General features: G+C 47.5%; 1 protein-coding gene across 1 annotated transcript; it reads left to right on the top strand.

The window, feature by feature from the left end:
• Window positions 1-33,755: 33,755 nt before the first annotated feature.
• On the top strand, window positions 33,756-66,934 carry LOC149366288 (uncharacterized). The gene is made up of 4 exons (XM_089570126.1): window positions 33,756-34,159; window positions 37,234-37,542; window positions 64,024-64,570; window positions 64,668-66,934. Exons 1-4 carry the CDS (start codon window positions 33,756-33,758, stop codon window positions 66,861-66,863), a joined length of 3,456 nt encoding a protein of 1,151 aa, XP_089426252.1. The 3' UTR covers window positions 66,864-66,934.
• The last annotated feature ends 5,155 nt before the right edge of the window (window positions 66,935-72,089 follow it).

The raw sequence follows: 72,089 nt of genomic DNA, 5'->3' as shown, positions 1-72,089 counted from the left end.
TACACTAGTAGCACGGCGATTTAAAAATTCTACATATTGGTCGAGTTGAGTGAAGCTCATTTTGAAGGAAAAACATCGCGCGAACATGTACAGTGGACGAGGGACAGAGCTTTTCTAGTGTATGCTCTTCGTTCTCCATCGACTCTCCCCTCTTCACGCGATGTTCACCGACCAAAATGTGATTTAATAAGCTGGTGTTGCGCTGTTATTACTGCGTACATTCTGAAAGGCCTAGCTCCACGCAATTTACGTGTCGAGAACGCTTTTTGTTAGGGTCGAAATAGAATCCCTTCTAATGCGTTTTTGGTTTGGTTGCTTTGTTTTTCCACTTCGCTATTTCCTATTAATCTGTAAATCGTGCTCATTAATTGCTCGCTTCTTTCGAAATTGCTGCAGTCAGGTTGTCGCACGGGCAACAAAACGGCGCGCCTGTGGTTTGACACCACTCACACTAAAAACCACAATCAAGCCTCAGATTTTAGGAGCGCAAAGATAATATTCTCACAGTAATGAACGCGGAGCATAGCGTAAGACCGATGTAAATAAGAGGAGCAACGCGCCTGGTTTCGCACAGCTTAAAGTTTATCTGCTTCAACATTCAGCGAGCTCGTTATGTGCCAGAGACTACGGAGCACGCGTCCTATACTTTACCAGGTGTCTTAGTCGGCTAGCATGCTTTGCTTTGCATAAACATTTTTTTTCTTTGTTCCGTGTACTTTCTTCTCCGATTGTACGCAGTTTCCTTGGTAAGGCAGTAACATAAAACCGAACCATATATAAGTGGTGTGCGAACACAAACTCTGACCATCACAGCGCTATTTTCACGGTGCATATTTCATGCATATAAGTAAACAGCTGACATACCTTGCGGTATACGTTCTGGACGACGTGATCACTTGTTTGAGTAACGCATTTCGGGGGTCAAACGTGCTTCGTTTTCGTTAGCCGTCTGCTCGACAAAGTAAAAGTTACTAATGAGTTACTAACACACATTCCAGGAATAAAGAGTGTACTCATAGGCATTAGTCCGGCATCTGATTTCTTGCATGATAGAAAGAAGAGCTTAAAAACCTCGAGCGTCTTTAGATGTCTTCTTGCCACTAAGTGTGTTCATTTGTACACACAGATTCCTTACCAATCTAGATTGATACATGTTTTGGCAAGGTTGCGAAGTTGTTCCTTGCGGTCGGGAGTATTGTATTCTGTGGTGTCAGGAAGGTGAGCAAGGCGGAAGCAAAAGGAAAAAAGAGAGAAAAGGAGCCGTACAGGAGGGTTGCGGAATAATTTCGGCCTTCAGAGATTTTTAATACGTCCTGAAACTGCTGTGCGATGTCAGTGCACTTTAAAGATGCCAGGCGGTCGAAATTATTCGGGAACCCTCAAATACGGCGCCTCTTTCTTCTTTCACTCCCACCAAGCTCTCTTCCCTCACAGCGCGGTGGAGGTGTGCACCGTAATTGAGACAGTTACTGCGCGTTTGATTTCCTCAAAACTAAATTTGAACCGAACAGTGGCATAGCTAAAACGCCCGTTCCATTAAAAAATCCCAACTGTCACTTTTATTTTTCGCAGTTTCCATCCCGGCTGCGGCGGCCTGCGTTTCAATGGAGGCGGAATAACTAAACGCGCCGCTGTGCCGCACGATCTCAGCGCATATTTTAGATCCTCAGGTGGCAAAAATGATTCCGCCACTTTGCACTACGCCACCTGTTTCTCCTTTTTTTTATATGCCCCTTAACCCATTTGCTCACGTTGCAGTTCAGGCGTACACCGAGAAGTATCTGAAAACATAGTTCGCCTTACCGAGCAACTCATCTTTTAGACTTAGCAGTTCATTAAATTTTCCTGAAAACCAATACAGGCGTTTGGCGACTTTTTAAGACAGCGAAGGAAAATCTCCTGGAGGCGAGAGGCGTGCGCTGCGTGGCACGAGGCAGTCGTCAGATCATTGGCCAACGCGAGCCATATACTGCAAGGAGCTGCATTGTTAGTATAAACAGTGCTTAATGTTCTATCGCAATGTAAACTTCGATTCCTGGCAGCGGTGTGAACAGGGTCTTCAAGCCATATCTAAATCGGATACAAGTATTCAGAAATACCGTACAGCCGATAAAATAGATTGGAAGAGTCACTGACATAGTAGAAATTATCATAAATGCCAGGACGCTTTGAACCTCTGAATCTGGATACAGGCGCGGAATATGAAATGTGGCGAGAAATATACATAAATGAAAGAAAATATCACGAACGCATATGTTATGTTACACATGCGACGTCCTGAAAACACTGTATTGTAATTGCAGAAATTAGTTTCTTAATCTTTATGCAGGAATCAAAACTGCTATTCTTACTTTCTTTGCAGAAGAGATATGATCAACTATGCCGGCGTCCGGGTGCTGTCCGCTTTGGGTGGTCTAGTATCGAAGCCGGTTAGAGAGGCGTTTCTGAAGTTCAGGAGAAAAAAGCCGCAAGAATGGTGGGAAGAGTGCACGGATCTACTCAGAAGCACAATGACAGAAGTAATGGACCACCTCTACGTGGAACGCAGCCGCAACGCCTCTTTAATGGCCGAGGTAACGAGCTGCTCATTGTTAGCTTTAAAACAATATCTCAGCAGTTTCATTTGCGCAACAGTGAAAAAATTGTTAATGGTAGCGAACTTCCTTTTCGCTTCCTAAGTTGTGAATATCGCAATAGGAAGACTCATTTCGAGTTTTACTGATATTTTCTCAATACATCATATTCTTGCCACGTTTCCGAAAGTTGCATAGCGTTGTAAATTCAATGAATTATTTGTATAGTGACACTAGCATTTGTTCGTACTTGTTGATGTGTTCTTGATAATAATATTGAATTTTATTGGCGCATAGGCATCTTTGGTCGAAACGCGCTACGGCAGAATATTATTCTATACACAAGATAGGGTTCAAGACACATTTCACAAGCATGTCATTCCAGAGAAGCCGAGCCCTGGGCCTTAAGAAATGCTTTACCCATTGTTGCGCCGCTGGGTACCCCGCGGGTAGACAAGGTCAAACCCCGCACCTACCACTTACGAGGTGGCTGATAAAACCCCTGGGCTAACGCTGCAATTTTCTTCCGACGTAGAATTTATTATTGGCCTTTATGTACTACAGGAAAAAGTTATATAGAGAGATAATTTACAAACTAGTCAGCCAGTGGCTGTGCTGCCACAGCTTAAGCAGAAAACACAACTTATCAAAACTAACACATATAAAAAGGTGTCAAGCAAAGACAACCGAGCCAGGAGGGAAACCAAGCTGGCGGAAAGTCGTTATCATCGTACATGTGCTTCGGCTGGAGCATTGTACGGCCAAAATGTGTTCTGGGGTGAAGCGGCAGGCTGGGCATTCGGGTACAACAGCTGCCTTTTCCGGAAGCAGTGGAAGAAACATATCGTAAGGCTCGTGGTCATGTTTAGTGGCCTTAAAATATCGCTTGCTGTAGACAACCAAAACCAATTCTTTCTTCAGCCTTTGTAGAACATCCTACACTAAAATTAACAGCTTTGCAGCCAAGCAATCAGTGTTGCGATCCTGAACTCTAGGCCACCACAACGGTTTTTGATGTTTCATTGTCTCTTATGTGGACGTGTTGCTGAAACGAAGCTTTTGAGTTGCTCATTGTGAGGTAATAAAAAAGTACCTCCATTTCTTTCGCGCCAACTCTTCACGAAGATTAAGCACATAGCTAATTGAAAAAAATATTGCGCAGAAGTGTTTCAAATAGCCTTTGTAATATTTTTAAATACCCCTTCACAAGTACATTTACTGATTAAAACGACTTCATTGATGGGTTAGTAACTATGAGATTTATTTATTTTCAAGAACAAAATATTGATTATTTTTTATCCTGCCGTGAAATTGCCTTTTCTGTTCCTTATTCAAGCATTTTTGTTGTTTTACTCTTTGAATGCCTACATTTTTGAATTTCTACGTGAACACTAAGTTCCCGTCTGGTATCAGGTCGAAACAGGAGCTGAGCATCTATAAATCATACCAGACTATAGAGCAGTACCGCGAAAGCTGCCCAGAAACAATGCTGCATTATTTAGCAAGCGCGAGACGGAAAAACAATTGCACTCGCAATTGGCGCGAGTAGTTCGTTGCTTCACATATTATTCCATTGAATCAGATCTAAACCAATAACAGCATTTTATGGAGCTCACTCAACTGGTAAAAAAAAATCCATTACATAAATCTGCTATACAGCTATTTCTTTTTGAGCACACTTGATTAACGCCTTAAACACTTCAGATATTCTGAACAGCAAAATAAGATTTCATGGAGCATTATGTGGGGAAAATAAAAGAAAGATACACATAAAGTAGACTTCCAAAATGAATGAACTGGAATTCAAAGGATATCGCGAAACAGCTTGATACATAAATAATTCGATGTATAAAAATTGCAGTAGGAATCGTTTTGTGCAACATAGAAGCAAGAATAAATTGCAACCACGCTTGAGGCATCCTTGCAGCGAAGTGCTGCTCCCCGTCGTGCTGCCAGCGTACCACTCGGGCGGCGTTCCGACACCTCAGAGGCCTGCCGCAAAGGCTTCGTTAGGTTGGCTTCTCCACCTGACAGCAATCTGGATTTTGGTTTGGTTGGGTTTATGGGGATTTAACGTCGCAAAGCGGCTCAGGCTATGAGGGACGCCGTAGTGAAGGGCTCCGGAAATGTCGACCACCTGGGGTTCTTTAACGTGCACTGGCGTCGCACAGTGCACGAGCCTCCCGAATTTCGGCTCCATCGAAATTCGACCGCTGCGGCCGGGACCGAACCCGCGTCTTTCGGGTCAGCAGCCGAGTACCATAACCACTGAGCCACCATGGCTCATAAACAACAATTTGACTTATCCAGGTTCGAGAGTAATCCAATTTGGCACTGCTACAGTTTTTAAACGTAACGAACTTGTGATGAATCGTGTATATTTTTCAGCTTGAAGATGCTGCGACAAGGATAAAAGATGCCTTTCGTGAAATGTTTGATAAGAGTGAATGGATTGATAATAACACAAAACAAGTCTTGCTTGAGCAGGTAAAGTGGTTTGCTTACCTCTACTCATTTCTTCAGCTAGACGAAGGCATTGTCTTCTTAAATAACATCACCCATTTCAGAATCGCCACACGTTCTAAAAATGTGGCTACAGTACCGTGAAATTTTTTCGGTGCCTTTGCAAAACCCACTGCAGGCGTAACCTAGCGCCTGCTGTTTCCGCAGAGAAGATTTCAATGCAGTAAAATAGCTATAAAAGGCCGGTTTGCGCCCATTTCTGTGTTTAAAGAATGAGGCCACCTTTCTCCATTGTCTTTCCCTGCTACCCATTTCATGTTACCGAACAACAAAAGTAATACTGACGAAAACTTACATATTTCATTCACAAGTATGCAGCCCTATACCCAGTGCTCGAGTACTTTGCACAGTAAGTTTTCAAATTTTTTCGAGTGATTCTGTCAGACTTCGTACGTCGCGCTCATTTATGCTTATTCTCTAGCGTGCCCTGGTGACATATTTAACGACATAGATAGGCTTGAACAGAAAAAAAAAATAGAATACAGGGTTTTATAGCTTGAAGTTGTAAAATACTTATAGGTCTTTAAGTAGCCAGAACAGCACACTTTCCAAAACCAAAAAGGAAACGGCCGCATCAGTTCTTTGGAGCTCGTACTCTTTAGCATGTCTGGTGTTACAGATGGTGTAAAAAAACTGGTGGTCGTTGTTGGCTCAGATTGTTTTACGACATCTGTCAGGGAAAGCAAAAAAGGTACCCGTTTTGCCAAAAGAAACCGAGCAACAGTGTTTTGTTTCTAAACTGCATAACTGAAAGGCTGAAAGTTGTCAAAACGTAAGGAAAAGGCCTCACCTTACTCCACACAGAACCAGAGCTAAAGGGCTGCCATAAGTACTTCGTTACGCGGCTAAGAAACAAACCACCTGTGCCGGGTTACTTTTGCCAAAGGCTGTACATTGCACGTTTTATTGAAAGCTAGAGCCTTTTACTGTGTTGTTTTCATACCTCGCGTCATGTGCGTAGTTTCGTGCCTGTTGTGCTGTTTGAAAACAATTATTTTGCTATTGGTTTTACATTAAGAAAAAATTGCTCAAGGCGGATTGCAAATAGATTCTTGCATGTTTACTGCCAGTAGAAACGCCTGTTAGGTATTCTCTTAAGAAGAACGTGAAGCTTGCTTTGCGGACATGAGTCAAATGACCAAGGATCCTTGTGTGCGGAAATACTATGCGAAAACTGATACAAAATTTGACCGAGTTGACGTCCTTTTCTATATTACGGTTACACCCTAAGGTGCTAAGGACATAACAGGAGTTCAGCATCGTGGTATGGTTGCTTCAGGTGAAGCGTGGAGGCTCCTTGAGGTGGAGGCTGCAGAAGCAAAATCACAAGCAAAGAAGCATTAAATGAAACTAGTACAGTATAGATGGCTAGTGGCTACTAAATAGCAGTTAGAGTGCGTGTTGTTTGTGAGGAAAAATTGAAGTAAGCTGGTTTCTTTGTCTTTGACCTATAGCAATTGAAAATAGCTTTTTTTTCATTTTGCCTATAAAATACGAAACAAGAAAAGATAGAAGGTCGACTATTTTTCCCTGGTTTGTACACTGAAAAACGCAAACTACTAGTATAGAATGGTAAATACCAACTTGGGTCCTAATACAAGTGCATATGTCACGTACAATGCATTTTTCTAGATTAATTGAAAGTGAGACTAGGAAATCGAATAAAATAAACATGAATAATCTTCTTGGAGTAGTTATTGAGAAAACAAATTTTTAACATGCCTTTAATATGAGCTAAAGTATAGGGACCTGCAGCTTTAAGAAGTCTTCTGTGATATTATGTGAAAGTTTGTGCACCACGCCATAATGCTGCTTATCAGCGATTCCTGCGAACTAAAAAAGAGCAATTTTTTTTCCTTATGTTGAAAATAAGCTGCTATAATTTTTGGAAGTGAAGATGTTCCCCGTGCTCAATACGAAGATAATCCTTTGGTTGGAGCAAATGCCTTTTCTGCATACAGTGTTACCAAGTACCATTTGTTCATATCATGTACTGGAGTGCAGAATGTTTGCACATGAACAGCCCTCACTACATTTCGTGAATAAGGCCATTTGAAACACCATAACTGAAACACCGAAGAAAGTTTAGAGTGAAGAGAGTAAACATTTGTATCGCTTCTTGCGAAGTACGTGTCATTATTACTATCTTAGAGGACGAACCACCACAATATTTTTTAATCGTCAATAAGTATCCTTTTTCTTGTCCTTGCATTAACCTCTTCGTGGTGGATGCGGCTTTTTAAGCATCTGATATTTCAATAAAAAGAAACGCTGTAACCAATCTCACTACCTTTAGATATAACAAAAATTACATCAACGCTTCAATTAGTAATTGGGAGCAGTCAGCATAGTGCTGTTGTGGCCAAGCTATAATTGCATTACGTGATTGCTGCTCATTACTGTGTAAAGTCTAAAAAAAAATATTGTGTGCTGCAGGTGAACAAGACGACAGTGAGTATTGGTTATCCGAAAGTGATCATGAATCGTACTTTTCTCGAACAACTCTACGAAGATGTGAGTACAATTCACAAGATATGATCAGTTCGTTGAACGGCTTTGCATAATCGAGAAACACTTTTGCAGATACCACCTATAAATCTCAACAGCAGTTTTGTCGAAATCGTACACTATATATCTGAAAGCCACTACAAGAGGCAATTGAAGAGATTTCGTAAACCTTATAACTCGAAGGAATTGTGAGTACACCAGAAATTTCACAACAATTTCTCTTCATGAGCAGCACTGCAAGAAAAGGATACGTTGGATGCTGCTACTTTCAGACAAAAGAATGTGCACCCCTTGCAATATAATGAACTGGCAACCTGTTGGAGAGTAACCAACCACAGAGAGTACACACATCCGTTCACGTAGAATACGCTACTTGAATTCCCGCGTAAGGTTAGGGAGCTGCACTGAGATAAAGCGAAAGCGAGGAGTAAATCACTGTGGCCAACAAAGGCTAGCTCGAGAAATGAGGCTCATTGTTACGGAATCAGCCGAACTTGCTTGGCGTTGGCTTTGCTCCCCAAATGACGCTATTGCAAGCTGGAGAGAAGACATGATTTTTAAACGTTTATATGCTTCAAGTTCAAGTCGTTCGTGCGGCATTGAAGCAGGGGCCCAGGTTCCTCTAGAACGGAATGCTACGAGGGCGGTTAGGAGTATGAACAAAGTAACTTCTGTTTACATTATCGACAACAGGCTCAAAGAAGCGAGCGCACACAGACGTTTGTTCGTTAAAGACAGAGTGCACACAGTCCACACCATGAAACAACATCACGGCTCATACTCGCCACACGAGTAACCAGCATTTTGTAACCAGCAAAGCGTCCAGAGTTGCGCTTCGGTCAAGCGCTACTTTCTTGCGTTCCTCGCTTAATTTAACTTTCTTGGCCGCACTCATGGGTAAACGTGATGGTGTTGATAACTGTTATTTGTTGTTATTTTTTTGCCTGTGCAGATGGGCTGCAAGCGCCACAGCGGTTAATGTACTCTATTCCTCACTAGACAACAAAGTAGGTGAGTGTTCAATCATGATGCGTCTGATAAGATCACTCTCCGTCGTCACCATAAGGAAGCAGATTAACGTCCGGATTATTTTCTATGCAGTACAGAATAACCAATAAAATCACATTTTTTCATTTGCTGGTGAGATGACAATCTTGATTGTGCTGCCACTTGAGGGAGCAGCAAACATTTTACGTCATGCAGAGACTCTAAACATTTGGTGTATACTCTCGATGGTGTTGTTTTATACGCCAGCGGTAGCATACATAAGAGATTGAAGGCTGAAGAACTTGGTTAGAGTGTTCCGCCTAAATATTACGTATCGTTCGGCGATGGTTCTACATTGTATTTGTCTTTGTTACAGAACCCTGTTTTCAGACCTCAGAATGCTCTAACACCACCCTATCTTTGCAGAGGTTCCTTTGGCCCTTCTTCAGTCTCCTATATATGAGTATGGACTTCCCAGGTAAGCTCGAGAAAATGACTCAACTCTTGAGCTCAAGGTCACCTTGTGGGGTCGTAGCCATCTTGCTGGTGTAGCTGATATTCCTGATAACAATCCCTCTCCACCCGTTTATCATGGAGGTCAATCCATTTCCAAAAGTGGGTGCTGCTTAAGGTGAATACCTTCAGGACTGAAATAGGTATATAGTTGAAATTTACAAACAAAGATAGCATCATCATTATCAACCAAACTACATCCATGCTGCAAAAACCTGTCCGTGTTCCTCCAAATGATCCTAGCGTACTCTTGCTGCGGCCATCTTATCACAACCAACTTTCCTAGCACATGCGCCCAACTGATTTTTTTTAGCAACCCCCCCCCCCCCCCCCCGGCTACAACAGCACTCTCGTGGAACCCAATCCGTAATCTAAAGGAGCCATCCATTACGTTGCCTTATCTTTGGCTGTACAATAATATTTAGATTTCTTCGCAATATTTTAGCACTACGTACCACTGTGCCTGTTTATTTCTCTATCTTGCTTTGTAATTCGACCACTCAGGTACTTAAGAGGCTAATGCCATCTTTAAATGACTGGAAATAGCTAAGGCATTCTCTAATTGCTTCTATAGCCATGCCTGATATATTCACCTCTCTATGCACTTCGTGTATTCCTGTGCTGTATAATATTTTAGGGACCATGTCTATCTGATTGGCAGCCTTCTTGGTTAGGCTTTTGTCGCTTACATTACACAGGACTATAGCGGATGTGGAGCAGCAAGAGGTTTTCCAGTTCTTTCACATATGCCGCTTCTACTCCACGGGACGCCTGCTCTAGTTCTGGGGTGCAGACTGACAGAAATATTTTCTTTTTTTTTCTGTGACAGCTAAATATCGGCGTTGGCTATTATTTGAGTACATCTTTATCATCTGTATTATAGTGCACTTATCGCCTATGGTCGAGTAGCCTCAACGAAAGCCAGCTTCCTCTCTTTCTCTGGTCTTCCAACTAACTGGTTTCCAATTGCTGTAATTCTATTAGCGATTACTTTGTTAAGTATCATAGAAACATCGGATGGAAAGTCGACCTGAGTTTTCAAGTCCTTGCCGCCGAACTTTATATCGATTAGTATAATATTAGCATTCGTGTAAATTTCCGGTACTTTCGAGGTTGTTAGGCAATCAGTATACAGGATTGCATTTTCTTGCCCGATATCCCCAGCGTCTAGTACACAAATGTACAGTACCTGATCTTCGTAAGGCGCTTTCCCCTTTGCATTGCTGATAATGTTCTTTACTGCCACTTTCGTTACCGACAAGGTATCCAAATCCTTCGCGCCCCAGGCTTCATCATTAGCACCACGCTTAATTTGACTACTGCAGAGGCCTGTAAAATCCTTCGTCTATTATAAATTTCTTACCATTATTGGTAATGGCATTGTCCTCCTTGCCTCCCAGCGCGTACATCTGATTTTTGTTGACAATTATATCCTTGACCACATTCAGGCTGCCTCCCTTCTTTGGACCCTGCACGATGCTCTCCATATTATACATTCTTATGTCGTTACCTTTAAGGTTATGAATAGTTTTCACAGTTCTACCAGAAATATCGTGACTGGAGGGTTTCATCTAGTAATGTTTCCTCAATTGGTCCTTCGGCGCCTAAAAGAGCTTGTTAGTATCCTGTCTTGCTACCTTATCCTCTTCTTCCATTGCGCACTCCGTATTGCCATTTCCGAGTTTATGCAACATCTCCTGAACACTACTGTCATCGCCTTTGGATAAAAGCGTTGGTTTGTTTCAGGTTGCACCTCATTCTTCTTTGAAATGATGCATAAGTGATTGCGACACATGGACCGCCAAGTGATATTCTCCTCTTACCCCTAAATATTTCATAAATGATTTTCTTCGGTCACCTGTTTCGGTTCCAGTATCATCAACTGAACGCTGGCTATGACATAAACGGTCACCATAGGTAAGGTGAGGCATGATAAAACTGAGAGATATGCACTGTTTGGTCGTTTCAATTCACTGTAGTGATTTAGCCAGCCTGCCTCAAGAGCCGGAATCAGGAGTGAAGACACAGCGACGATATCGCAGCTTTTTTCATGGCTCACGTGAACTGTACTCGTCATGATAGTTACGAAGATAATTACGAGAGCGACGGCACCTTTCTGAAGCAGAAACGTTTGCTCAGAAGAAAAAAAACAATACCATCGAAGGTCATGTCTGCGAAGCGTTTTTCGCTGGCATCGGAAGGCGCAGGAAAGGATGCGTGCGGACGCGTTAGAAATAACAATGCTCGCAAATAATTTCTTTCCAGCTGCCTATACGATCTTTGTCGCAGCTCCCAGAAGCGGGAATATCGCCGTGGCTTGAACCACCGATTACGTCGCAATTTTATTTTTCCGCAAAAAAAAAAAGACACCCCACTCTTTTCTAGACTTTTCTTACGTACCAATTCTCGAATGCCGCCGCGGTGGCTCAGTGGTTATGGTGCTCGGCTGCTGACCCAAAAGACGCGGGTTCGATCCCGGCCGTGGCGGCTTATCCTCTTCTTCCATTGCGCACTCCGTATTGCCATTTCCGAGTTTATGCAACATCTCCTGAACACTACTGTCATCGCCTTTGGATAAAAGCGTTGGTTTGTTTCAGGTTGCACCTCATTCTTCTTTGAAATGATGCATAAGTCATTGCGACACATGGACCGCCAAGTGATATTCTCCTCTTACCCCTAAATATTTCATAAATGATTTTCTTCGGTCACCTGTTTCGGTTCCAGTATCATCAACTGAACGCTGGCTATGACATAAACGGTCACCATAGGTAAGGTGAGGCATGATAAAACTGAGAGATATGCACTGTTTGGTCGTTTCAATTCACTGTAGTGATTTAGCCAGCCTGCCTCAAGAGCCGGAATCAGGAGTGAAGACACAGCGACGATATCGCAGCTTTTTTCATGGCTCACGTGAACTGTACTCGTCATGATAGTTACGAAGATAATTACGAGAGCGACGGCACCTTTCTGAAGCAGAAACGTTTGCTCAGAAGAAAAAAAACAATACCATCGAAGGTCATGTCTGCGAAGCGTTTTTCGCTGGCATCGGAAGGCGCAGGAAAGGATGCGTGCGGACGCGTTAGAAATAACAATGCTCGCAAATAATTTCTTTCCAGCTGCCTATACGATCTTTGTCGCAGCTCCCAGAAGCGGGAATATCGCCGTGGCTTGAACCACCGATTACGTCGCAATTTTATTTTTCCGCAAAAAAAAAAAAGACACCCCACTCTTTTCTAGACTTTTCTTACGTACCAATTCTCGAATGCCGCCGCGGTGGCTCAGTGGTTATGGTGCTCGGCTGCTGACCCAAAAGACGCGGGTTCGATCCCGGCCGTGGCGGCTAGAATTTCTTTGGAGGAGAAGTTCTAGAGGCCCGTGTGCTGTGTAATATCAGCGCACGTTAAAGAACCCCAGGTGGTCGAAATTTCCGGAGCCCTCCACTACGGCGTCTCTCATAGCCTCAGTCGCTTTGGGACGTTAAACCCCATAAACCAAACCAAACCAATTCTCGAATTTGAATAATCCGTCAAGAAGGCGCCTCGGTTTTTTTTTCATGAACTGTTTTGCTCCGTTAATTCTTCAAATCTAAGCTAATTCAAAACGCCACTATCATACGCAAACAGCAAAGCAGCTTAGCGGACATCTCCGCATCCTGCTCTTTGCCAGGATGTCTATTTTATTTTATTGACGACGTTCGGCCTTTTTCTGGCGATATTTTTTTCGTACAGCAAGGCAACAAATTGTGTAATGAAGCAGTATAAGACCTTTTTACCGTCCTCACAGGCTAGGAAGAGCACCTAAAAAAATGTTTTCAATCTCATTCGACAAAGTCCTAATGCACAGCATCGGTTGTTTTTTTGCCACCAGTTTAATAAATAAATGGACTAAAGAGAATTCAGAGTTACATGACCCTGAAGGGATCAAATGTGTAAAACTGGCAGGTAAAGCTTAAGAAGCATTTTTGTCTCAATTCCAAACGATTACGTAATCATCAAGTAAAGCTGCGGCAAGAAAGGTGAAAGGGCAACTGAGGAGATTTTACGATTCGATGAGTCTGATTGAACCCAATGTTGAAGCTGTAAGTAAAGCCTGCGAAATGTTTTTGCGCTAGCATTTCAAATGGTGACATAATCGCCAACTAAAGTGGCGTCGGTGTTGAGGCTTCTCGGAAGTGCACAACGACAGGCAGAGGCCGCAAAGATGACGTAACGTACGTACGGCGGCGCTCGGCTTCTAGTGAAGAAGCAGTAGTTTCTAGGAAGAAAACAGATGTCGTCAAAGGTGAAGCTCGCGTAGCATTCTTTGGCGGCATGGGATGACGCACGGCGGGATGTAGACGAGGGCAGCGGATATATGAAATTTCGGCAACAGTAATGTTACAGGCAGTTTCCGCGCACTCCAGCGCAGTGAAGAGAAGGGTGAACGCGGTTTTAATCGGTGATTACGACGCCAATTGAAATGTTGGCGCAAAACTAGTTTGCATGATTTACCTAGAAGCTTCATAGACTCTAATCCTTGAATAACCTCTAAATCTTGAAAAAAAATCATCTCACCTTCCCTTTAAGGCTGTCTCCAAGCCGCAGTGCCATTTAGGAGCTTCATGACAATTCCATCGAGAGTGACGGTATCTTTCTAAAACAGAAACGTTTGCTCAGAGGAAAAAAACGAACAGCATCGATGGACACGTTCGCAAGCACTTTTCGCTGGCATCGGGAGCCGCTGGACAGGATGTGTGTGGATGCCTTTAAAATAAGAAATCTCACAAATAATTTCTTTTTCACCTGCCTAACCGATTTTGCGCAGCTCCCAGAAGCGCGAATATCGCCGTGGTTTCAACCTCCGATTACGTTGCAGTGTTATTTTTTCCGCAAAAAAAATACAAAACACGCCGTTCTTTAAATGCACTTCTTACGTACGAATTTTTGGATATGAATAATTTGTCAAAACCGCGCCACGGTTTTTTTTTCATGAACTCAACACCGTCCAGGCAGTGAGCGCAAGCCTTTTTCGGACCTAACTGCACTTTTGAAGAACAGGATTGCTGTAGACTTTTTGAGACCTGAATCGGCGGTTTAAATGCTAATGACTTCCGATAAAACTTATGCAGAGTTACTCTACTGTCCACTATTGCCACATAACTAACGCAGCTTTACGCAGTAGTGCAGATTTTCCTTTCTGGAAATCTTTCTTTCGAAGCTCTCAATTTAGTCAGAATTAGAGTGTGTACTTCAACTCGCAGTTTAATCTTTTCTTTGCAGCAGACTTAACCCACCGCTTAATTCTTACTTCCGGTGTGCTCAACAAGACCATTTAGAAATTTTTACGGCAATTTTTGTATTACTGAGATGAGTCATCACAAGTAATTCGTGGTTTTGCCTCTTCTTGGAGGCACGTAGATCTTTACGATGGTTTGTCAGGCATGAGTATACAACGCCATTGCTCAGACATACTGGCGACTCCATCTTCGGATTATTCTGAATTGTGTTTATCTCCGCTGCTTGAGCATTCTTTCATAAGGTATTTAAAAAACAGTTTAATGTTTTAATGTCAAGCAGCGCACAGAGCTCAGTGAAATTTGCAAGAACAAAGTGAAAGTATCAGAAGGTTCAAATTGCCTACACAATTCTCCTCTCAATGAAAATCAGATGGCGACTGCGAAATATTGCTCTTAAACATTGATTCAAACAGCTTAAGGATAGAATCTCCTACACGATCCTGTTTCTTCCAGATCCCTGATGTACGGCGCAATAGGAACGAAAATTGCTCGTCAACTAGCGCATGCCTTCTATATAAAAGGTAAATATGCAAACAAGAATACACTGCGAATGATCATTCGGCGGGAACACGTGCGCAAGAGAACATTTACTGAAGGCAGGAAAAACTTTTGAGTATGAAAGCATGATCAATGTGTCAGACAGGCAGAGCAGAATGGTTGGTCTAAAAATTAACATGCAGAAAGCAAAAGGTGCTGCAAGTGGTAATGGAATTCGTCTACTTTGGGCAGCTAGTGATCGCTGATCCGGATCATAAGAGGGAAATGACTATAAGGTTAAAAATGGGGCGGAGTGCATAAGTTAGGTTCTCTCATATCATGAATGGCAGTTTTCCAATATCCCTCCAAAGAAAAGTATAAAACAGCTGTATCTTACCGGTACTCACCTACGGGGCAGTAACGTGGAGGCTAAAACGAAAAGTGTTCAGCTTAAGTTAAGGACAACGCAACGAGCTATGGGAAGAAAAATATGTGTAAAGTTAAGAGATCGGAAGCGGGCGGAGTGGGTGAGAGAACAAACGCAGGTTAATGGCACCCTAGTCGAAATCAAAAGGAATCATTGTGCTTGGGCAGGGCATGTAATGCGAAGGCAAGATAACTGCTCGTACTCAAGAGTAACGGAGTGAATTTCAGGAGAAGGCAAGCGCAGCAGGGGTGCGGCAGAAAGTTAGGTAGGTGGATGAGGTTAAAAAGTTTGCGGGGATACGGTGGCCACAGCTGGCAAAGGACAGGGTTGATTGGAGAGACATGGGAGAGGCCTTTGACCTCCAGTGGGCGTGGTCAGGCTGATGATGATTATGATGATGTGGATGATGCGTCCGATGAGTTATTGTGCATGTGCGCACTGCTTTAGAGCTTAGTTGTGCCCTTGATAACCAGTATATTCTTTGCAACATTTGAAAGGTATTTCTCAGAAGGTTCGCGCCAAATACAACGAGCCATTAAGCAACAGTACTCGGTCAAATTTGGACAACAAAGAGCAATGCTTCATAAACCAGTATGGAAATATTTCTGTTCAGGAATCACAGGTGAGAATAACTTGATTTGGTACCACGAAATGACAATATTCGTTTCTAAAAACCACTCGCCAAATCAGATCAACTACTGCATAACTTTGAGTTATAATCTAAATTATGTATACTTTAAAACAGAGTATGCCTGATTACACCACATTCTCCGAGTTTCTAACGCGCAGATAACTCCTTGCGCTGGGTGACATCCTAATGGAGAGATTCGAGGCGAGATCATCTAACCAGTGGTGAGACTGACAAGAGGGCAACGTTTACAGAGGCAGTATTTTAGAAGGCGTAGTGACAGAGAATAAAGCGCGCTGACACACAGCATACATAAAGAACTCGCTGCGGGGGCTTAGTGGCCAGGGCACACGGCTGCTGAGCCGGTGGCACGAATTCAAACCTGGCCTCGGGTGCCGTATTTGAATGGAGGCGGCGAAATGCAAGGCTCCAGTGTGCTCTGCGATCTCAGTACGAAGAAGAAATTTGCAGAAAGCTCGTAATCCATCCTAAGTCCTATTCAAGGCATCTTTTATAGCCCATGAATGCAATTGAGCAGTGGAACACCTTGCATTCGTGCAATGAATGCAAATAGCAACCATTTAAAGGTTTCATAAGCCCAAGCAGCGCGACTGCAGTGCCTCTCCTATTTTCTTTGACTGGGTTTCCCATCTCTGGTTTCATCGTCAAGGCTGTTTTAAACCGAATTCATTAGGACTTTTAAGTGTCCAGCCTTCTCGAGAGCCTTCGAGTACGAAAGATGTTTAGTAATTTCAATTTGATCATATTTACTTGAAGTACACATCGGATACGCTGGTTCCTATAGTTCCATTATGTACCAGGTTTAAAATTGATTTAATACGCTGCTTGACCAACTGTTACCAATATAAACGGCGCTAGTCCAAGAATATGCTGAGAAAAGCCGCCATTTTGAAAACCGGGAGTCGATACATCGGGCGAGCACAATATTTTGTGATAATATCACAGAGTAAGGAGTGTAAAAGAAAACAGTAGTTCCTGAGAATAGCTGAATGAAAGTCCAAAAGAAAAGAAACATGCACAACATGTTTCGTGCAATTTTGTGCATGCATTTTCGCATATGCGATCCTTCCTACACTACATAGCATGAACAAGCCAAGATTTCACCGAACTATTGCTACCCGATTCTTCTCCTGGAAGTGTGCGAACTACATGACACATTAAGCAAGAAATTTGGGTGCGAGAACTTCGCGTAGATATAAATACGCGAGTGGTATGAGTGCCCTAATTACCTAATTACCGTACTGTGCATCAAGATGTGAGTATCAGGAGCACATCCTGTGCGCTTGCAAGCAACTTTAGTAAACGTTCAGTGGGAACCGTATAGCCGCTGGTAATTTTTGCGCTAGGTGCGATGATTGTGATTGGCGAGAAATTGCAATAAGGCATGTGATGTAAAAACGAATTAACGATTCTCTAATGGCAACTGGGGTTTACGGAGTGGAGTATTTAGCTAGTTTTAAGGATATCGTTGGCTCGAGTGGTTTCTTTGCTACGTTCCTTTATTATAGCCATCAGTCGTCCCAGCTTTTCTGCTCTATTAGCGCGTGAGCAAGCCTTTTATACTGTAATATTTTACCGAAGCCAAACTTTCTACCAGCTCTTATTAGTGCCACTTAGTGTCAAGCATGGCATATTATGGCTGGGTCTTAGAACGGGGCGTTGCAATAGGATGAGAATGTTTTCATTGGTATGCGACAAAATCTGCAGCATACTGCGACTCGCTCTAGTTCTATAACAGGTACAGCCATGTAGACCGCCCCTTAACAAGTTGTAGCAAGCAGCTATCGTTACACATACATTGAACATTATAAGCGTAACTCAATACTTATAAGCGTACTTAAGCGCTCTTTTTTATCTTCTGATATAAGTTGCGAAACGTGTTATGCACAGGATAATGTTTGTAAGTCTGCAATATTCGCGAACTCATACCTTCAATCTCAAGGGAAGCTATCACTGTTGCGGTCCTTACAATCAAAACGGTTAAAAAATGCTTTGCCAAGCAAGCCTGGAGTTACTTCGCTATACCAAAACAATTAACACATTTCTTAACTCAAGAGTGATGAAGCACTTGATCACCACTTCATGTGGAAACAACTTGAAAATGGCACCAAGTTAAAACAAAAACGCAAAACCAACCCGCAAACCGTGCTTCACCTAAGACGCCTACGTCAAAGGGAAAGTGAAAACAAAGAAAAAAAGGCACCAGGTCATGAAGCTAAAAACATAGCGCACAAACTAGCCGTCACCTCAGAATGGCAACGTCAAGTTTAACCACAGTTAAAGGGCCTCGTGTCAGGAAACTGTTCAAAACGAAATCTTACTCCATACATAATCAAAACAGCATGTGCAGCTTATTTGGAATCAAACCGTGAAAACACCAGGTCAAAACCTAAATCAAAGAAAACACAACCTTTCCGGAAAAGTAAAAAGATCAAGCAAGCAGACCCAGCGTGGCCTGAAAATTTCACTCTTTCTTCTACCGGAGCACAGAAAACTAAGTCAAGCCATACAAACCCTCACGAAAGCTGTGCCACTGGGTGAGCCTATACAAAACCTTTCAGAGCTTTACTCATGTGAGGGAATTTCAAGAACTTTAATAATAAAGTTCTTCAATACTTTGCCACATCAGTAAAGCTCTGAAAGACGAGAAAAGTTAGAGCTTGGAAGTTTCCTTCAGCTTGAAAACTCACATGCAAGGATGTCCTTTCCGTTGGTAAAAGCTGCTGGGAAACTTAAAGCAGAAGCGTTTGAACTCACTGGTAGTGGGCGATCCTTTTATGGCGCGAAGTTCGAGGAATGTCATTGATGAGATTGAAAAGGGGCTACCGAATTTTACGCCAGCCCTACCTGTAGATTTAGAAGACTGCACAATTATATTCCGTATGGAGGGTTGTTCGTTGCCATCAGGGAAAACATGGAGCTTCATGGGGAAGTGAAGTTGCAGAATTCAGTTGAATAGACAGGGGTAGATCCTAAGATTTCTTCGCCACTTTTTCATACCTGGTATGACGTCACACATAGGTCACGCTAAAGGTCAATGGTGGATTCTCCGGGACGACGGCCAAGAGCTGAAACGCCGAGCAGTATTGCTTTTGCAAGAAAGACCAATTTCCCACGAGCAAGGCGTAGAGCCGAACGGGCGATGGCGTTCTGTGGACTCCCTGGCAGCATTGCAAAACGCTGTCGCGTTCCACTATTAGAGGCGAAGCTTAACACCTTAACCACCCGTCAGTAACACAAGCAGCATCAACGCGCTTAAGGCTTTCGCCTCACCGCACTTTAGGTCAACAAATCCCCCCTGAATTTTCGGTGTTTATTTATCGACTAACCTGACATCGTGAAAGCAGACTGAATATATATCGTCAAAGGCATATAGAATGCTAAATTTTTTAAAAGAGAATTTTCGGGACGCTCCTCAGAAGGTTAAGAACTTTTATACTTCACTAACATCAGACTAATTGAGGAGTACGCCTGCGCAGTCTAGGACCCTCGCGTCGGAACCTATTGTTATATGCTGGAACGGACTCAGAATCGTGCGGCGCTGTTTATTTATTATTTATTTCAGAGGTACTGCCAGCCTTCGCAGAAGGCCTTTGGCAGGAGTGAGCATACATGGTGAAGAAGGTACAAAAAAGCGCTACAAGACATGATACGAGAACAGTGGTGTCATCCGCCTGCTTGAGCAGATTAACACCGAGAAGAAAACAAAAAAAGAAAAATGTAAAAGAAAAATGCTTTGTACAAGCTCGCGCTGTTCAGGCATATAGAAACAACACTGGCACATAACACAAGAACACTGGCATCAATAGCATGCTTTAGGAAATAAACACTAACCGTAGGCATACGCTGATCCGTCAGCAATCACAATAATGCCAACCACAAAGCAATATCAATAGCGGGAACCAAAAACGCTTAGGTTGAGTTAACTTACGCACTTCAATTGTTTTAATTATTGAACCAACATTATTAAGCAAGAGCTGAACTGGGACTCTCTGGAGGAGTGCCGTTTACGAATAAAATTAGAATTCCTTTACCACATTATTTCCAGAATACTGCTATTAACCCCGATACTTATCTTCTGCCGCCTCATTTTGCGTCCAGAAGGCGCGACCACGACTGGCAAATACGTGAAATAAAACGCCGTACTAATGAGTTCAAACACTCTTTCTTTCCGCACGCCATCAATGAATGGAATAAGCTTCCTCAAAGTATTGTTGAATGCCAGTCTGAGGCAATGTTCCGAGCACTGTTTTAGGAACTACGATGTACACGCATGTTCACCTGCTGTTTTCCTGCTTTTCCTCTTCTTGTCTTTTCCCGACCAATTGACTCGTGTGAATGCTCTGTTGACGCTCTTCTTCATCATCTGCCATCCATTCTTTCCTATCCTGTACAAAATGTTGGCGCATGCTGTACGATTGACTGCTTATGTGCGTATTCCCCCCTGCAATTAGGCCTTCATGGCGCTGCAGAAATGTAAATAAATAAATAAATAGTCGCCGGCCGTGCATGTGAGTGAGCGGCCGAAGAGGATAATTTCGTCACTAGCCATGCAGAGCGGGCGAGACCTGCGGCACATCAAGCCGCTAAAGCAGCGAAGGACGCTAAACTTGGTGTCCAGCTTGAACCGTTCAGCGACTGTTCTTCAAGTGTATGGTGGCACGTTGAGTACCGAAGAAACCTCTCCGATACTCTAGCGCGCCTATCGGCATCTGTCAACCGTTCTAGAATGCAGTTCATGCTTGTACGCACTCATTTGGACTAGTGAATTACTCTTTCCTTCAATGCATTTGTACCAAGTGTACGTATTAGTGATCGCCAAAGTCTTTGCGATAAAGTGATATATCATTACCAATCTGATGTCATTAATGATATCGTTCGCTTGAAAAGAGCGCGTCCGTTTTTCCGTATCTCGAAAAAGCTGGTGGCCCACTGCCACACGGGGCAGGCGGCAATCTATCTGCCAGTATTGCAGGTGGCTGCGACATCGACGTGAATAATTGACTGCAATTTCCATTTTCGAAACGTGGCACTGGGCATGAGGTCATTTGTTGACAGATAGCGTCCCGAAGAAGTATCTGTGCTACAACGAACCTTCCGCGAGCTCGGGAAGGCAACCCTGGTATCGCGAGTACCTCCGACACCTGTATTGGAAACGGCCACCTGGCGGGGCAGTGGCCAGTCTCGTAACTGCTGTAGCACTGCGCCAGTAGTGGTGCAAGGACTCCCGGCAATGCATGTATTCATGACTGAGAAGGTGTACTAGCTTGGGAGATATCCCTAAAGGTATCGCATCGTGCTCTTAAGGATAGATTAGATGTTGTCCAAGTTTTCTTCTCAGAGCTTCATGAACTTAACTCTGTGTTTCCAGATTGGACTAAAAGTAAAATTGAATGGCAGGTCAACAGTAGGAGAAAACATTGCTGACAACATCGGACTACAATCAACTTTGAGCGTGAGTGTTGCTAAGAGTACAGTGACTTCCGACGACTTCTTAAGAGTCATTCTTATTGCTCCATCCAGTGGCAATGCATGCCAGAGGAAAATTCTGTGAAATCCCGAATATTTTTTCAATTCTCTGGCTAAATAATTTACACATGAGTACTCAGAGGCTGTAATGCATGAGTCGTTCATTCCTTAGTATGAAGATAAAATTGCGTCCCGGAACGTAGATCCGGGCGAATTCCGTCATTTCACACCTTGAACGTTCACAACATGGCAGGAATTCGGCTCTACAGTTAATGCGCGGTTATACTCCAACGTAGCGCGCGCGCGGCACGACGCCATCACTTCGCGAAAACGCGACTGTCAACACTCCAGCGGCACTTGAGCGCCAGCGTGCTCGGAGGCTTCCGGCGCGGCCTCACGCGCCCGCCGCCGAAGGCAGTAGGCTGCATTTTGCACGAGCCGCGCCGGCCGCCGCCGGCCCCACAAGAACTGTTCTTCCTCTCATCGGGGCTGCACTGCTGTGCGAATCCTTGAAAGATGGCGTGTCGGGAGTTCTGCGCATGCGTTTCTCCAGGCGCAGCCGCTAAGCCGCGTCGCAGCGGTCTGAGCAGTCGGACTGAAGGCGGGCTGAATTTGCCATGGAGGAAAAAAAACTAAGGAGGGAGTGTGACATCACGCGGCCAGCGTTCGCAAGCCGAGTGTTTATGAAGCCGTTTTCTCCCTCAGTTTTTCGCTCTCCCAGTCAGTCTTTTATGTTCGGTTCTGGTATGTTTTCGTGCGCGCGTGTGCGCGGCTTGTGGCGCAGGGCTTCTACAGCAAGGAGGTTGATCTACAGTCAGTTTGCCGCGCTAATCCGCGCATGCGCGCATTCAGCGGGGCTCGATTTTACCGCACGCTATCATGTGGCGTGATCGCGGGGGGACAAACTCTGTTTTTAACTATATTTTTACTTGTTAAGACTAGGCTTCAAGGCTGGCGCCGGTGGCTCCCTCCTCAGTTTTTTTTTCCTCCATGGGCATGACCAACCATCACCGGCGCTCGCACGCGCGCCGATAACGTCGGAGTATATCCGCACCTTTAAAAAGAAAAAATGAAGTTGTTAGTTTAGCTTCAAACTTCCGCCAGGAAGGTGATGGAGCATAAAAAACACCGAGCAAATTTAAACCGACATATTAAAAAATGTCAATTTTCGGTAACTTATCCTGAATCCTGAGTTTATGCATGACAAAAACTGTCCAGAAGAATTTCATGAACAATCCAAAATGAAACAGGCCAACTTTTGCAGGCTTACACCGGGTTACTTGAAGAAGACTGTAGCAACACCGATACTCGACTTGAAGGCTTAAAGGACTTGTCGGGCAAGCAGTTATTTTTTATTGCATATGCAATGGTTAGTGGCATTCTTAAAGTTTAGGTTGAGCATGCAGTTCCGAAACATTTTTTACGTTGGTCATTCATCAACATATCATAATCTGGATTTCATTTGAAATTTCAGCAATCATGCGAACTTTGGCAGGAATACCCACGAATCATTCGGGTTCAGTTTTCCTCACTAATCCCGTCTGAATACAGGTATGTTAAAAACGTTACTTTGAATCTAACACCTTTGTATTGCGCAAAACTGCTACAGCTTTGATTGCTTACGGATTGCCACATCTTGAATATTTTAACCAGGGAAGACTAGTAGCAATGACATATTTTATGTTCGACATCAGCTGGGTCGTACTTAATGAGAAGTGTTGGAAACCATGCTTCGAGCAAGAAAGGTTAAGGGAGAGCAAGTTGCTTTCGCTGTCACGGATTATTTCCACCAGGCTTTTTTTTTTAAATCAAACTTGTATTTTGTGCGTACAAGACCGCAAATTCGCTTCATACGCCACTTATAGGGATTTAGGACCTTTAGAAATTGATGACCACTGAGAGAAAATTTGCACCATGTGACGCCAAGTTTTTCGCTGCTAGAGAACAAACACCTTTTAGAAGGTGCCGAAAAGTGTGCTGAGGGAGTATACCACTCTGCGTTTGCAGTATTGTTTATAAGCTCCAGTCCCGCCACTTCCTGTTTTCCTGCGGCTTAAGATTTGCTTGAAATTTAAGATTCATTGCAAAGACATGATCCTGTGGAGATTTTTGCTTTTTGTTGTTGTTTTTTTCAGGGTTAATGTGCCGATTCAAAATCTAGAAGCTTTTGCGCCGGCATTCTGCTGTACAGAAAATTCACCGATGAGTGCGAGTAAAACTGAGAAATGTGAACTTTGGTGAACTCTTGTGCTGAATATGCAAGGACCTAAAGACGAAGGTAGAGGTACGGTGCCCAAAATATTCGCCGAATAAATAAGAAATGTTGTGGAAAATAAACCGCTAGTCCTGCCAAAGACGCCATTTTCTTTGTTATGTTGGCATTAACGAAATTACCAAACGGATTTTCACCTACACGTCATCACAATACGTCCGAAATCAGAACTTAACGTCCCATGTGTATCAATAAACATTCATTTCTCTCGGGAAAACATACTTCGAACATACTTCGGGTAAACAAAGTGCGAACAGATAATAATATTTCACATTATAATGTATTTTCAACACGTCGTAAACTGAAAAATTCATGCTGAGTCTGGAGGAAAACTTCCGCAGTCTTGCTGGTACATATTGGTTGAAGCGGTGGGGTGTTTATAGCGCCATCGCGTGACAACGCGTCGCAGGACAACCACCCTCCATAGGTGGTTAGCCCATAGGTTAGAAATTGTGGTCTGTAATCTCGTAGGGGAATATTTTCAAGTGATAGCGGTTCTGACTGACCATCAGAGATGTACGATCTAAGAAGTAGTTCTCCTAAAGTAGCATTCATAGCCCTTTAAAATTCTTTAATCTTGCTCCGACTGTCAGGAGACGTTCGCTTTGCTTCAGACTCACCTTGTGAAAGCATTTGATCCTTACTGGCATTCGTTTTTGTTTTCTCTTCTCCATCGCCCGAATGTTGGATTAGCTCTACTTAAAGGGGTGCAATATTGTTGCAACAATTGTTCGACGCATTTGATTGTTAATGGTCCCCTGTTAATGGTCACCGGTCATCTATGAAGCCAGGCTTTACTTTCACTGCTGCCCTTTGTCCTTTTTTGCGGTTATTTTCTTTCTTGTACAACAGAATAAGCCTCACTGAAGGCCATTCATCCTTGTGTACCCAATGTAAATGTCCCCGAGTTGTTATCATAGGCTACAATTTTTTTGGGCAGTACAACTTCACAGATTTCAGCTTCGGTGCACCCTTTTTCTTTCCCGAAGGTCAGCAAAATGTCGATTTGTAATACTTAAAAAAAACGTGCTTATTAGGTATGCTTTGAGGCGATGCTGAGGATTTCTTTAGTTTAGTGACAGAGATCGTAAACAGTTTCAATCATGCGGTCCCTCCTCTTAAGTCCTTTGTGGTGTCAGCAATGGCTAATTACGTCATTGCAGCGTATATCACGCCATTATACAATATAATTTGTTTGGTGTGGGGCTGCTTCGCTGTTAGGACAGTATCACGAAAATGTGTGCTCGCGGTCCACAATGTTTTGAGTCGGGGAAAATAAAGCGCAAAACTTCTTTTCCACTCAGATCCCGAAGAGTATCGAGGGGAGGTGTTCTAAGATATTAATACTAAACCTGATCTCCAACAGCTCTCCCCCAGATCTCTCTCTATACTTCGTATAAATAAGCGGTGAATTGCATTGAAGAGTTCCTGTCTCCCGACCCGACAAAGTCCCTGATTGGAATTCAATTACATTTTTTATGGAGTACCATGTTGGCTTTGTAGGCGTTATATATACCTTCCAGTATTTTTAGATAAGGTCCTTCTACACCCTGATTACGTAATGCTGGCACGACTGGAGGGGGGGGGGGGGGGGTTAGACTGAGTCAAATGCATTCTCCTAAGATTTGTAGGCTATATAGGGGTTGCTTATTTTCTGGGCATTTCTCTACCACGTTCTGGATCATTTCAATGCAAAATAGCCTCTAAGAAACCATGCCTGTTCATTTGCTTGATTGAAGTCTAACGCTGACAGCATCTTACTTCTTAAAAAGGGGCGCGAAAAAGATTTGAAAAACTAGAGACCGATGAACTAACTATCCGTTGCTGATAATGTGCTTACTAAGGAAATCGCTAGCAGAATCACGTCCAGCTTAGAGGAAGTAAGAGAGGAATAATAATTAAGCATGGAGAAAGTGACGCGCGAGGTATCGACCGTGGGGTTTGTAGGAAGAAGGAGAAAGAACATGTGACTTATTTTGAATTCCTACGGTTTTTTTTTTCTTGTTTCATAATATGAACCACTCAAGCTGTATTTCATTGAGCGCCACCTTTTGTATTTGCATGTATAAATGCTTTCGCCGCATGTAAATTATCGCTCGTTCCCCTGAACGATCAATGTGAAGCTAAGTGATGGATTATACCAGGAATACCAGCCAAACGTGCCGAGCAGGACGCACGCCAGAAAAATTCTTGCACGTGCGAGCGGGACCGAGCAAGTGAAAGCATTTACTGGAGCCTTCCCTGCATCGGCGCCAGGCGGTGCTGCCGGGCACCCATGCCAGAATAAGGAGGCGTTCGCAATATGAGACCTGTCTAATCAGTCTCGTAACTGCCCTTGGTTCCCAGGACCAACATGCTACCCAAGTACGAACTTACGAGGGAAGGGTAGGCTGGCGACCTGGGCAGTTATTACGTTGTCATGTTAGATGACACAAATCACGCGTCTGGAATTCCAGTAAAGGAAACGATCTTTGCGCCCATGAGCCTGCCACTGTTGAAACACCGGAGTAATGCTGAGACGCCTGAAAATTTATGTGCCGCACTTGCATATGGCAAGTACAATTAACGACCACACCCTTGCGAGACGGTTAAGAGTTAGTAATACAAATGCTTATGAGCCCCGGCTGGCGCGGTAGAACGCCACTCTGAGAATAGTGAGGAATTTTAATTTAGCGTTACGATAAGGCGTTGTGAATATGCAACCGTGTGTGAAGTCTCTGCAAGGTACAGGTTGTGTACAATGCTCCTCTTAGGAGCCTCCTTTATCCATGCAAAAAGCAGAGAATTCCTCAAAATGACTTCGTGGCCGGTTGGTGTCACTATTGCCCGCCTCCATAGGAACGATCGCCAAGTCAGTACATAGCTTCATCAATTTCGCTTCACCAAACAGCGACTTATTCGACTACATTGAACACTTCTGCCTACAGAGCATTGATTACAAGGTTATTATCTTTAAGGCAAAAAAAGGCCGCCCCAGTTGATGCACGCTTCCTGATATTCTCCGTTCTCCCCCTCCGACTCGATCTCAACAACATGCACCCCCAGCAACACAGGTAGTTGGCCCAATATTAGAACCGTGTTGGCAAAGGCGGTCCTACAAAGGACCAGGGTGACCCCCGCCATTTCTGTTATTGGGCCAACTACCTGTGCTGGTTGGGGCGTTACCTACTCGGAACCAGCAGGTAAGGTTTTGTTCCTTTAACTTCTTTGTCGTGTTTTATCTTTTATTCGGAAGTCGACATTTTCAGCGGCCAAAACATCGATTAAGAAGCTTTGAGACGCGCTTTTCTTCTACTGAATTTCGATGGAGGCGAAATTCTAGACGCCAGTGTAGTGTGCGAGGTCGGTGCTCGTCAAAGAACCCCAGGTGGTCGACATATCCGGAGCCTATCAATACGGCAACCCTCGTAGCCTAAGTCGCTTCGGGACGTTAAACCCTATGAGCCATAAACCGTACCATTGTTTATTTGTTTGCCTGCGGTTCCTTTATATTCGCCTTGTTAACTGTCAATAAAGTTCTTTAGTGAGTAAACGCTGATCCTCCGTTCTTTCTTTGGTCCGAATTTTTTGCGCTGCTACCCTCAAGAATGTGCAAGCAACTCGCCCGTTTAGCAATTATACGCAACTTCATTTCTAATTTCGGGGTCTGCTACTTGACCTAGAAATCATCAGGATACCCCGGACCTCTTGTCTTCATTAATTGCTGTATGTCTGAGCAAAGCTATTGTTGCCTCTTTCGTATGCAAGACAAGACTTTTCTCCGCCTGATCTTCAAGCGATGCGAGGATTGCTGCAACCATCCTGGAGCCACTCTTGCGTGATGTGCAAGATCCTGTCATCGAAATGGCAGCACCAAGGCCGATTTTTCAAAGACCACCTGCACGTTGCCTGTGATTACAGTGGAAGTCCCTTCCCACACCCACGCGTGTTCCATTTTTGGTGCACGAATACGCATCAGTACATGAAATTTTTATGGAACATTGTACGACGAAAAACATCCTTCATAGAAGAGGACATCGCCACGTGCAGAGAAAGTGTTCATCTTAGGTGAGACGACAATCCCAAAAGGGCACGACAGCCTTCTTCAAATGGGGCCAAGTTCTGCATTGAGCCGCGTCTGCTAAAGGCGGAAAAAGTGACTCTTTCTCTTTCGGTTTCTAGCACTGTTCAGGGGACTATCGACCTAGATGCATTGAAGAGTGTACCTCGGTTTTCTCCAGGACACCGACTGCTCTCAAACTCTTCACTGGTGAACTTTTTAGTCTCGCATTATTTAACGCCTGTAATAGCTGATAAAAAAGGTTGTTGCGTTATCTTACCTCAAAACTACATTTTCGAGAAAGCAATAGATGCCATCACAAGAAATTTGTTCGGATTTCGCTAAAACCACAGAAAGTAAAGAAGCGATCGTTGCGCTTACTCGAAGATTTGATTTTGGAAGGTCTTCAAGCCGCAGTGAGTAACGATTTCCTTCTCAGCCAGGACACACAAAGAGGAAATTTCGTTTCGTGCTATTGTGACGGAGAAGAGTTCGTGGCAATATGAAATTTCGAGGTATTTACAAAAGCACTTGGCATCCCTGGTCACTGACGGCACGTTTAGGGTTTGCAACCCCGAGAATGTCGTGATTTTTTTTGCAGCATAAGAACCCAGGTTCTTGTACTGCTTTTGGGTTATATGGCAGACTTGTTCTACTCTTTCCGCTGCAACGCTCCACCACTTAGATCCTCGTCCCCTTACAGAGGCCAATATTCTGGGTCCTTGAAATGAGTTCAAGGCTGCAGACTTTCGGAGTGTTCCCAGTGCGCCCCGTTAGTTACTGACTACGGACACGCGAAAGAGTCATCTGCCTTCCTCTCTCCCCTTTCTATCTATCCTATCGTCCCCCTTCCCACTTCTTACTGGGCGTCGCCTAGTTAACGTCCCTGCCTTTTCGCTCATCATTCTCTGTCTCTGCTCCACAGAATGAGGTGAAGAGTGCTGCGTCTGAATGTATTACATTAGACAATAACGAAGCAAAAATAATTGAATATTGAAGCTTTTCTCTAGTGTTACGTTTCGAATTATTCTGAGCTTCGAGCCAGTGGGTTTCAGATGGACATCCGCTTGTCTGCGCAAATTCCTTCCGGCTGATCCCACGGGTTTACGGTGCTCTTACGTTTCAAATTGCTCTGTGCATCGAGACCGCGGCGTTGAGATGGCGTGGTGAGGTGGCGGCGTTGAGACGCTGCATGGGAAGTTTCATCGCGGCCATCTACTTCGGCCACAGCAGCATGGTATCGTGCGTCGGCGGCGACGGCGGCGGTCTGCGTGATTCACGGCGTATGCGGCAGAAGCTGTTTACAGCGAGCAACGACGTCTGTATACTCGCGCTTGTAATGAGGCTTCTCCTCTTGCTTTGTGCGGAACCCTGGGCGCGAGGGAAGCTTCGGCAGTCCATCACGGCGGAAGCGGCAGAGGTTGTTTACAGCGAGCAACGACGCCTGTATACTCGCGCTTCTGAAGAGACTTCTCCTCTTGCCTTGTGCGGAACCCCAAGCGCGAGTGAAGCTTCGGCATTCTGTCCACACGGAGAGCTGTGCAGTTCAGGTGTCTCGCCTTGGCCCCCACTTTGATCTCCTTCCGTGCTTGCCATCACTGCTGCAAGAACGGCCGGGACAACATTTTTCCGGATGTGGCGAGAGTGTGTCGGGGACGTCCTGGTGGGCGGTTCCCGAAGACTGTACACGTGACCTAAACTACAATGATTGGACGCTTTTAATCGAAGTAAATTCCCCAACCAGGGACCTAGGGACAGGGACCCCATTAAAAGGAACCGCAGCGCTCATTTTTCAGTACCGAAATCTCCTTGATCACCATGTAAATAAATCTCTGCTAAATTTCTCTCTTCCTCGACCCGTCTCTGCATCGGCGTCAACCCCGATGCCCGAGTGCCTGCAGCCCGACTTCTGACTCGGTTTCTCGCTACCCGTTGAGTCCTCTACCGGAGCAGACACAACGCAACACTAGCCAGGTTCTTTGAGCTCCTTTCTTGTTACAGAATGTCCATGTTCGTTGAACGGCAAGGCGACCTACCTGTATATATGCAAAAAAAATACTGATCAATTCGCGCTAAAAGGCACAGAAAGACGAAAACAGAGACTGTGTTTTCGTCTTTTTGTGCCTTTTAGTGTGATTTGATCAGTATGAAGCACCAACTAGCCCCCGCTCTTGCATTGTTAATATGCAAAAAAGCGGGTGCATGTATCTGATCCAGAGCAATGCCTGTGCTAAGTTACATTTCTTTGTCCTTTGTTGATCATGGTATCCAAAATGACTTGTGTGGAATAGCAACAAGTATGTTGAAATTTGCTGTTGATTTTTTAATATTTTGGGAAAACCCAGTGTTCCAGGCGCATGACTGATCTGCTGAAGGTATTGAAACAAAACGCGATTGCTTTGCGGTTTGCTACAAAGGTCACGGTAAAGACCGGATAAAGGAATTGAGCATGTAAGTAGAAAAGAAGCACATCTTCCCGAAGTATGCACCTAGGACGAAAAAACCATTGTTAAACTACAAATTCCGCCATTCCAAAACTGTGAAAAACAACAGACAATGTATTCTACATTCGAATCGGAGCGAAAGCAAAGATTTCTCGTAAGTAGAAAACGACGGTGTGCAGGCAGTACCGCGGGACGGAGCAGATGGAAGTTGATGAAGACGACGCTCTCGAATGTACATGTGCCATTCAGCCCGAGGACATCATCATCATCATCATCAAAGCGTGAGAGTATGGTGCAATTTAACAAGAGGCGTGCTGGCTGTGGCAATAGCAGTCTCGCTGATCAGCCCTTAAAGGAGATCTGTTCGCGCCTCCGCGGGTTCGACTCCCAGTCATGGATATTGCTTCAATTTCCTTTTCACTTTTTCATGGTTTGACCTCTAACTCAGCAGAAGCTCAAACTTATACGGGCCGATATTGAAGCCCGAGGTCTCGTAGTGAAGCTTTCGCTTCAAAACAGGAACTGTCCTCTCATCTTTGTCAAAATCTTGTCATCATAATGTTGTACACAGCTTCTGCGAACAAACTAGCAGATACAGATATGCAGGATACCCGGAAGATATCATTCATTTAGGTTCCAACAAAACAGTAGGAAAAATAAAGGCACCGACTTCAGTGTTTGGTCCAGACAAGCGACAAAAAAAGTTCACACTTCTTCCTTATGTACACTGCTTTCATATCGCCTCAAAATCTAGCCAATGGGTGGGAAGTAGGTGTCTTTTTCTGCGCCAAAAGGCGGAAAATCCAGTAGTACCTCAAGTGACCTGCGGGATAAAGCACGGAACGAAGTTTTTAAGGCGAAAGCGTTTAATGACTCATTCTCCCATTCGTCCATCCGGGGTTACATCCAGCGCCTAGGGTGACTCATGGAGGAGCGCAGAAGAAGAAGAAGAAAAAGTTCATATTCCACCGATGTAGGAGGCCCCCTACTCCCCGCCCCTAAGCGCAGGCTCAATGGGCAGGGGCCGGAGCTTCCGCGACTAAAGACGGACTAAGATTGTGTTTCTTCGCGGCTTCCGTCGCCAGGCGGATGTCTTGTTGCTATTCGGCGGAAGACTTGCTCCGCAGCAAGGCCTCCCAGGCAGTTATGTCTGATGTACACCAACTAGCCCACATGGCTACTTTGTTACAGTTTATTTCTTCTTCTGTGGGCAACTTTCTATATGTTGGGTCTTCCGGTTACCAAATTTTCATGTGTCCAGCGTTGTCCTGTGTTCTCCTCGTGTATCGCACTTTCGCTGGTGAAGTTATGCCTGATGTAAACCAACTAGCCCACATGGGTACCTTGTTATTCTCTAACCAGGTTCAGCAGTAGTTGAACTGCAGCTAATTTTGTAGCGAGAGCTACGCTGGCCGTATTCTCGCCGTTTAGCTGTGGCCGGTGGCTGCACCGCAAACTGAGCCGTTGCATAGCAACCGCCGAAGCTGGCAGTGCCGCTCGCCGCGCCACCTGGCATGACGTCAGTGGAGGAAATGGTGAATCCGCGTTGCAACAACACAGAAGGAGCCGGCGTTGCATCGTATACATAGAAGGGGTGCCTCGGTGGGATTCGTCGGCAGATATGGAAAGTGAGTCGAAGAGGCTGAAAGAAGCAAGGCTTCGTCGTCGGAACGAAACCAAGAGGAGGAAGCGAGCCGGGGAGACGAAGGAAGAACGATCCGCACGCCTCGAGAAGCGTCGTAAGTATGAAGCGGCCAGGCGAGTGGATTGAGATGAGGATGGTTCGTCGTCTAGTTCGCCATCTCATTCCAGGGTGCAGATAAACGACGGAATGCAACCAGGAGGAGGCAACGAGCTGCGGAGACAGAAGAACGTGCTCGGCTATCGAACAGAGATGGCAGATTGATGCAGCTCGGAGAGCGGCACGCGTAGCCGCCGTTACAACGCAGTTGGAGGACTTGAAAGCTCGTCGTGTGACGGACCATGTGATTAGGCTAGGTGAAAGTTCAAGTGCGACGCGCATGTTCCAATGGGACTTTACAGACAATACGTTTTAATTTGCGTGTGACGTTTGCGGAAGACTTTGGCATATGCGTTATTTGAGTCCGGAGAGTAGCTCAATGCGTGAAACACTTGGTTTAGCCGTACCTGAGTGCAGTCAGGAAGAAGAAGCCGTGGCGAGTGTTTGTGCTACGTGTAGGAACTTTCTACAGACGCAGAAGATCCCGCTTTTCAGCGTGAGTAACGGGTACCGTTACCAGCCGATGCCACCAGGTCTACCGGTGTTGAACGACGTGCTGGAACGTTTGATTTCGGCACCCCTTTCGTTCAGATCCGACGCCTCATGAACTGGAGAAACAGACAGTTTGGCATCAAGGAACCCGTGGTGAACGTGTCGGTCGACACCGACGAGATCCTGAAACAGTTACCCCACTCCTTAGAAGAGGACAAGGCGGTAGTGGTAAACATAAAGAGAAGCTTGCTTGCCAAAACGATTTACTTGTCGAACGTAGTTTCGCGTGATGTGCTAGATCCCTGGGCAGAAGTTATTCGACTCTCGTCGCTGTACAAACACTACGGTATAAACATCGACGAAGCGAGGCTGGTGAAGATTTACCTGGAGGCCATTTATCCTGACGACGAGACAAACGTTGAAGCTTGCTCCGACTTGACTGACTTAACAGATCCGATTAACGTTACGATCGCGCTGACGTTTGACCAACACAGTTGAATGTATGACGAGGACGCGGTCTTGACCATGGTACCGGGAGAGGGTAAGAGGCCGTTGAGCATACTGTATGACAGTCACGCAGAAGAACTGTCTTTCCCTAAGATTTACTTCGGTCAGGCCCGGTGTATCACCCCCGAGGCTAGACCTACACCGTTCACCATTACCTGCAGCGAGATCCGACGAAAAGACAGTCGAGGCGTTTTGCCGTTACACGTACTGTACACGGCCATGAAAGTGTTACGCCATCGGGTTTCATCTCAAGTGACGATGATGTGTCGGAACAACGATACGACCCGCCGTCTGACCAGGCAAGACGTTGAGGATCCTAGCAAGGTCCAGCAGTTGATATAGAACAAGACATGCGCTTTCTGGAGGGCGTTCACAACACCGTTCAGTACGGGCTCAAGAGAAAGAGCTAGCAGTTCGCCATGATTCGCCAGCTCGGTAAGCCGACTGGGTTCCTAACACTGTCGGCTTCTGAGGTTCATTGACTAGTGCTGCTTAACTTGCTCGATAAACTTCGGGTCAGGCCCAGTGATTTGATGGTTGGTGAGCGTGAAATGAACCAACAGTATGCAGCTACGCTCGTATACAACGACCCAGTCATATTTGCCGTGTTCTTTGAACATATGCTTACAGTCATAATGAAGGTGCTGCGAAACTCCCGGACCAGCCCGTTTAAGCCTTACCACGTGGTTGAGAGTTTCAAACGGATGGAGTTCCAGCACCGAGGGAGCCCTCACGCTCATCTGCTTCTCTGGTTGAATCAGGCCCCCGACGAGGAGGTCGAGAATGACTTCATGCTAAACACCGTGGCTATGGCCGAACACTTACTGTGTGTTGAACATGACATCATGCAACGGCCGAGATGCCAGCAACACCAGCATACCCACACGTGTTACAAGGGCAGACGGACAGAGTGTCGGTTTCACGCTCCATTCTGGCCGATGCTGAGAACAAAGGTACTTACTCCGGTCAGGCCGGCCAGGTTGAAGCGATACCGCTTTCTCAAGAACAAACGTTACACGGGGCTTTGGACACTACGGAGTATCCGTCATTTGATATGATGTGGGAACACCACGGGATACGTGTGTATGACGAGTACGAGGAGCTGATCCGCAGCGGGTCGGTCAGGTCTCCGCTGCTACTCAAGAGGGGTTTAGACCATACAAATGTCACCCCGTTCAACCCCTGGAAAGCTTCTGTGCTGAACTCCAACATGGACCTGCAGGTCATACTTCGTGTTTACGCCTGTGCGTCATACGTCGTGGAGTACGTCAACAAGACTTCTGGCACAAGAGTCCCTTCGAACGATATGAGGAACGCCCGCCTGAAATGGAGGCACCCACGTACGCCGAATTTATGGTGGAGTACTGTGGTGTGCATACGGAATCGTCGGGGGATTTTTATAGCGCAAGCAATACTGCGCCAGGTTTCGATCTGTAGCGTACGCTACAGGTAACTGATCAATTGCATGTTCCACCTCTTCCTGCGTGAAAGAGCCGCTAATAAAAGAATAATCGGCTTCTGATAAAGGGTTCACTAAGGTGCTGAAATGTGTCAAACTTTCCGAATTATGCGCATCAGGTGAAGCACTAAACAAGTCTGTGTAATAATCAACAAATACGGTCATCATCTCATTTGTACTGGACACTAGTTTGACATTGGACATCATCCCCGAAATAAACTTTGTAGTCGCATGACGGCGCTCATCAAGCAAAGCCTGTCGTGTCGGATGCTCACATTGCAGATCACGCCAGCTCGATAGTTTGGAATGAACAAAGGTGCGTCTAGTGAATACGGTGTCTTCGTTCACTCCCATCTTCCTCCCTTCCCGTCATAGCGAGCAAGGCGTACAGCCTAACGGGCGATGGCGTTCTGTGGACTTCCTGGCCAGCTTTACTAGTCTAGTAACGTTGTCCCTGGGAACGTGGCGGAATGGCCACGTGAGCAAATATGGCGGCGCCCATGCTCCCGCGCTGTTAAGCGTCAATAAATGCGCGCTGGCCTTGGCGTGAATGCTATGCAGTCCTCTAAGGAGAAGTGACAGCGACAGGAAGAAGCGAGAAAGCGGCAACGTCCACAAGAGACGCGAGAACAGTGTGAATAACGTTTTGCAAAGCGTCGTGCTTAGGATGCAGCTCGGCGACCACTTTCTACCTCGCAGAGTGGTTTCACGTCATCGGTCACCGATGAATCTCAACATCTGATTGCTCAGGAACGCCGCAATACTACCAGGCGAAGGCAACGCGCCAAAGAATCGCCAGAAGAACGCGCACACCATTGCTTACGAAATTTGCCTGCTTTAACCAGAGCTAAACCACTGCCATTTTTTTTTTTCGGAACGCGGTGTGTCGACAGTGGTGCGTCGGACAGCGGAGCGCCGCGCGTGGCTGCCCCGCGATGGGCATGTGCACGTGAGAATGATGTGTGCGAGGCGGGTACGAGGAATGGAGAGCTGACATGTCAGTAAACCGAGCTGTGAAGGAAGACACCGCAGCGGAAGTCTGGTCATTCAAGCGTGGAGGTGGCAGCCGTAGGACGTTGGGTCCGTGCTGCCGGAGACTTCCCTTGGATCACGTACGGAGGCCTACTGCGTCCCTTTCAATTTTGGAAGTGGCAGCCGACGGATTGAGGGTCCGAGCTGCCGATGCTTCCTTAAAGCCTGCATAAGCCTATGGCGTTTCGGCACACCGTTCACTGGACATGGCTGTGCTTTTCCTGCTGCTGCTGCTGCTGCTGCTGCAAGTTCCTGGGTCGGCTGACGCCTCCATCGGCGTATTCCAGAGTTCCACCTTACGACCTGGCTCTCTACCACCGCTTACTTCGACGCAACGCCAGTGACGCATCGCAAGTCTCAAACCCTAATCCTTGCTACCGACAAGGCACTCGTGCTTCACATAGGACGCTTCTTATCTGGTGAACTCTTTCCTTTTATCTGTAGTGTTGTAGGCGTGTTGAGTGTGTGTTTTCCTTGGTGTTTTCGTTTTTTTATTGGCTCCTTTCCGTTAAAGTATAAACACGTCTTCGTTTTGTTTCGTTTAATCTGTTTGTTTTCTTGCACGAGCCTGCACGCGAAAGCGTTCCCCTTCGGCAGTCGGGGACGCGTCACCAGTTCGCGACATGTACAATCCAGTGGGAGTGAAAAAGCAACAGAAACCGGCGATTCTCAAATGCCGAAACTATAGCGTCGATGATCCGGTAAACTATAAGCAAGAACACGTCATGCTGCACTTGCCCTTTCGCAAGTAGGCTGACATTCAGGATGGCAATGCGTTCGAAAGAATGTTTGACAACAATAAGGAATCCGTCATGGAAGTCAAGCAGCGGTATTCCGCCGACGTCACCATTGCTTTACTTATTGCTGCCTGCGAGGTGGTTGGCCGTGAGGAGCGACTGAATGGCGTGACGTCAGAGCCATGCCAACAACAACAAGAAGCTGGCGCAGTGCCTACGTTCGTGGAAACTAATGACAACCCCGACTTGATTAGCCGCTGCCGAACATGCCAAGAAAGGGGTTTCAGCCAATTGTCCGGGCGTCATTCGAAGAGATTACGTTATGCCGCTGGCTGACTTCCACGAGAGAATGAGGAGGCTCAATTAGAGACAGGCGGCGTTTTTACGAGAAGTGATACACCACACGACGGACAATACTGCCAAACCGCTGCAGATCTTCCCCGGACCGGCTGGCTGTTGCATGACGTTTACACTGAGGCTACTCATGAATGCGTACAACCGCTACTGTCGCATTCGGACCATCTCGTACGGAGACGGTCAGGAAAGCAGCGCAATGAACGCGTACGTAGCCTGTGCGACAACCCGAAAAGCGGTCGTTGCCCTGAACGGGGTGACTGTGCATTCGGCCTTTAAAATAGTCATGAAAATAGGCGGGAGGATAAGGGGTTGTCGTCCAGTGACTTGAACACGTTTCGGGTGCTGTTTCTCGATGTGAGATATATCATTGTGGATGAGGTGAGCATGCTGTCGTCTTAGCTGCTGAGACAAGTGGACATTCGATTGAGAGAAATCAGGCCTTCGCGGATGACAAAACCATTCGGAGAGTGACGTAATCTTCTGCGGGGACTTGAGGCAGCTACCCCCGGTGCGAGCCAGTGAGGTTCGCAAGAGACCGGGAAGCAGAGGTAGCGTATAAAATATGTTTGTGCTCCCATGGCACCATCTCTCCTACTACTCCCTAACCGATGTGGTTAGTCAAAGCGACGCCGTCTTCTCGTCTCTTATCACCAAGATTGATGACGGCAAACAATTCTCACGCCGTCTGAACGGTTTGGCACGCGCGAAGAGGCTGCCACCAAGTGCCCCACGGCCATCCTCCTCTTCTTTAGCAGCAAAGACGTCGGCGCTTGCAACAATTTGGTCCCCGAGTCTTGCCAGCTTAAATATGGCAGTCCAGCCATACACGTGTTCATCGGGCAGCGAAGCAGGCAGATAGAGCGCGAGGCGCTTGGGTGGATCGATGAGCTAAGCCGCGCCGAGAGCCGTAACTTCCCATTGGTGGTGTCGTTCTGCCTGAACCGGCCATACACGCCGGTAAAGAAAATCGACGTCACAGATGGCCTGGTCAACGGCGTGGTCGGCACGTTAATGGAAGTGCAGGTCGAGACTGACGACACATCCAAGAGGGTTTGGCTACAGTGCGTCAGCGTGGTGGGGACGCTAACTAAAGCAAAAGTGAGTTACCGATCGAGAGTGAAGCGGTACGCCTCGTGGGTTCACATAGACCCTATAATCATGTCCTTCGTCATAAAATGCAGTGCGCACAGACACGTATCGGTCAAACGCACGCTGATTCCGCTAGTCCCGGCCGCGTATTCGCCAACTGCAGCCTGTACAGCCACATGGCTTGAAACCACGGTGAATTGATCACGGTGACTGAAGATTGTCACAAAGGCTTACCTAAAAGGGATAATAAATCCTCTTAAACGGCGTTATATGCCACTAAGCATCACGATTTGCGACCTAAAAGGGAAAAAATGGAAAAAAATGAAATTAAAAAAACAATAAAATTACAGTACAGAGAGCGGAGTCGAACGGCCGACCTTCCATGCGCAACACGTCCCTCTAATCCACTGCGCCACAGCGGCGATGTCAACCCCTCGTTCTGAATGAATATTTATAACCAGCCTTAATGTGGCTGCTTCCTGCCGGTGGACGGCGCTGTCATCGCTGGCTGTACCGGCTGCATTTGGCGAACACGCGTCCCGGCCGGTGCCATGACCACTGACAAATCTCAAGGTGGGACGTTTGGCGCAGTCGTTTATGACAACGCCAGAACACAACCTCAAAAGTTGGTCTTTGTGGCACTGAGCCATGTGAACAGCATCAAGGGACTCTGTCTGACTAACGCCAAACAAGGCCATAGATTTTACCAACACGTTGACAACCCGGACAGGGCCTTGATGTCGCCTCGACAAGCACGGCCTGGATACGGCATGCGCTCGCTGTGAAGCGCTGCTGAGAAACCCCGCCACGGCTTACTCCGTACCCTGATAAACGTCAGGTCGCTCGTTTGCCACATGGCGGACGTTTGCCTAGACCCCCTGCTAATCAAAGCACATGTACTCGTCTTTACAGAGGTTGATCATGCATTGCGATTTCAAGCCGTCACAATCGCTGGCTTTAGCATGGTGGCTCATGCCACTCGTCTCGAATCTAACAAGAACGCCGGAGTCTGCGTCTACGTTAAGGAAGGAATCACTGCCAATCCGTTTTCTACCGTAGCAGTTCCCAACGGTAAAGCATGTGCCGTCCGGCTAGTAGAAAGTGGTCCAGCCGTTGAAGCAGTGTACGTGTCGCCAAGCAACTTCACCCAGGAAATCAGTGAAGTCCACCTGTATTCCCAAGCGTGGAATTGCCGAGGAACTGTGTGTCGTGGCAGGAGACTTTAACCGGACCCAGGACTCAGTTAACGTTCAACTTAAAGATAACCTCAACTTGGACCTGGCCAGTGCCCCCAACATGTAGACTACACAATGGGGAACCACGATAGACCTGGTTTATCAGAGACAAACCTTGGCCTCAAAGTACTGCGTCGGAGCCATTGAGACGGCTGCTTGCTACTTCACCGTCCATCGGGCTGTCTTTGTGGCAATTCAGAAACAATAAGATGAAGACTTTGAAAAGAAATGCGTTACACTTTAAAAATGTCTACTCTTTAATGTAATCATAACTTAACGATAGGTAACAACGAAACCTAAACACTGAACATGCACCAAGCTAAACGATGAAAATGTAACCGTAAAGACAACCAAGTTCAACAATAAGATTAACCGTACCTCTCGCTATGCCCACCAGGCACAACTGAGTTAAGCCACAGCCATTTTATTTTACAACCCACGCGGCGAGCGAAGGAAGCGCGCAGGCCGCATATTTGGTGTCCGCCTCGTACATTTCCCGTCAGCGAACACGACGCTTGACCGGGGACCTTCACCCTTGGAAATAGCGGCCTAACTGCAAACAAAAAAGAGGCGGTCCTATACCGTGACATTCTTTTTACCACTCCAGGTCTTGAGGGCGGTAATGCCTACTGGCTACCGCTGATTAATGCGCCTGCGCGTTAATCTTATTTCTAATATATATTGTCACGACCAGAGGAGCCGTGAAGGTAGACGTCGGGAAGAACCTAAGACCGGGAGCCTTCTTTTAATTATGGAGCCAGCTTCCACGACACAGAACAGAACAGCGCGCCACGAGAGCCCACCCCGCTTCGTCGTCGTCTTCGACTCAGCGCGGAGGCCGCGCGGCGCGTTAGGCGCGTGGCATTATTCCCCCCCGCGAAAACAAACATCGTCTCGATGTGGAATGGGATATGTACAGTGAGGGGAGGACTGGGGGTGAGGTGAACTATACAGTGCGCGCTAGATGACATGCAGGGGAGTCAAGTTCACACGTGGGGTAAGGGGAAAAGGTACGAAACAGCGTGACCACAGCGCTCAGTCACGCGAAAAGTACGGCTTTAAGCGCACTACATGCACGATTTCAGGCCGTTGACGCTGAGGGCCGACGACCACAGTTCCATGGGGGACAACTTCGTAGTTGACGCTGTTCAGGCGGCGCAGGACCTTGTACGGGCCAAAATACCTGTTTAAAAGCTTTTCGCACAATCCCTTGCGGCGCACTGGTGTCCACACCCACACGTGGTCGCCCGGCTCGTAGTGCACGTCCCTGTGCCGAAGGTTATAGTGTCGGGCATCGGCGCATTGCTGGTCCTTGATGTGCAAGCGGGCCAGCTGACGGGCCTGCTCTGCTTGCTCCACGAAGTGGCCAGCTTCAGGGGGAAGCTCTGCGTCGCCGTACGGCAGCATGGCGTCTAGCATCATGCGGACCTCTCTGCCATACACGAGACGGAACGGGGTGAACTGGGTGGTTTCCTGCGTCGCGGTATTATATGCGAAGGTGACGTACGGCAAGACCTCATCCCAGGTTTTGTGTTCAACGTCGACGTACATCGAGATCATGTCCGGTAATGTTTTGTTGAGCCGTTCCGTTAGACCATTTGTTTGGGGATGATACGCTGTTGTTGGTCGATGAGCAGTATGGCTAAGCGCTAAGATGTCACGTAGGACTCGGGCTGTAAACGCCTTGCATCGGTCAGTAATGATGGCCGATGGGGCGCCGTGTCTAAGCACGATGTCGTGCATAAAGAAGTGGGCAACTTCGGCGGCAGTACCTCGCGCAAGGGCCTTCGTTTCAGCGTAGCGGGTCAAGTAGTCTGTGGCGACTACGATCCACTTGTGGCCGGAAGACGAGAGAGGAAATGGCCCCAGAAGGTCCATGCCGACTTTGTCGAATGGTATTTGTGGCGGCTCGATGCACTGAAGCAGTCCAGGAGGCTTGAGCGCGGGTTTTTTCCGCCGCTGGCATTGCCGGCATGTCCGGACATAATGCCTGACACTGGAAGTTAGGTTGGGCCAATAATAGTTCTGCCGGATTCGGGATAAGGTGCAGGTAACTCCAAGGTGGCCGGAAGTCGGTTCATCATGGCAGGCAAGGAGGACTTCATCCCGCAGATCAGACGGTATGACGAGCAGGTAAGTTGTCGGACTTGAAGTAGAGTTCTTTTTATAAAGCACCCCTCTCCGCAGGCAGAACGACGATAGTCCACGAGCTAGGGTTCGTGGTATTTCAGGGCACCCACCTTCGAGATGTTCGATGAGCAGACGGAGTTCGGCGTCGGCACGCTGTCTGGAAACGAGCTCAGATGTGCTGACCGCTCCAAGGAAGCTATCATTGTCGGTGGTGTCTTGCGGAGGAGGTTCGACGGGAGCACGTGACAAGGTATCAGCGTCGGTGTGTTTCCGGCCTGACTTGTAGGTGACGGTGAAATCGAATTCCTGCAGGCGTAATGCCCAACGTGCTAGGCGGCGGCAAGGGTCCTTTAAATTTTTCAGCCAGCACAGCGAGTGGTGGTCGGTGATGATACGAAACGGTCTGCCATAGAGGTATGGGCGGAACTTGGCGGCGGCCCAGACTACCGCTAAACATTCTTTTTCCGTGGTAGAGTAGTTCAACTCAGCACGCGACAGTGCGCGGCTGGCGTAGGCAATTACTTTGTCGACACCGCTTTGCCGCTGAACTAGAACGGCGCCAAGACCGACGTTGCTCGCATCCGTGTGCACCTCCGTGTCGGCATCTTCGTCGAAATGTGCCAGGATGGGCGGTGATTCGAGTAGGCGTCGTAACTCGTCGAAGGCAGTCTGTTGTTCGTTGCCCCAGGAAAATGACGTGTCATCACGGGTTAGGAGCGTCAGAGGGCTGGCGAGCTGGGCGAAGTTTCTAATGAAGCGGCGATAATAGGAGCACAGGCCCAGAAAACGTCGGACAGCTTTTTTGTGGGAGGGGACCGGAAAGGCAGCAACGGCAGCAAGCTTCTCTGGGTCAGCGCGGATTCCGTCAGCGCTAATGACGTGCCCGAGGAACTTCAATTCGGTGAACCCAAAGTGGCATTTTTCTGGTTTGAGGGAGAGGTTGGCGGATCGAACGGCTTTGAGGACAGTCCTGAGGCGGTGCAGATGTTCCGTGAACGTTGCGGAAAAAATGATGACATCGTCAAGATAAACAAGACAGGTCTGCCACTTCAAACCGGTGAGAACGGTGTCCATCATTCTTTGGAACGTGGCAGGAGCACAGCAGAGCCCGAATGGGAGGACGCGAAATTCATACAGCCCGTCTGGTGTAATGAAGGCGGTTTTCTCACGGTCCCTCTCATCAACTTCTATCTGCCAATAACCACTTCTGAGGTCGACCGAAGAGAAGTACTTGGCTTGACGAAGTCGGTCGAGGGAGTCGTCGATACGCGGGAGCGGGTACACGTCTTTCTTGGTCACACTGTTCAGCTTCCTGTAGTCGACGCAGAACCGTAGTGTCCCTTCTTTCTTTTTCACGAGGACGACAGGAGACGACCACGGACTGCTTGACGGTTGGATGACGCCGTCTGTGAGCATCTCTTCGACCTGTGTTTGAATAGCATCTCGCTCACGAGGGGACACACGATAGGGCTGCTGATGGATTGGTCGGGCTCCTTCATGCGTGATAATGCGGTGTTTAACTATCGACGTTTGGCGCACTTTGGACGACGACGTGAAACACGCACCAAACTCCCGCAAGAGGTCCTGGAGTTGCCTCTTTTCAGTGGGTGGAAGGCCAGGATTTATGTCTACGCTGGTGACCGCTTCGGCGTCAGCTCCAGGTGTGTCCTCCGCACAAGCAAAGCATTCGGCCACTTCCTGAACATGGTCGACGTAAGCGATGGCCGTGCCACGGAACAGATGTCGATGTTCGTTGCAGAAGTTGGTGACAAGGACCTCTGTACAACCGTCATGAAAGGATCCAAGGCCCCGTGCCACCACAACCCCCTTAGTGAGTACGAGGGAGACATTAGGCTCGACAACCCGGAGTCCCCTATGTGGCTCGTCGCAGGTAACTCTCGTGAGAATGCTGGCACGTGGTGGCACCGTAACGTTATCGTCGGCGACTCGCAGGGCGGACCGAGAACCCTGGTGCGCAGGCTCTTCTGTGGCCATTGCGGTAGAAAACGTCACCAAGCGGTTCGGGAGGTCGATGATCGCACCGTGCTCGCGAAGAAAGTCGATGCCAAGGATGACACCGCGAGAACATTCGCGGAGAACGAGAAAAGTGGCAACGAATGTGCAGCCTCGAACCGTAACCCGGGCCGCACACATGCCGAGTGGTGCGACAAGATGTCCGCCTGCCGTGCGTATGACGGGACCGTCCCAGGGTGTCGTCACTTTTTTCAGGGCCGTCGCAAGCCGTCCGCTAAGGATGGAGTAATCTGCGCCCGTATCAACCAACGCGCTGACCTCCTTTGTGTCGACGAGAACAGGGATATCCAAAGAGACCCTGCCTTCAGCACGGCCCGTCGATGGCTGTTGTGGAGGATTCAGTCGGTGCGGCGGCGGAACCTGGTCGGCGACTGGGGTTGCGCTGTCGGAGCGATTCAAGCGGCGCGTTGGGGGAAACTCTTCGGCGATGCGGCGTTCGGCGTCGGGGCGATTGGGTCGGTGCGGCGGCGGAAGCGGGTCGGCGATTGGGGTTGCGGCATCGCGGCGATACGAAAGGCGCGTCGGGGAAAACTGTGCAGCGATGCGGCGTGCGACGTCGGGGCGATTCAGTTGCTGCGGCGGTGGAAGCTTTGCGTCGGAACGGCGTTCGGCGGCCTCGCCTCCAAAGGCCGCCGGAGCTAGTTTTCCCGACGAGGGCTCGAGGAACCACGTTGTCCCGAGGCGAAACGGGACCCAGAGGGCGAAGACCGGCGTGGAGAGGGCGATCGCGACTCGCGGCGCGGAGGAGATGGTGACTACGCTGGCGGGTGACATACTCGGCGATGTCTTCAGGGCGCTCTCCAGGGCGTGGACGGGGGCTGTCGACAGGAAAACCGCGTAGTCCCTTTTCGCGATAGGGGCACCGCCGGTAGAGATGGCCGGCCTCACCACAGTGGTAGCAGAGCGGGCGTTGATCCGGAGTGCGCCAGAGGTCAGTCTTCCGCGGTGCCTGGCGCCTATCCGCCCAGTAAGGAGTCGGCTGGGCAGAGTGCACCGCGACCAATGGTGCGGTGTAAGGCGAAGGCCCGGGAGATGGGGCCGCGCGGCGCACGACGTCCGCGTACGTGACTGGCTGGACAGGAGTCGGGTACGGCGCGGGATCGTATGGGGTCGGTTGCGGCGCCGGCACAGCTGCAGCGTCTTGTGCCCTGAGTGCCTGTCGGACTTCCTCGCGGATGACGCTGGTGACGGAATCGACGCGAGGGGCAAAGGTGGCTTGAAGGTGCTGCAGCTCCTCGCGGACCACGGAACGGATGAGTTCGCGAAGGGAGTCCGGATTCGTCCTGGGATCATGGTCGAACCGGTCCAACGTTGATAGAGTCGACGTTTGGCGCAGTTCCCGGTCGTACTGATGGGATCTTTGCCGCAGCAATTTCTCCATGTGCACGGCGTCGGCCAGGAACTCCGCGACGGTGTTGGGCGGGTTCCGCACGAGGCCGGAAAAGAGCTGGTCTTTTACGCCGCGCATCAGGTGCCGCAGCTTTTTTTCTTCAGGCATGGCCGGATCGGCGCGATCGCAAAGACGCTTCACATCCTCGACGTACATGGCAACACCCTCATTGGGAAGCTGAATTCGAGAGGACAGTGCACGCTCTGCGCTCTCCCGGCGGTCGCTGTTGGCGTACGTACTCAGGAGCTGACGTCGAAAGTCCGGCCACGTAGAGAAAGTAGTCTCATGGTTTTCGAACCACGTTCGTGCAGAGTCTTCAAGGCTGAAGTAAACGTTACGCAGCTTTGTAGCGTCGTCCCAGCAGTTAAAGGTCGCGACCCGTTCGTATTGAGCCAACCAGTCTTCGGCATCTTCAAACAGGTCGCCGTGAAAGGGCTTAGGCGTGCGTGGAGTCTGAAGGGTGAGATAGGTGGGGCTGGCTGCAGGGACAGTCGTAGGCAGGGCGTGCAGTGGCGTCGCCATGAGTGGAGTGGTAGTTGAAGGCGCGTTGACAATAGGAAGGGCCTCGGGGGACAGGCCGCGGATCCTCCGGCTGGCACGATGGACAGGGGTGGTCACAAGAGGCGGACGCGTCGAGTCGTCCTCAGGAGTAGGGAGCATCGGCCGCACCTCCACCAGTGTCACGACCAGAGGAGCCGTGAAGGTAGACGTCGGGAAGAACCTAAGACCGGGAGCCTTCTTTTAATTATGGAGCCAGCTTCCATTCTAACGGACTCGAAAGAAACATGCAAGAGTTATACGAAGGGCAACATTAGCGGCATCGCCCTTAGGATCATCGGCGAGGCGGCAGCTTCCGCTGGAAAAACGCCTATACAGCATATCATCTGGGTGCCAGCTCACGCAGGCGTAGCAGGAAACGAAAGGGCGGACAGCCTGGCTCGAGGGCTCACTTACCGAGCAGGCTTATCGGACGCCCCGGAGTTACGGCTACTCACGTGCGAGGGAGGCTACGCAGAGACCCTACAACTTTATAGGGGAACTAGATTGAGGTATCCACCACCACACAGAGCACTGACTAGGGAAGAGGCTGTAGGATGGCGTAGGCTACAGACGAACACTTTTCCTAACCTGTACATATACAGCAAAATGTCACCAACGCAATTCAGATCAGACTGTCCCTGGTGCGGCGGTACACCTACACTCTATCACATTACCTGGGAGTGCGAAAGAAACATAGCATTCCACAATTATCAACCACCGAGTGAGGAGCAATGGGAGAGCTGTCTCTCCAGCAGCGAGCTCGAGGTCCAGAGGGCCTTGGTACAGCACGCTGTTGAAGCGGCACGACTCAGTGGAGCCCTGGACTGAGGGCCCACCCTTGCTCGAAGACTCAAGTCGCCAGCGCCCAAGCAGGACGACCAAGAAGTCTTCATCTCCGCGAATCTCTTGAAAGAGCAATAAAAGTTTTCTCTCTCTCTCTCTCTCCACGACACAGAACAGAACAGCGCGCCACGAGAGCCCACCCCGCTTCGTCGTCGTCTTCGACTCAGCGCGGAGGCCGCGCGGCGCGTTAGGCGCGTGGCAATATTTTAAACATTGGGCACCATGCACTTTCTCACAATTTCTTTGTGGTCTCACTCAGACACGGCCAACTATTGCCGAATATCGTCCTTACATATGTACCGCTGGAAGCCCTACCGAGCGGAAGGAAGCGGCCTCGGTGCAATAAGCAGCAATACGAAACTTCCTGCGAGAAGAGCGGCATCTAGTGTTATTCAGTTACACCGTTAATAAAGATCTTCACTGTTCATTAATTGCCAGGCAATGAAACTGCGCTCAAACCCCACTCTACATGGCCTTTATCGCATTATATCGAACATTTGATCAAACATGGTGAAATGAGTGGGCCATCTATTGCTTTATATTCGTACCCGTTGACTTTTATAAATAGCAAGCGCTTTTTTAATAAACGCGCATTATCAATTGCTTTAGACGGGGACGCATTATCTTTCTTTTGATGATTATATTCCCCCACAAAGGAGCCGACGGACAAACTTGTAAAGAATAATGTTACTAATGCGACATATTTTCAGTTTTGCAAACCAGTTGTTTGCAACTAGTACCTAGTACAGATGTGTTTAATGTAATTGATTATCGCATCGACTTACGGAACAACAACATTTACGTCAGTAGAAACGACGACAGTAGTTCCATGAAATGTGAGGGGAATGCGTATTGTGCTGAAAGCTGAACGTGTTCATCTTTGTCTCGCATAACAGCAGCGGCTGGTGGGCGACCGCCCACAGAATAGAACTTTATTTTAAAAGAGCATATTCTATTTCTAAGGAGATATATGTATATCAGATTTTATGAATGTTGAGCTATACGCAGAAAATCGCCCATGCAGAAATGCAGAGCCGCGTCGGAAGCATGTCACTTTAAAATGAAACTATGGTAGGGTGGCGTATTTGACACGAGTGCATGATCGGAATTTAACGCATTCTAAATGGGATCCACATTGTTTTCGTAGTCAGACATTTCCATAAGATTCTCGTCGGTATTGGTCGCGAACATATGCAAGCATACTGAGAGGCTTGGTCGCTGCCGAGAGGCTGAGAATTTCCATCTGAGCGGTGCTTATTTGCGCACGAATCGCCCTCATTTGATTTGTACATAAGTGACATAAGTTTGACATAAGTGAACATAAGGGAAATAACATGAAATCATTAGCGGAATCCCTTTTGAACACCTACTGTGGCTGATCCTGTCAAGTGAGTCGCGTAGAGATAAGCTATTCCCCTCAGGTTCTACGCTGCGAGGAATGGCAAGCCGCTCAAGTGGCGCAAGGTAATATTCTCTGCTCATGGGCAGGTTTTAAGGGAAACACATAAGTCCCTGTCGAGCAAAGTCGCGCGCTAGCAATTTATCCATTTTTGTTCAATTTTATGAATGAAGGAAAGCAAAGAAAAATGTTTGTCTTTTCTCTTCTTTTAACTTGTGCGTTTATCAATAAGAAATAAATAGTGCCACATAACTTCATCGCTGAAGACACTTTATTAGAAAGTAGCAGAAAAAAACAACCACATGACGCCAATGGTTAGGTTTGGTTTGGTTTACGGGGGTTTAACATCCCAAAGCGACTCAGGCTATGAGGGAGGCCGTAGTGAAGGGCTCCGGGAATTTCGACCACCTGGAGTTCTTTAACGTGCACCGATATTGCACAGTACACCGGCCTCTAGAATTTCGCCTCCATCGAAATTCGACCGCGCGGCCGGGATCGAACCCGCGTCTTTCGGGTCAGTAGCCGCGCACCATAACCACTAAGCCACCGCAGCGGCCCTCATGACGCCAATGGGTTCCGAACCGACCACGACTCAATTTCCCACCCGATGATCTACCATGTGAGCTACTGAGGCGGTTGTCCAGTCATCTCCTTTCGGAGGTATTTATGATGCGCATAATCTAAACTTCCTAATGTTCAAAACATACTATCCTCGTCCGTAGCGGAGGACGTAGTACGTCCTGTATTGCCGCGAGTGTCACGCAGGAACCTGGTCAAACGGTGAGGACGGAAGCTGTACGGTAACCCTTTTATGTTATATTTCTCATCAAGACTGCCAGAACGGGGCCATCCTACGCTACTCAGCAGATAAGCGTAGAGAAACGAGGGACTCGACAACGCGTACGAATGAAGCAAGCCAGCAATCATTCAAAGCAGTGAAAGATTATGGGACCGTTTCTACTCCTTTCCGGTTTTCAATGTAGCGTTGATAAATTGAAAATTATTAGTGGAATTTTCCTGCCAACAAATATTTGATAGAAAGTAGAAGAAGGAACTCCCAAATACCGCCGTTGAGGTAAGAACCCAAGGTCTCCAAATGTCGTGTCCTGCGCTACAGCAACCGGGCTATGGCGGCGTCTCTTCAATATTTCCTTTCGGAGTGTTTAAGTTGTTTGTAACGTAACCAAAAAAAAGTTTTCACCGGTGCCACCGTCGTCCATAACGGGGTACGCACTACGCCCATTACTGGCACGAGTGTAACGTAGAACCTGATCAAACGGTAAAGGCGGAACGTCAGCGAGAACCCTGTTATGTTACCTATTAATCCAGACAGCGACAGTCCCGCCGCTGTGGCTCAGTGGTTACGGCGCTCGGCTGCTGGCCCGAAAGACGAGGCTTCGATCCCGGCTGCGGCGGTCGAAATTCGATGGATGCAAAATACTGGAGACCCGTGTACTGTACGATGTCAGTGCACGTTAAAGAACCCCACGTGGTCGAAATTTCCGGAGCCCTTCACTACGGCGTCCCTCATAGCCAGAGTTGCTTGGGGAGGTTAAACCCGAATAAATCAAACCAGACAGCGATAAACGAGGCCCTCATTAATTAGCCTATTTAGCCGAGAAGGGTAGGTACATGAGGAGTTAGCTATGTTGTACACCTGCATTGGTGGCTCAGGGAGTATAGCGCTCCGTTACTCGGCCAGAACACCCAGGTTTTGAACCCGGCCGCGGCGACCGCGTTTCGATGTCGGCGGAACACAAAGGCATCCGCTTGCTGTGCGATGTAAGCGCCCGTTAAAGATCGCCTGCTGATGTGAGTTATTCCGGAGCCATCCACTACGGCACCTCATCTTTCGGTCGCGCCTTCCGTCTTTTACCTCACTTTTGGGGTGTCCACCGAGACTTATTCAGTAGTTACTGCACCTTTCATCTGTTGATAACCTCCATGACGTACCAGTACATGAAGCCAACTGTCACTGAAGCCAGAAAAGCATAGGGGCACTTTTTAAAATTTTTCTTCTGTTAACTAGTGCTCATCAGTGGGTAACTAACGGTATAACTAGTTCAGGGCTGAAAGATAACTACTTCGAAAATAGAAGAAAAGCAACCTCACGTCGCCGCTAAAATGTGCTACTACGAGCACCAAATGTGGTGCAGTACCAGGCCGGCGGCTGCCCAGTCTTTTACTTTAGGGGGTATTTTTCTTGCCTTGAGAGGCACTAAAACTCATCAGTGCCACGGTTGCCCATCGCGGAGGACGTATTACGTCTTGTATTAAAACGAGCGTCACTGAGAACGTGAAAGAACGATGAGGGACGATTCTGTGCGATAACCCTCTATTCTAGCTACGGCGTCAGATTCCAGAACCGCGGCCTTCGTAATGCTATTTAGCAGAGAACAGTAAGGAAATATGGGTTCTTAATGGCTTAAAAATAAAGTAAGCCAACAGTCATCCAAAGGAAGGTGCGATCGGATCCCTCCGGTGGCATGCGATTGTTTTTTGTTCATATTCTTGCGTCATAAACATCGACTTAAAGCATTTTCTTCGATTTAATTGCAGAGTGGTTTGTCACTGTTCAACGCCACAAGTTAAAATAGATAGTAGTGTAAGCATTCCCCTATTCATTCTTAGGTTTTCGTGTCGGTTGGTCTTCGTTCATTCATCCGTCATATCAAGCCCCTTCATTCCCGGCCTTGTATGTTCCTCAAATTTATGACAGTTCGCCAGACGCATGCGGAAGAAAGTAGCCCTTAATTAGTCACATGTAAGTATTTATTTCATTCCTTTTTCTTTGATGACTAGCCTTTCAATAGAAATCCAGAGACTTAGAATCAGCACTATTTAGTTTGACAGGCACAACATTAAAATCAACTCCAATTGATCGTACTACTAGAAGTGAAGTTCAGCGGTTCGTGAAAATTCGTAATCTTTACAATTTTTGCTTCGACAAAGAACACTGTTAGTCATGTCATCGCACTTCTTGCCTGCTATAGAAAAGAGTGAGAAGTTTATCGATAATCAACTGACTAGTGAGTATTCCTTGACACTGCTGTGGGTTCTTCGTAAGCCGATTATAAATTAAAGCAGTAAATATCAGAGTTTGACATCTAGTGTCTATTCCATGCAGTTACACTCAATCCATATGTATACGATCGACAGGTATGGCAGTATTTCACACCATATGCCAAGACTTCATTCGACGCACGCTTGATCCTTCTCTTCAGAAGCGCTGCTGCAGCCATCTTCACTGAGCAACTTGTTCCACCGGAGACAGTACTGTGGGAGCCCCGCTCGCAACAAAACGGAAGATTCGGCTTGTCCCCCTTTTTTTTATCTCCTGCATTTCTTGATAAAATTGAACCACATTTATCGCTATTGCTTCATGGAACACTTGAATCCTCATTTGCGTATTATCAAGGATGAACACTTTACAGCGCCTGACATTGCAAATGGATGCTCCAAGCTCAATGACATGTTCACGTTGGCGGTAGCATCAGTGGGAAGAAAAACTGGCAGAGTAAAACTGAGTTGCTTAGCATATTGACACGTAAATTAGAGGTAGAAGAAGAAAGAGAGCACAATCGGTAGAAGTAGACGACGCTGAAGTGTAGGTCCGTTTCTCTGGTGCCCTCGTTCAGCCGCTGCAGTTCCTTTTAAGTGTAACAACTGTTACACATCTGGTGGAGGTGTGCCGGGTACGCTTCCGGACCTGTGTACGCCTACGAGATAAAAACAGACCTACACATCAGTGCCGACTACTTCTACCGATTGCGCTCTTTTCTTCTTCTACCTCTAATCCACGTGTCAATATTAATCACTGAAATTTGATTGTCATTAGTGCTCGAGAGGACAGAAATGGTAGAACACCCCTATACGGCCGCCTCACGATTCTCCTCTGCTAAGCCGGGAATGCTGAGGGTGGAATTGTTTTTCTGCCTCATAATTTGCTAGGAAATAAGCGCTCACAGCAAGGACGCGGCGCATGCACTTCGCAAAGCCGTAAGCATGCCCCCCGTGGCGCGGCGGCCCAAGCGGCTCAGATTAAAGTATCGGTCAGCGCTTTGAAAGCATGAGCTGGTGCTGACTGCTGCCACTATCGGTCCCAAAAATTCCATTAATATTTTTTAAGGAATGTTAATTCTCTCTGTTACTGTATGGCATGATAAAAATTTTTTCAGGTTTTTCGCGCCTGCTTGGCCTTGTGGTAGCGTGTCTGACGCGCCACCAAAAATTACGACATGAATATAGCTGAAGTTCTTTTACAGACCAGACGGCGCCTTCCACGTTAACTACATGTCTCCAAAGATGTGGATGAGAGTAATGCAATTCTTTGTGCTGCTCAATGGAAGGGCACAGCCACACCCGCGGTGGCTCAGTGGTTATGGTGCTCGGCTGCTGACCCGAAAGTCGGGAGTTCGATCCTGGCCGCGGCGGCTGAATTTCTTTGGAGGAGAAATTCTAGAAGCCCGTGTACTGTGCGATGTCAGTGCACGTTAAATAACCCCAGGTGGTCAAAATTTCCGGAGTCCACCACTACGGCGTCTCTCATAGCCTTAGTTGCTTTGGGACGTTAAATCCCATGAACCAACCAACCGAACATGAAGCTTTTACGCATCTCGCCGCTCTAAGACAGTCTACAACATGGGCTGAGAATGTCGCACCATTCTCAAACTGCCCATACGTTACTCCTAAACGGTGTCGATGCACAACCGGCAGTCTCTTCTCTCTCCCAACTACTAGCTTCCACTCGCCTGCCATGCACATAAGTTTGCAGCCACCGTTGAGCTCTTGTAAAAAAATTTCACCGTGATATTACTTGGCATGTTCCTCCCATGCTTAAAAAATACGCAGTAATATCCATCCTGGTCTGTAATTTGTATAAAAGCATTGTTGACTATGCTTGTATGCCCAGTATTCCTCTTCAGTCGTTTTAGTCCGGGGCTTAATTAATGGTATGCAATCCTTATCAAGGTCTTTGTTACCCTTCTCAAACTCAGCTTTCTTAAAGAAGGGTCTTGCGCAACTTCTGCACCGACAACTCTTGAGGTCGTGAAGGGTATAAAAGTGCCTGCTTTTTTGCTTGGCGCACTATTCGAATCTATTTCTCCGTATTAGGCTTATGGCAAGAATTCTTCTAAATAATTGCTGCATGTGGTCTTCAGAAATTTTTTGCAAGAACTGTGAATAAACACTGAACTCCAGGGACGCTTTTTGCGAGAATAATGGAAAGAGTTTAGGACACATGTAAAATTAATTTAAAACAAAATAAGTGCATAGACACCCGCACATTTTGTTCAGTGTGGTAGAATTTGAATTGATGCTGTGTTCTTAGCTTTTTTCCGCAATCCTAATGCCGAAGCCATAGGTGAGCAAAAGGTTTCATGTAAGGACATGCTTTTTGTTTCGGAGAACGAAAAGAGGATTTTCTTCTTGTTTCAAGAAAGCCAGAAAGGTCCTAAAGGTACGACGGAATTAATATTTCATGTTAGATTGGTGGTGTCACTATCTCAAATCCAAATGTTCCTTGCGTAGATCTCTCCATGCGGAGGAGGGCGACCACGTAGTTTTGAATGAGAGCTGGCGGCTATGAATTGAATTGGTGAAAAAATTTCACATTGGTCACCATGATGAAAACGATCATATAGTTCCGTAATCAGATGTATTTAAGGCCACATTAAAGCCTTTCTTCGATACACTGCGTGAAGAATAGGCTGACGTCGGGGGGAGGGGGGGGGGAGGTATTCAAGCCGACCGCGCATATTTTGTGCCTTCATTTCGAAGAAACCGAAACTAAGGAGGTTGAAACCTGTATGCGCTGAGCTGTGCGGCGGTGTTTTCTTAAACAAGGTATTTATTATTGTAAGCGGTTATAGTATGTATGTTAAAATATAAAAAGTCAAATAAAGTACCATGAAATCCATTTAAGACGAAACATGCCAAACGAACACTATAATTCAGGCTAGGCTAACCGGGCAAACAAGAGAAAGCGCTAATTTCAGGGAAAAAATTTCTGTTGACAGATGAGCCTAAGATGAAAAATGTTTTCGCTGATGTTGGATTTCGCTGAAAAGACGGATCATACCAGTTTTCCTTAGGCTGCACAGCGCAAAAATAAAGATCATGAACTTCGATCTATCAACGTATTTCATTACAATAAAGTTGCGGTCTGAGTTCGAAATCACATAACTCGCTTCTTCATATCGGATGAAATACGTCGGGAAGGAGTACTGTGGTTTTACAAGTCGTAAAGCAATGCTCGATCATTTCAGGAACGTCCCGGAGAGAAAATTCCTAGCGGTTCAACAACATTCCGTTCGCTGATCATGACCTCAGCGCAAAATAGCAATGAGTAGCCAACAGCACAGTTACTGTGCTCTGCTGAGAGAGGCATTTTACGTACTCTTCATAATGAGCGAGGTACAGAATGACAAACGTATACATTGCGTTATATATGAGCAGGTAAAAGCATAGGACTCGAATATTTTTAGAACATTTTGCAATATACACTCAGCAAGAACTCAGAAGAAGGAACCAAGAAGAAACGTACACTCAAATACAGTTTATGCCTGAACGCCATTAAGAAACATAATCACGCATATCAGAAGACACAATGAGAATCTCCAAAACAACTGCTATATCGATTTGGAAGAACGGGCGAAATATCTGATGGGAAGTGTCTTGAGAGAACATGTAACGGGAAACAATCCGTCAGACGCAACGATGGCTTAAACGAACGGAACCTGCGCTCACAAGCAGGAAAAGGCAATCGCGCCACACTTACTCAACACAGCAGCAATAGAAAAAACTTGCCAGCAGTCTGTGAAAGCGCTGTATACCAATTCTGACAAAGTGAACAATTTGTACAACGATATACACATTTTTGGCGAGAACAGGTTAGAGGCCGTTACTATGCCAAGCACCGAACTGCCATGAGGAACGAGTCTGGGCGCAGCGCTTTAGAATCGTACATGGTCTTTCCAGCAATGCGCACGACTTTTACGGGCATTTGATCTCATGCCGATTCTTTTTAGCAGCACAGGCGTCCATCTCGAGCATATTCCTGAGCGTCTTGAGCAAATTTATCCCGAGAATAATATTGAGGTGTACGTCCCCAGATAAGAAGCTGCGTTCAATTTCTCAGAATCATTAACTCGTCTTCCGGACTTTCCGCGGTCAACTTTCTGTTCTGCAGTTTGCGGAAGAAAGTATTATGAATCTTAAGGTGGCTCTTGTGCGAACTGTTTGAAAGATTGCCACTGGTTGTCGTATAACTGAAGTTGTAGCATCATATTGCCACGAGCTTTCCTAGCATAGCATTGGAGTCGCCCTTAAGTACACTATACCGCTTTTATTTACAAATTAGCATTACAACGTCTTGACAAAACATTGCACTCGTCTTGATGTCATGATGGCACATAGGTGGGTGGATATGTGCACATTTCGGTGTGGAGATCGTGTAAGGCTAAATCTGATCTACAGGTGAACTTCCGATTGATTGGAAAATAGGCAAAGTCATCCCCGTGTTCAAATCTGCAGACACAAGTAACATCAGTAACTACCGACCCATATCTTTCACCAATATTGCATGTAAGCTTCTAGAACATATCATTGCTTCAAACGTTGCGCAGCATCTTGAACAAAACCGCTTTTTTTACCCTCATCAGCACGGTTTTAGTAAAGGGCTGTCGTGCGATACGCAACTCATGGAATTTACGCATGAAGTTCTGTCTAACACGAATGATAACCAACAGACTGATCGTCTTTTCATCGACTTTTCAAAGCATTTGATCGGGTAGCACATTGCCGTTTAGTTGCCAAATTCTCTGCTTTAAATACCGACTCATCAACGCTATCATGGATTAGAAATTTCCTCTCATTTCGCAAAAAATCTACCAGTATAAATAATTGCTCATCCTCTCTCTCTGAAGTATCGTCCGGTGTTCCCCAGGGCAGCGTCCAGGGCCCGTTACTATTTTTAATATATATTAACGATCTGCCAACCGACATTACCTCTAACGTCCGTTTGTTTGCTGACGACTGTATTATTTACCGCAAAATTTCTAATCCGACCGATCATATCGCTTTACAGAAAGATCTAGACCATATAACAAGCTGGTGTTCCATGTGGCTAATGCCGGTTAACACTGATAAGTGTAAATTAATGACTTCAAGCCGTAAACTTTCAAATTCTTCTTTCACCTACTCGCTCAGCAGTAATCATGTGACAACAGCGTCCTCATATAAATATCTCGGCAATCACCTAAATCAAAACCTTTCCTGGTAGACACGCATTAATAAAATTACAGCCAAGCCTTCACGAACCCTTGGATACTTAAAGCGTAATCTTCATGGTGCACCATCTGACACTCGAAAACTAGACGTTTGTCCGCCCACAACTAGAATTTGCATCACCCATCTGGTCACCTCACCAAGCGTATCTAACACGTAATCTCGAATCTATATACAGAACCGTGCTGCACGCTTCATCTCTCGCGATTATAACCGGCATTCCAGCATAACTAAGATCAAGTTATCGCTATCACTGGAGTCTTTAGAATCACTTTGCTTATTTCATAAAATGGTTTTCAGTCTTCGCAGTCACACATTACATTTGTTACGGCCATGTTGCACATATCATCGCCTCCATAATCATAGCAGCTTTACGCGTATTTTTGGTCATACAAAAGCATTCAACATATCTGCTATCCCACGTGCCATAAACCATTGTAACAGCCTTCCTGACGATGGTACTAATACCAGAAATCCTGCGACGTTTCGTGATAAGATAACCGCAATCCTCGCCTAGTGTCTCAGTTCTCTACGTTCTTGCGAAAAATCTCTTTTATTACTGCTTAGTGTGAACCAACTTGTGCACTTTTTAGCCTCACTGTCAAATCGTGTTCCATTTCTATGTTGCCACATTTTGAAACTTATCTAAATATTGTGTATTGTATTTCTGTAATTGTATTCTACTCAGTGCCTCTTGCTAACTATTATATAACGTTTCTCTTCAGTCGTTGTTTTTTTTGCGCTGTTCTCTAACTTCTATGTACTGCCCCACTCACACAATGCTCCAATGTAAAGGATCCTGTGAGTAACTTGGATAATTAAATAAATAAATAAATCGCCATAATGCTGAAGAATTCGTTAGTGTTCACAGCTGTAGCCGTATTATTCTATTCTCTCCAAAAGTAGTTTTATCCTCTCTAGTAAATTGTTAGAGCATATCAGAAACCCCCTTTAACAGTGCATATTAGACATCAGTGCTCTCTATCAAACTTTCGTCACACACGCCGCCGCGGTGGCAAAGTGTTTATGGTGCTCGGCTGCTGACCCGAAAGACGCGGGTTCAATCCCGGCCACGGCGGTTGAATTTCTTTGGAGGAGAAATTCTAGAGGCCCGTCTACTGTGCGATGTCAGCGCACGTTAAAGAACCCCAGGAGGTCGAAATTTCCAGAGCCCTCCACTACGGCGTCTCTCATAGCCTTAGTCGCTTTGGGACGTTAAACCCCATAAAACCAAACCAAAACCAAACCTTTCGTCACACACCGTTCAGAAACGTCCTATACGAGGTCAGTTAGAAAAGTATCCGACTTTATTTTTTTTTTGCGAACACCTGATGGATATGAAACAAGCGCGCTTGCATCAGGCGACCTTGAACCTTCATGCGCATGCACGAATTTTTTCCCGCCTGCCGATAGCGTCAGTCGCTGGTACGCAGCATTTGAGTGAGGCAGTGCGCAGTGCTCTCGTCGGTTTTTTATTGCAAGGAAAATGGCGGAGTGAAAGGAGCAGCGCTACTGCTTCCAATTTTGCCATAAACTGGGCGACAGCCAAGTGGAAACCATTCGAAATATTCAGACGGCTTTCGGTGACGATGCTATGAGCAGCACACAGATTAAGCAGTGGTACAATTGATTTAAAGATGGCCGCACATCGGTGGAGAACGAGCCACGCTCCAATCGGCCATCAACATGCCAAAATCACCAGGTCATTGCCGAACTGAACGCTATGGTGATGCGGGACCGTCGCGTGACTATCCGAGAAATTGAGGAAGAGGTGGACATGAGCAATTTCTCCGCACATTCCATTATCACCGAAGATTTGGCCATGGAGAGAGTTGAGGCGAAATTCGTGCCGAAGCTGCTCACGGTGGAGCAAAATCAGCTTCGTGTTGAAGTCTCACAGGACATGCTGGATTCCGCAAACAGTGACCCCGACTTCATCAACATCATAATCACTGGTGACGAGTCTTGGGTGTACAGGTACGAACCGCAAACCAGATCCCAGTCGTCACAGTGGAAACATTCCATGTCACCAAGACTTAAGAAGGCCCGTCAAGTGCGCAGCAATGTGAAAGTGATGCTGACTGCTTTCTTTGACACCCTCTGTGTGGCAGACCACGAGTACGCACTCCACAGGGTCAAACAATGACCAAAGAGTACTACAGGGATGTCCTCCGTTGCCTACGTGATGCTGTGCGGCGCAAGAACCCGGAGCTGAGGTCAACAGGAAATTGGCGCACCCATCGCGACAATGCTCCTGCACATTCCTCGCACTCGATTCAGATTTTTTTGGCGAAAAACCAGACTCCTGTAGTTCAACAGACTCCTTACTGTCCTGATATGGCCCCTGCGACTTCTGGCTGGTTCCCAAAATTAAAAGGCCATTGAAAGGAGCGCGATTTCAGACAAGGAAGAACATTATGGGTGCAACGACAGCTGAGCTAAACTCCATTCCGAAAGGGGCCTTTGCGGAATACTTCGCACAATGGCAGCACCGCTGGGAGAAGTGTGTGGAGTCCCAAGTAGACTACTTTGAAGGTGACTAGGTTTGCAACGCTCCAGTTATGCAAGTTTTTTTTCTACGGCCAAAGGTCGGACACTTTTCTAACAGACCTCGTAGTGGGTTTAACGTCCCAAAGTGACTCTGGCTATGAGGGATGCCGCAGTGGTCGGCTCCGGAAATTTCGACCACCTGGGGTTCTCCAACGTGCACTGACATCGCACAGCACACGGGCCTCTAGAATTTCGCCTCCATCGAAATTCGACCGCCGCGGCCGGGATCGAACCCACGTCTTGCGGTCACCAGCCAAGCGCCATAACTGCTGAGCCACCGCAGCGGCTAGTCTTCGAACTGAAGTGCAGGGATCAGGCCTGCAACATTGCAGTGTGCAGGATATTCAAAAGTATGCTGTCTATTTAAAGAACTTCCTTACAAACACTGCTGCGTTTTACATCTGCCAACCACCATAGCCATATGCATCGCTAGCGCTGGAGACAGATGGCTCCCAGTCTTAACTATAGCGGATGCGTACAGGAGGTGGTGCCCAAATGCGCACCAATGCGTAAAAAATATTTTTTCTGAGAAGAGGTTCCTTCTTGGACGGAGAAACTCATTGATAGGCTCCACCTGGCACTTCCCGTGATTTGGTTCGAATTATTAGAGTTGCCCATCAGTTCCTTCGTGTTACAATGGCTCATTGCCAGCCTCGAAAGTTTTGAATGGGACGAATTTCCCGACGAAGGAACTCGTATCCCTAACCCACTCTTTCGCAGGCCTAAAACCACTGGCAGCACATGCGTACACAGGCCATTGGTTCGAATGCTTCTCAACGAGAACGAGCTATAAACCAGAAAAGGGTGCGGAAATGAGGTGTTTGTCATGACATGCTTGTTATGACAAACATAGAAAAGGATGTCTTTGTTTTCATTTTGCGGTGTTGATTAATGAGCAATTAATAGCACAATTACTTTTACCTGAAAATTGTTTATTAAAAGCAGAAAGTAAGCCACTTGCACCTCCTGGATCAGAACGCAGCATCACCGTATGCCGCCTATGGTGCGCTGCCCCCTTGGTTTTTTCATCGAAGCGCCTAGTTAGTAAATAGGTACAATCAAATGGAGCCAACAGTCAGCGAACACGCACTGGTGAACATTCTCAAAGTTAGTTTCCAAGCGGCATATATACACTTGATAGCGGAAGCCCCAACAGCCCTCCTCATTGCGTTCTGGATAGAACACTGTACGTCATTTGAAGCGGTAGCTTCACTACTAGAAGTTTCGGGCTGAGATCGCCGTGCGTTGCCGGCGACCTTCAAGGGTCAGCCAAGGTCAAACCTTCAGTGTATAAGTTTGGAGAACCGGTGTATGGGCAATGATCAGGCCAATGGTCAAGCAATTGGACAGGTCAAGGGTGAAGGTGACTTTAAAGTAAAGCCGGAGACGTCAACATCAAACACGATTTGGTCATGTGACCAACTGTGGGCTCACCGAGGAGCCTAAACGCGGCGTTTACGTGATAGGGCGTGACGTCACACTATCTTTAACTGAGTACATGACGGAAGGAGCGCCGGAGCGCCTAGGAATAAGTCAGCATGCAGTGTTCACGTGCTAGGCCATGACGTCACGGCCTCCTAAACCGAGTAACACCGGCGCACCTGGCACGAAGTGCACATATGGTTTTCACGTGCTAGGCCGTCACGTCACGTGTTCAGGCGAGAATAAAAAAAATTAGCGGTACTTTAGCTTTCGTTTCACCGAGTGAGAAGTGATAGCTTCACGATGGCTTAGCCTGGAAAATACCAAAGAAACGCTGAACGAACACCATAACAATACTTTACCAGGCTAACCAGGCGTGAAGCTACCGCTTCTCACTTGGTTTAACCAAAGCAAAAACACCATACATTTTATGGCGGTAATAGATCTTCGGATCCCTTGGCTGTATGTGGTCTTTCTTAAAATTCCTGCTCAGTTACCTTCCGGGTAAAAGATAAAGAATTAGCCTTCCTTAACACCGAGATAAGTTCAACACGCATTCCTTCTGTTCGCGGCCTGTTGGCTTCCGTTAAAAGTCTCGATCTTTTTGCAGACTGAATTAAAATCATGCTTTCGGCTATAAAACTTTATGAAACGTTCTAATGAAAGAAAATTTCTGCCATCATAATAAAGGTAATATTTTTTTCATTTCACCTGTACATATCTTACTCGAAAGTAGCCATAATTGGAGATCCTTCTTGTTGTTAGTGGCTGTTTATTGGTAATAATAATAATAAAGTAAAAATTATTGGCTGTAGTTTAGCTCTAGTTGAGCCTGGTAGAGTAGCGAGAGTCTAGCTTCTTTCAGAGGCGCAGAACTCGATTCATCGTTATCTGTCATCGTGGATGCACTGTTGTCTGATAAGCGGGCTCGTCTACCTGTGACTTCCCGACGTCGCTTATCGAACGCACTCTTCCTCGGTCTAATCGGTTTGCCGCCTCCTCTTGCCTTCGTACCTACGGCGAGCCCTAGCTTCGTTCGAACTGTCCATTTCTACCACATGCTCCCTATCGTTGTGATATATATACCCGCCGCATCTCTGACGACACTCCGCGCATGCGCACAACTGACGAGGCGGACGGCTAGAATTTCGATGGAGGCTAAATTCTAGAGGCCCATGTACTGTGCGATGTGAGTGCACGTTGAAGAACCCCACGTGGTCGAATTTTCCGGAGCCCTTCTCAACGGCGTCCCTCATAGCCTGAGTCGCTTTGGGGCGTTAAACCCTCATAAACCATAAAGGATTTCCATGATCCCACTGTTTATCCATGCCTCTATGGCGCGGTTCGGGTGCCCATAGAGATATGTGAGACAGTTATTGCGTATTCCCTTTCCTCAAAAACTAATTTTCAATTTTACAAAGGAACGACATCTCCCGTTCGGAGCGACGCCTTACTCGTGGTGCGAAGTCCCAGCTCGCATCTACGCTGACCTCACGAGCGGCTGGCGTAGTGTAGCTCTCGCTACCAAATGGAAGGAACAGAAGTTGCTAGCTGCGGTATCTGCCAACTAAACCTAAAGCACCTGAGCTGCGGCTATCGGAAATAAAAGGACAGGAAGAGGAAAAGACAGGGGAAAGCGATAAAAGAAAGACAGGGGTAGGGCGGCAAACTACACTAGGTACAAATACAAGATATCAATGCCTTTTCTGTCATCTCGTCAGTCTATTATGGCGAAACCCCACAGGACTACAAGCGCCTCCCTCTTGGGGGAACGCCTACTGGCGGGCGTCTGCAAGACGTGTGGCGCTTCGGCTCCGTCATTTTTTGACAGGAGCCACGACTCAAGTCATTGGATCCCATCAATTTCGCTCCCTTTGGATTCGGCAAGCTCATCGGCACCCGTGGACACCAAATTCATATAGGTGGGCCCCCTTTTACAAATTTTAACGCGGTTTTTTCCTTCCCGCCTCCGGCGCCGACGCTAAGCCTAACGGCTGCGCCGGCGTTCGGCTGTGAGGGAGCCGCTTCTTTCGGCAAGATGGAAGAAACACTTCTGCAACGCGGCTATGACCCGGACGCCATGTCTTGGTCGACCGTTCCCGTCACTGTGGAACCCAAATCGGCACCCGCGGACTCGATCCGCAATGCAAATCTTCTGCGTCTGCTTGAGCGCCGGTCCAGACGCGAGGCCAAGATAGCGGTGAACGCCACGCCAACCACCGACAAGGCTGCTGCTACCCGCCAAGCTCCCGCCTCGCAAAAGGCGAAGGACGCCGGCCCAAAGGGCCGCAACCCTGTTACCAAGTGGAGGCCCAAGCCTTCACCAAAATTTCACCTAGACGACTTTGTCATCGTCATAAAGCCCCGGAAGTCATTGGCCATCCGGGACGTCTTTCAATACGGCGAGCTCGGTGCCGCGTTCGGCGCTTTCCTCGGGGCGCCTAAGGCGTCCGAGTTGAGCCTCCTTTTATGCAAGGACCAAAATTTGATCCTCGCCAGCATCCGGAACGCCCACGTCGCAGACCGTCTGCTGGGAGATTTTTCCATCAAATCGACCATAGGAGATGTGCCTCTCGCCGGCCATCTCAAAGAACATGAAGAGGACGTCTGTTATGGAGTCATTACGGTGGCCAACCATGAGACGTCCGAATCTCTTCAACCTAGCGTGCAGTGGAGGAGCGGCACTCTACTGGATATCCGCAAGCTCGGCAACTCCAACAAGGCCCGGCTCACCTTTGCCGGCACGGTTAAGCCAAAATACGCCCACTACAACTCTGAAATCGTCTCAGTGCAGCCGTATTTGCGCACTATTCCGGCCTGCAGCTTGTGTGGAACTGTCGGCCATCGGGCAGACGCTTGCCCCAACCCAGCACAAGATAAGTGTGGCCTGTGTGGACAGCAGGCACCAATAAAAGAGGGGGTGCGGGCCCCTCACCAGTGTATGGCCAAGTGTGCAGTTTGTGGTGGTGGCCATGCCACGAACTCGCGGGACTGCACTGCAAAATACCGTCCCAACAAGCCAGCCGCCCCTAAGGGCGGGAAATCCAGCGTGACGGGCAGGCAGCCACATCACCCTGGTAGCGTCGGCAGCGACGCTTCAAAACAACAGACGCCTACCAGCGGGAAGGACGTCAAGGGCTGTCAAGTGCCACCACCGCCCCCACACGGCGGCCAGGAGAAGCAAGCCCGCTCCCAAGACAAGAATGGCGCGGCCGGTTCCTGGGCCAACGCTGTCAAAAATGGCAAACAGGTGAGCGGTTCAGGCAGGGTTGCCTCCTCCTCCCACCCCTTCTCCCCTGCCCCTCGCTCGGCGGCTGACGCTGAGCTCCACAACCTTGTAGCTTCTCTCCGGGCCCAAAACGAGATGCTACTTGCCAAAATTGAAGCCTTAGAGGCTAGAACAACTCCCCATCCCCCTAGTAACCCCGACACAGAGGCTATGGAGAGCGAGACGGCGGCGACACCGGCTATGGAACCTTCCCTTGCTGAACTCGAAGCCCGTCTCAATGCCAAATTTGACACCTTGTTGGAGACAGTGATGGAACGCCTTATAGCTCGAGTCATGGAGGCTATCCCCTCTATGATCACTCAACACGTCGCGAGTAACCCCCGCCTTTCTCGCAGAGCCGGCCCCCTTAAGGACGTATCTGGTCGGCCCTCTAGATTATGCCGGCGAGTCAATGACCTCGACGATGACGAAGACAGCTGCCCCCTTCCAGGTGCTGAGCTTCAGCCCCTGGTATCTGGCTCGGGGGCAGCCTCACTACCACCTATCACGTCAAAATCTGAGCATGGCGGGACACCCTCGGTATAGGCGCTCCCCCCTTTCCAAATCGGCTTCCCCCATTACGATTACTCAATGGAACTGTCGGGGGCTCCGGTCCCGTTCCAAGCGCGCCGACCTCCGGCTTTTCCTATCAACCTTTGAGCATTTGCCAGCGGTGGTTGCCCTCCAAGAGCCAGGGAAAGGCACCACACTAACAAATTATACGACGTTCCAGCAGGACCCCTCGTCTTGTCTCTGCGTTCATAGAAATTATACAGCCAACCAGGTCGACTTAGACATACAACTTGAATACTCCTATGTAATGGTGACCCTCCTCCCACTCCGCAAGCAGGACCCACCGTTACACATACTCAATATATACTGCAATCCGAAATTGCCGAATGTATCATTCGCGGACCTCTTTAGCCGCGCGCTGAGAGTTGCGGGTCGGGACCCCCTCCTGATTGTGGGCGATTTCAACGCTCCCTCTCGGATGTGGGGTTACTGCCGTGAAGAGAAGCGGGGACGCAAGTTGGCGGAGCTTGCGTCAACGCTGGGCCTCACTCTTCACACTGACCCCATCCATCCAACTCGTATAGGCAACTCCGTGACAAGGGATACGTGTCCGGACTTGACCTTCACCCACAACATTCAGTATGCAGACTGGGTCAACACCGAGGAAACCCTCGGCAGCGACCACTGCCTCCTGAACATTACGATTAGGACATATCCTTTCGAGCGACCAACAACACAAGCCCGACTCCCAGATTGGACCAAGTTCAGGCAAAATTATAACACTGCCACACCAATACATGAACAAGGCTACCAGTCTTGGTCAGAACAATTGGTCTCCAGCGTTCGCTCCTCCGAAACTCAAATTCAGCTCTCAGAGGCGGTTTCTGATGTGGACAACCACCTGCTCCACCTCTGGGAGGCCCGGCATTGCCTCGTCCGTCGGTGGCGTCGGCAGAAGCACAACCGGAAACTTAAAGCTCGCATCGCCGAGCTCACTCAACGAGCGGCTGAGTATGCGGCCCAACTCGCCGACTCCAACTGGGTAGCACGATGCAACACGGCCGCGCGGCAAATGTCCAGCCGGAACACGTGGCGACTTTTTCGCGCCCTAATTGACCCCACGCAAACACGCACGGAAACTCAAAAACACCTCCAAAGAGCCATACACAGCTTTCAGGGCAACACAACTCAGTTGGCGCACAAGCTCCGGGACCAGTACTTGTGCACCACCCAGGACCCCCGCGGGCCGGCGTACTCTTATGCAGGTTCTGAGAACGTTGAGCTGGATCAACCGTTCCAGCTCCATGACCTGAGGGCGGCCCTGGCAAAAATGAAACGTGGCACCGCTCCGGGTCGGGACAAAATTACAGTCAAATTGTTAGCCAACCTCCCCGACCCGACATACTTGTCTTTACTGAATTACAAAAATGAAACGTGACACCGCTCCGGGTCGGGACAAAATTACAGTCAAATTGTTAGCCAACCTCCCCGACCCGACATACTTGTCTTTACTGAATTACATTAACTCAATCTGGCTTGGGGAAGTACCACTCCCCATCGACTGGAAGACCGCCCTGGTCACCTTCATTCCTAAACCTGGAAAGGCCATCAACACGGACAACCTCCGCCCCATCTCTCTGACTTCTTGTGTGGGCAAACTCATGGAGATGATGGTACGCGACAGGCTGTCCGAGTTCATGGAATCCAAACATCTTTTCGCGGACACCATGTTCGGGTTTCGCCCACAGAGATCTGCACAGGATGTCCTGCTACAACTCAATCGGGCTGTCCTTGACCCCGTCGAATGCGCTCACAATGACAAGGTCGTACTCGCCTTGGATTTGAAGGGAGCATTCGACAACGTTACCCACGAGATCATTCTCACCCACCTTTCTCAAACTAACTGCGGCAGAAACGACTTTCAATACATTCGGCAATTTTTGACAGACAGACAATCTTACATTCGAATCCAGGATAAGGAACATGGCCCTTTTCATTTAGGAACCAGGGGTACACCACAGGGCGCGGTGCTCTCTCCCCTTTTATTCAATCTGGCTATGATGCGCCTACCGGCCCAGCTGGGCGCTGTCACCGGTGTACAGCATGCGCTGTACGCCGATGACATCACCCTTTGGGCCACACAGGGTTGCCTTGGAGACATTGAGGCCAACCTGCAGGAGGCGGCGACCATAGTGGACCGTTATGCTCGCCGCTGCGGCCTCCAATGCTCCACCCAAAAGTCTGAATTTGTGCACATACGCCCCTCACCAAAGTGCACAGCCAAAATTTCATTGTCTCTTGAGACAGGTCCAATCCCTGAAAAAATCGAAGTCCGGGTACTGGGGCTCTTTATACATCAAGACAGACGGTCAGAAACAACATTGGCCAAACTCCGTCAGGTGGGGGACCAGGTGGGCCGCTTAGTCCGCCGGGTTTCTAACAAGCGCGGGGGGTTACGATGTAAGGACGCCTTGCGGCTGGCGCATGCATTTGTAACCAGTCGAATTCTATATTCGACTCCATACCTCCACCTGCGGAAGCAAGACGAGGATTCACTCGAAGTCATCCTCCGCAAAATTATTAAGCGGGCTCTGGACCTCCCCGTGACCACCTCCAACAAACGCCTCCTGGGGCTGGGCATGGTGAACACATTTCGGGAGCTCCGGGAAGCTCACTTGACCAACCAATACACACGTCTCTCGAAGACATCGTCGGGTCGCCGCCTTCTTGCCCGACTACACATCCAACACACCACTCTCATGGAAGAGCGCGTACGTATTCCATCCCAGTGGAGATGCGCCCTCCACGTGCGCCCTCTTCCCGCGAACATGAACCGTGAGGACCATAATGGCCGGCGCCTGGCGCGGGCGGAAGCCCTGGCCCGCCACTATGGATCGAAACCCGGCGTATTCTACGTGGATGCCTCCGGCCCCCACCATGGGGGATGGTTCACGGCCGCAGTCGTCCACGAATCCAAAACAGTGAACGGCCTTACTTTCCGAGCCCGTGACATAACACACGCGGAGGAGGTCGCCATTGCTTTGGCTGCATCTCATTCCAATTCAAAAACAATTATTTCCGACTCGCGAGGGGCATGTCGGAACGTCGAGCAGGGCTGGGTACCGTATCTAGCCTACCGCATTCTCCAAAACAGCGTCTATACCGGGGACCCCGCTCGCCGGCGTATCGTTTGGGCTCCTGCTCACATGGGCCTTGAGGGAAATGAGGCAGCTGACGCCGCCGCCCGCGCGCTCTCTCACCGGACATTCCCCTCCGACCCCGACGATCAGGAACTCGAATTCTCTCCAGCTTACTCGTTTAAAGACATTTCTTTACTTTATCAATCTGGCCATAGTCTTTATCCCCGCCCGTGTAAAGGTCTCTCAAAGGCGGAGGAGCGGCTTCTGCTTCGCCTATATACAAATACTTTGCTGTGCCCGGCAGCTCTAAAACACTTTGACCCTTCTTTCTCTGGCAGCTGTCCGCACTGTGCGGAGAAGTCTTCGGACATCTACCACATGGTGTGGGCCTGCCCCTCCAACCCTGCTATCCCCCCTCAGCCCAACCCAACCCGGGAGGACTGGGAGGCGACCCTGCTCGGCTGCTCTGACCTGCAGGCCCAACGGGCCCTGGTCGCGCGAGCCCGGGCAGCGGCCGACGCCACTGGGGTCCCGAACTAGGGACCTCCACCTAGTACTTGTGAGGGCTGGCCCCCTTTGGGTCAGCTCATACCTCACCTCCCGAAGTTTATCTGTAAATAAATGTTTTCCACCACCACCTCCCTCTTAAATCCCATCCCGGCATTATAGCAGCAGACAGCGCAACTCTGGAACTGTGGAACTATGTATGTATCTGACGAGAATGTCAGAATGTGCCGGGAAAACAGTGAGACAACGCAGTGAGCGCCGTGGCCCAGAGGGCGCGAATTCTTTTTGGACGTCTTGCGAAGCCTTTCCAGCGTCATGCCCATTTCCGCGAAATCGCCAAAAGTTGATATAAACTATTAGTGCAATTCCAACATCGCAAGAACTTCAGGAATGACGCCCCCAAGGTGCATTTTCACACTTTTCAGCTTATTTTTTTGGTGTTTCTATCTATTAACCAAGTAGTCAATGCAGCCACGCTTGGCATGATAGGATAAGAAGTAAAAACACAGGTTCATGAAGTCATTCTTTGCCTGTCCGCTATTACTCGTAGCGGCAGCGCTTTGTGTGTTTGGTTTATGAGGGTATAACGTCTCAACGCGACCAAGACTGAGGGGCGCCGTTGTAAAGGGCTCCTTAAACTTTGTATGTATAGCGAAACTGCTCAGACAGAAATACGGTTTAATGAAATGTAAATAAAGCGGTTATGTTAAATACATCCGCTATGCTGGTGCCAACTGACCCCACGAGACAAATACTCCACTAGTGGATTCGCAAAGAACAATTTTTTGCTGCTTTACTGAATAGTACTCCGGAGCAACCCACACTTACACTGCGCTGTACGGTCTGAGATGCCGAGGTGTAGCAAACTTGCGAAAGTTCTATATCAAAAACTGAAAATTGAAACTTTGCCATTGAAAAAAATTACTGAAGACACTTTGGAAATTCTAAAGTGTGCTTAGCGAAAGCCTCGTCCGTTCTGCCTCCCTTGCTTTCGCTTCTGGTGACATATTCAGTCGGCGCATGCGCAATCGCTCCTTGTTCTTCTGGCGTTTGGTGTTGGGGAAATCCGGCGTCCGCTGCCGCTTCCCCGAACCGCGTGGCGCGGAATCACTGGGCCGCTTCGGAGCCATGCGTCTCACTCGGCTGCAGCGAGACGTCTGGGGAAGGTGTAGCTCATCGCAAACATCATCGGGCTCAAACAGCATCGGGCGCAAACCAAACAGCATCGGGCTCATCCCTGTGCCATTTGTGCGGCACTGCCGCGCGCGCCTTCCTGCTACCTTGGTCAGGGGTGTGGTACACGTTCCTATGTAGTGGTTTAGCATATATTGAATTCTGAATGTTGGTAGAGAGTGTTCTTAGTGATGTATTGTTTGCAGGGATAGTGAAGCCTAGCTGACTGAGTATGTGCCGTACGGTAGCTGTAGCGGCTAGTCTAATAGACTGTGCCTGTAAGTGGGCCTCGCGAAGTTCATGTAAGGTTTGCTGTGCGATGTCAACGCACGTTAAAGATCCCCAGGTGGTCGAAATTATTCCGGAGACGGCACCTCTTTTTCTCTTTCTTCTTTCACTCCTACCTTCCTTCCTAACCTTACGGCGCGGCTCAGGTGTCGGCCAAGATATGTGAGACAGATACTGCGCCATTTCCTTTCCTCGAAAACCAATTTACCAATTTTTATGGACTCCGAGTTTGAGCAGTTTCTAGTTTCTAGCGTTTCTTGGTAACTTACGTGCTGCTTTTGTTGCGTGCCGAATTAATCAGTCTATTTGCTGTTCCTCCCTAGTTGTTAATTTCAGGTATGGCGTACCACTCGATCGCGCTGACGAGCCCCTCCTCACCGAAATTCTCATCAACACTAGACCGTACCCGGCGGGGCTTAAGCATTTCAATACATCTTTTAATAGCGCCTGCCAGTTCGGTGGCGATGTGGCTGACACCTTCCACATGGTGTGGGCGTGCCAGTCAAATCCATCTATACCCTCCAACCCCAAACCCACCAGAGAGAACTGGGAGACGGCCCTGCTCGGCTGTCAAGGCCGCTAGACCTAAAAGGCCTTGGTTCAACGGACGCGAACGGCGTTGCTTGCCAATGGGGCACCGGAATAGGGGCCACACCTAGTGTCGTGAGGAGAAGAGGCCAGTAGGTGCCTACCCAAATTATTCATTTATTTATTCAAAATACCTTACAGGGCCCAGAAGGGCATTGAGTAAGGGGGGCAAAAACAATAGATTAAGCAAATAGGAAGAATAAATTAAAGACAACACGTGATACCAGGCAAAAAATTAAACACAATTATAAATATAGAGGGCAAAACGAAACTACAAGACATACATCACCGCGGGCAACAAAAATTAAAATAGTAGCAAGAATGCATCGCATGTGCCCAATACACATCAAAAGAAAAAGCAGTAGCCATAAAAAACATACAAATGGTTGAAATTGCACAAGAAACCAAAACTATTGTAAAATACCAACGAGAAGAAAAGGGAACCAAGGACACAGAACAACCTGAAACAAGACACAATGTCGTTAAAGAAAATGTTTGTGCAGCTGGTCTTGAAATGATTGGTGGTTGCCGATAGATGCGATACTGTTGGGAAGATCATTCCAAAGAATAATGGCACGTGGAAGGGCAGATGAATTGAATGCTAGGGTTCTTCCGTAAATGCGTTGAATGCTATACTGATTATGTAGGCGGCGTGAAATGCGTGAAGGCTCTTCGAGGGGCAAGGGAGATGGCCTGGTGCTGTGATGATATTTATGAAGTAAGCATAAAAGAGCGATGGAGCGACGAATATGGAATGGTTCGAGGGAGATATCAAGTTCAATCTTAGTGATACTGGACTGGGGGTGGTACTTTTGTGTGATGAAACGAGCGGCTCCATTTTGTACGGATTCAAGCATGTTGATCAGGTATTTTTGATAAGGGGACCACGTAGGTGAAGCAAATTCTAGTTGAGGACGCACGATTGTTAAGTAAGCGACTTTTCTCACGTTATTAGGGGCGTTTCGCAAGTTCCGGCGCAGGTACCCAAGTGATCTTGAAGCTTTGGCACAGATGGATTGAATGTGTGTGGCCCATGAAAGATTATCCGTGAGGTGAATACCTAGATACTTATAAGATGATGTCCGAGACACTGCGGTACCTTCAATGGAGTACGAGAAATTAGAATTAGTACGCTTGCGGGTGAAAGAGATAGCCTTGCATTTAGATGAGTTGAGCATCATTTGCCATTTACTACACCAATTTGAAATTAAGTTCAGGTCAGTTTGGAGGGCAAGGTGATCATGCATAGAATTAATGGGCCGGTAAATGATGCAGTCGTCAGCAAAGAGTCGTATAGAAGAAGATATGTCTGTGGGCAAGTCGTTAATGTATATTAGAAACAATAAGGGGCCAAGAACACTGCCTTGGGGTACGCCAGACTCTACATCACTGAGTGGGGAGGTGAAATTGTTAACTGTAGTGAACTGCTGGCGAAATGAAAGAAAGTTACGTAGCCATGACAGTGTTAAAGAATCTAGGCACAAAGCAGACAATTTTGAGAACAAGCGGGAATGTGCAACACGGTCGAAGGCTTTAGCAAAATCTAAAAAGATACAGTCAGTTTGAAGGTTAGCATCCATGTTGAAATGCAAGTCAGTCGTAAATTCTAGCAGTTGGGTGTCACAAGAAAAACCTTTCCGGAAGCCGTGCTGATTAGGAAAAAAGAAAGAATTAAGTTCCAGATGGCAGTAAATGTGGGAAGCGATAACATGCTCGAGTAATTTACAGCAAATGCAGGTTAGCGAAATGGGGCGGTAGTTTTCTGGTGAATTTCTGTTTCCACTTTTGAACACCGGAACGATCTTAGCAATTTTCCAATCTGTAGGAAGTAAACCAGATGATAATGATTGCTGATAGATGAGGCATAGAATTTCACTGGAGATCAATACGGTGTTTTTCAATATTTTAGAATTTATGTTGTCAACACCTGCTGATGAGGAAACCTTAAGATTTGCAATGAGACGAGCGACCCCTTTCTCTCTTTCCTCTTTCACTCCCAACTTTTTCCCTTCCCTTACGGCGTGGTTCAGGTGTCCGCCGAGATATGTGAGATAGATACTGCGCCATTTACTTCCCTCAAAAACCAATTTACCAATTATATGCCCTACCCCAATAACGTCTCTGTAACCATTTAATTTCTGAAGGAAGGAAGGAAGGAAGGAAGGAAGGAAGGAAGGAAGGAAGGAAGGAAGGAAGGAAGGAAGGAAGGAAGGAAGGAAGGAAGGAAGGAAGGAAGGAAGGAAGGAAGGAAGGAAGGAAGGAAGGAAGGAAGGAAGGAAGGAAGGAAGGAAGGAAGGAAGGAAGGAAGGAAGGAAGGAAGGAAGGAAGGAAGGAAGGAAAAACTTTATTTTCACTAATGCTTTTTCCTGCGGTTTGGGGGCATCTTCAGAGACGTTTTGGTTCTATTCCCAGGAGCCTACTCTGTCGAAGTCGTCCGCCTCTAATCAATGGTCGGTTGCCCTCAGTCCAGGACACCGCTGGTCACTGCCGCCCGTTGAGCTCGCTGTACCAGACCTTGTTGGCCTTCACAGCGGTCACTGCCCTTAGCGAAAAAGAGGATGTGCTAAAAATGCATTTCAAACGTATTGTATTAATTTCATATTTATTTCGCATTTTTTTGTCCCTATGCTTAAACTGCAATACGAATGCTTTCTAAGTATACTAGGAATAATATTTTAAACGTTCTTAAAAATACGTGAAAAGTACATTTTTGCCCGCTTAGCATATTTATAATGCCTTAAAAATATAATAAAAATACACATTAGAAATATACTAGAAATATACATTTAATACATTAAAAATATGTTTACTCGGGCTTAAAAAAAGTCCATTGGGCGGCTCCATGGAATGACACGGGTTAATTCTTCAACTGGAGAACAAATCGTACACGGGTATTAATCAACAGGAGTCTGATATTAAGGACACGTGATTGAATGGGAACGGAAGATACCTATACACACAGCATACCAAGACGACAGCGACACGGCAAACAACAAATCCTACGACAAGCACTATACTTGGCTTGCCGTATATATACCCAGCGAAAGCGACGCACTATTTTGCACGGTGAGGCCTTTTTTTGCGCAAATACTGTGGGCTGCCAAATTATCGCAGAAGTACACTACTGGTCGCGTTCGAATCTGGGGTTAATGGAGAACGGAATTGCTAGTTGAAACTTGCGTCAGGCCCAGGTCAGGAGTCGAACTGTCA

The sequence above is a fragment of the Amblyomma mixtum genome, chromosome 1 (assembly GCF_055824585.1).
Source record: "Amblyomma mixtum isolate Tamu chromosome 1, ASM5582458v1, whole genome shotgun sequence".
NCBI classification, from domain to species: Eukaryota; Metazoa; Arthropoda; class Arachnida; order Ixodida; family Ixodidae; genus Amblyomma; species Amblyomma mixtum.
The sequence above is the reverse complement of the archived record's forward strand: the minus strand, read 5'-3'. Positions and strand labels throughout refer to the sequence as shown.

What these genes read in the sequence shown, in the direction of transcription:
- LOC149366288 (XM_089570126.1), top strand. Translation starts at nt 33,756, where the DNA reads ATGCCAGCAACACCAGCATACCCACACGTGTTACAAGGGCAGACGGAC. An exon ending in TGTGCGTCATACGTCGTGGA is followed by an intron (nt 34,160 to 37,233) that starts GTACGTCAACAA and finishes CCTCTTCTTTAG; the next exon opens with CAGCAAAGACGTCGGCGCTT. An exon ending in TCCAAGAGGGTTTGGCTACA is followed by an intron (nt 37,543 to 64,023) that starts GTGCGTCAGCGT and finishes ATTGGTCTCCAG; the next exon opens with CGTTCGCTCCTCCGAAACTC.